Genomic DNA, 72,089 nt, shown 5'->3' on the forward strand with positions numbered 1-72,089 from the left:
AAAGTTTATTGTTGGGAGCATAGAAACGTCAAAGATCTTCTATGGACTTTTCATGCCAAATTAGGATAGTTAACACCCATGAAATCATCTATATCCTCAAAATCAAAGACAAGGGTTCAACAGATCTACCAACCTACCTATTTAGGGATTGTTATAACAATAACTTTGTTATGATGAGTCCTGAGGAGGTAGAACAAACCAAATACCAAGGGTACTCCATAAGAGATTGGATATTGGGCCAAGGACCAGAAACTATACCAAGAGAGGAACTCTGTGAGAGATCTTTTGGGAGCAATATTAAAAAACCCGAACCTACCTCATCACAAAGAAAATCGTGTGACACTAAAGACACATTCTAGGGCTACATGAGTCACTATTTCCAATAGACTGGTTTGAAAGAATCGGGACAGGACCAACTTCCAGGAGTCCAAGAGTTGAGCCAAATAGACGGGTCATATGGGTCAGAAAATACAATGGATATGGGGATCCATATGACCACTTAGCAAGCTTTAAACAAGTGCTAAGAGCAGACGCATATTTGATTTTCATACTCAATTTGAGGGATTTGGAATGACATTAGAAGGAAAAGCACTGACATGGTTCCAAAATATTGCAACAAGGTCAATCATGGACTTAAATACATTAGCTCAAGGATTTGTAGCTGCATGTTTCAAAACGGGGATCAAACATAATACGATAGCTCAAATCTATAGCTTCAAACAAAAACAAGGTGAGTCTGTTAGGGATTGTGCAACTAGAATGAAGAAATACAATGCAAGATGCCCAGAACTAGAAATACCTACAGAAGAAAGATTAGTATCATTGTTTCTAGAAGGACTGCTAAAAAAAGAACTTCATGCTATATTGTATAGCCAGAAACATATGACCCAAAAGAGTGTGTATCGGATGCCATTGACTTGGGATACAATTGTGATATTTTCAATGAAAAAGATGTCCATAAGGATAATCAAAGTGAGAAAATAGCAAACCAACACAAGTGGGAACAGCTGCTGCAGCACCGCTTACAGCCATAGAAGACATGCTCAAAGGGATTAATGAAATGATGAATAACATGCAAGAAGTACCTACGAGAGGACCAAGGCAAGGGATACCTCAATAGGGACCAATTAGGCCGCAAAAATGGTGTGCAATTGAGGGTAAATGGACAAATCATGAGACCAATGAGTGCTATTACCGATCAAAGTATGATCGAAATGTTCAATATGTGCCTTTGAGGCCACAATGACAACCCATGTACACATATCAGCCTAATATAGCCCCAGCTCAAAGACAACCAATGGGTATGGAAAGACCACAACTAGTGTTGGGTCAAAAACCTCCATATCCTGGACATAATGTAGTGCCTATAAAGTACATGCAGTCAAAGGGAATCATAGATGAACAAGCACTAGTGCCTGTTACACCCTATGTTGAACCTAGTCCATCTACAGTAATGGTAGAAAGAGAGTGGTATAATTCACATCCACCACCAACGGAAGAACTTGTGACTTATACTACACCAGAGCTTGCACCAATATACTATGTAGCTAATCAAGGTGTTAGACTTCCTATGGTAAGACCCATGATGAAGCCAAAAATTGAAAAGTGTCATAACTGTGGTGCAGATGATCACTGGAAAAATGAATGCCAAGAGCCAAACAAGATTAAGCCAGTGGAAGCTTTTTGTATACAATGTTGCAAAAAGGGAGGACACTTCCTAGTGAACGTAGTCCAAGTGATACCTAGTAGCTCATCGGAGAGTGAACCTATTGTTCCTGTCGACATGGAGCCTCAACTTCCCAATCAAGGGAGTAACAAAGGCTCGCTGTCCCTTGAAAGCAGGATCGGTTGTTACAGCATCTCCCATCTCAAAAGCTTGAATGCCCAACTTGGTGGCCAACTTCATGGATATGAAGTTGTGAGTAGAGCCAGGGTCAAACAAGATGAAGGAATCATGCTCCCTTACCTTTCCCCAAGCATAGGAGAGAGGTGCACTTTTTCAATGAGCATCCTCTTTTGGAGCTTCGATGGTGGAAGCTCTAGGAGTCTCATTGTGAGCGTTTCTCTTGGGGCAAGAACAATAGCGCTCTCCACACTTAAAACATCTATGGTCCTTGCAAAAAGCTTCAACATCTTTAGGAGAGAGTTTGTTTTTACCTTTGTAAACTCCCTTCTCCTTGGACCAATTGTTGTTATTGTTGGAATCGCCTTGGGAAGAATTTTGGGCAATGGTTTTCCCCTTTGCTTCATTTTTGTCTTTGTTTTCCATGGGCTTGACATTCCATCTAGCCTCTTGTTGGAAATTCATGCATGAAGCAACCATGGTGTGGTGGATTACTTCGATAATAGAACCAGGCCGTTGGGAGTTGACATACTCGGCCATCTCTTTAGGTAATCCCACACAAAACTGTTGCTTTTGCTCACAAAGTCTATCTTTTGGAAGATAGTAGCCTTGAGATGTAAGTCCCAAAACTTGTCCACATATTTGTGAATAGAATCATGGGAGATAAGCTTCAAAATAAGCCATTCAATGAGCACTTTGTCCTTTGCATGGCTGCCAAGTAATTGCTTCATGATGGAAACTCGTAGAGTTTTCCATGTCTTTGGGGCTTCGCTGTTGCCACAAAGGCTAGACCACTATTGAGACGAGCCAATTTCTAGAAGTGCATAGCTACATGGTGTATCTTGCAGGACTCCATGAAGCCCTTGTCTCCACAGGCCGCATCAAATTGTTGGATGAAGGCCAATACTTTGTTGGTGGCACCAAAGGTGCTATCATAGGTGAGAATAGAGATACTCTTTCCTCCCTCTTTGAACTTCTTGAGCTTTTGTGACCTTCGACGTGCAGGGTATGAATTGCGATGTCCTACTCTCTTGTATTCTTTAGGAGAATATCCATAGCTTTTGTCGAAAGAGGAGGAAGGTGAAGAAGAAGGAGAAGAGGGTGACCTCTTTCTTGCCCTTTTCTTCCTTTGTTTCCTGTCTTCCCTTTCGGAGTGACAAGGAGAAGGACTGTGTGCTGATCGTTTCCTCTTGGAAGGAGTTGGCAATTGTCTAGACCGACGTCTTCATGGAGCCACATCTTTAGAGGAACGTAAAGATTCATTACTTGCTTGCTCTTTGGATTCCTCCTCTTGTATGGGAGAGAGTCTTCTTTTGGGGGTCTCTTCAAAAGGCCTCCTAAGCTCTCTCTCCTCTTCTTGGAGAGGAAGGGAAATCCCATAAGTGCAAAGTTGTTGAGTATCTTTGGCTTGCAAAGCAGGGTTGCCCATAGCTTGCTCCAACCTAGTAACAAGATGATTGACAAACATGGGGGCATCATCATTAGCACATTCATGTGCAAAATCAAAGTTATCAATGTTCATTCTACTATATTGGTTATTGTCATCCATGTTAACAAAAATTGTGTACTTACTTAGTGTATGCTTTGACAATTCAAAACCTTAGTTACCACTCCTCTTAGCCTTTGAAAAATTGGCACTTAGGTATCTACACCCACGGCTCTAAGTGGTTAATTATAGAAAGTAGTGGAGTGGGTCTAACATTGCAGAATTGACGAGGGCTAGCTCCTTTTGAACTTCTTATGGCTCAATAGTGGTAAAGCCGTAGGCAAGTCTAAAAAGACCCTATTATTAAGTCCAAAGCTCCCTAGTTATGCACCATATCCCACATGGTGGACTCAACAAAACCAACAATAGATCCCAGTCCCACTTACCCTAATATAATTAACAAAGTAAACCATTTACAGGCGAGTTAAGGACCTCTCTTCTTAAGCAAGAAAAGAGAAACCAAATGCTCTGAAACCAATTTAATGGAAATGGCCGATGAACTTTGAGAGTAGAGAAAATTAGAGATAGTACTTTTGTGGAATTACTTTGTGATCATAGAGGGTGACCTCTTCCATGCGGCATAGGATTTCCTATGGCCTCTTCTTTTTTATGGTTCAAAGGTTGCACCATCACTTTCTTCAGAAGGTGAAGAATTTGAGGAAGATGGAGAAGAGGGTGACCTCTTTCTCGCCTTTTTCTTGCCTTGATCTTCGTTGTCTTCACCACTTCTTTCTCGTTCCTTCGGTGGAGACTCTTGAGACTCACTTCTTTCTCATTCCTTCGGTTGAGGCTCTTGAGTTCTCCTTTGAGAAGGAGATGCGTCATCAAGGAGCAAATTTTTGAGCCCTTCATATGGATCCTCTTTTTCTTCCCAAATCGGAGAGATAACTCTTTTGGAAGTCTCGCAAGGAGGCTTCCTAGGTGCTCTCTCGTCATGGTGGGGAGCTTGGAGAATCCCATGAGCATAAAGCTGTCGTTGCACTTCACTTTGGAGGGATGGATTGCCCATGGCTTGTTGAAGCCTAGAAACAAGATAGTTAACAAGCATCGGGGCATCATTAGTAGCTTGCTCATTAGCAAAATCAAAGTTATCAACATTAATTTCACTCTCTTTATTATTGTCAGCCATTCTAACAACCTTTAGGTGTAAACTTTTTAGGTGTACTTTGGCACTTCAAGCCCTAGTTGCTACTCCTCTTTACCCCTTTAGAAAAAGCACTCAAGCTATTGTACCCGTGGCTTGATTACCATTAATTGCAAGGAATAGAAGAGAGAGTCATTCAACAGCAAAATAGCACTGGCTCCTATCAAGCTTCTAATATCTCAATAGTGGTTAAGCCGTAGTCAAGCCCCGTAGGACTCCGCTATTAAGACCATAGCTCTCGACAGTGATGCCCCATTAACTGCACCAAGGCAGGCACACCGCAAGGCTGAAAATTCCCTATTCTACTTACTCACATGCAATTAATAGTACCAATCATTTATAGCTAGCTTGAGGACCTCCCTTCTTGAGCAAGGAAAGAGAAACCTTGTGCTCTGATACCAATGTAACATTTAATGGTCTAGTAACTTGTGTGTACCGGAAAATAGCTTGAACATAGTGAGCATTTCATTAGAATGGCTTCCTCCCGGGGGATTCACTCTATATACAAAACAAGATGCCACCTGGGAGCGGACAACTTTGATAAAACCCCTATATACGACTCATATTAGAGAATATGACCCCCCTTTCTACGCTTATACAAAAGTCAATGCAAAAAACTATCATACCCCTATCTTACATATAAAATTTAGATCTCACATGATCTAACTAAGTAAAACTAGTCAAAGAGCGTGTAGCATAGTGACTGGCAATGTACTAAGGATCCACTTTTGTTGATAACTAGATGTACCCTCAATGTGTCTTAGTTTGACTGTCAAACTATGTGTCCGTCGAGCCTGCACTTTAGCTACTCGTCCAATTTTGACCAATCTAAATTACTAAAAAAACATTGTTATAAAGTTTTGCTAGGTTCTCCGTGTAAATTTGCATCTATACAAACTCTTTATAGCTTTCATCCCTAACTATAATAACAAAACAAGCAATTAATACAAAGTACTATTGGTTCTTGCATGTATCTTGGTAGCTATTGACTTACAAGTTTGAGGGAAGACTCTTTTGGGAAGCCATGATTTTGAAACACAAAAACTTCCTCTCATTTTTTCCTTTTCGCACTCCACCCCCCCCCCCCCCCCGAATATGATGCCCCCTCCCTTATTTTTAAGCTTAGGAGATAAATTACTGAGGGCCTACCGCTTACTTATACGCTTATGTAACTTGTAGGATAACCCCCCTTCCTTGCACTTACGTGGTGCGATAGGTTTTCCATGGTGAATCCCCCGAGGGCTTCCTAATGAGAATAACAAGAGTGCTTGGGTGGAGAGAGCAACAAAAAGCATAACACCTAGCTAGATAGCATGAACAATACTTCAAAAGAGAGAGAAATTAAGAAATTGACAATAGTTGAGGACCGGATTTACATGGAGCCGGTCTCCCCTTCAAAAGGCTTTGTATTATGGTTTCTCCCATCAAGAGAGACATTCTACAATACAATTCTTTGTGTTCCTTCACTACTAGCTAGTGCAATGAAGATGGAAACTTCATGCACTATGCAAAACACTTATCAAACACAACATCACTTCCCTCACGGTCTTAGACCCAAGACCTCACACACCTTCGAAGATGGTGAGAGCTAGCGGGGTATGAGAGTAGATTGAGAGGAAGGAGTATTCTTATGAGAAAGATGTACATCTCCTCACATAATCAATCATATTATCATAGCTTAGCTTAGTAATTAGCATGGTAGAGGAGATGAGCATGCATTGAAGCTTGGCTCTTGGTTGGATTTGCATCACAAAGCCAAGAGTTGTTGGTGTAGGCATCCCTTCTCACAAGCTTGGAGTAGGTGGTAAGCTATGCATTAAAGATTGAGAAGGAGAGAGAGTCTTCTTTGCTTCACACATGAGATTGTGTGAGTGTGTGTGTGTGTGTGTGTGATAATGCCTTGCAAACATCAGCGCCCTCTCTCTCTCGGTTGACCCCCCTTGCTAAATGCTCATGCTACAGCCCTATTGGACTTCCCTAGGCCTAGCCAATGGAAATTAAATAGCATAAGTGATAGCCTTTTGACATGTGTCCTCCTTTCCCCTTTTTTGAGATCTTTAGTTAATTAATAAATGCAACTTAGCTCTCATTGGACCCCTTTGCCTCCTGGCCAATAGGAATCAGGCAAGCCATTGGGCTGTTGAATGCTCATTGGTCCCCTTGGGAGACTGTCCAATAGTCTTCTAGAGAGCTTAATTCTTATTGGTTCCTGTATTGAGTGTTTTTAAATTAATTAAAGTAGATTTACTCTAGCCTAATTCTCATTGGTCCACCTCCATGGCCATCCAATAGGATTTGAGTACACCTTGTGGGCATCTGGCCTAGGGAGCTGACATGTGTCCCTCTTTCCCCTTGTGTACAAATGAAGCTTGTGAGTGTGTGTGGGTGTTTCTCTCTCATCCCCTACTTCTTGGGCTCGCCCCCTCCTATGTAGGGCTTGACAAAGACTTTTTGGGACACACACAAAGCATCGAATTCCCCTAATGTTTGACCTTTGGACACAACCTTTGAATTTTGGAACCTTAGCATTTTGGAAGTCTTAATGGGCTGAACCTTAGGGTCTTTTGAGACCATTGTTGCACATAGCTCTTTTGCAGATGGCCCCCCCTTTGGATCCCTATTTTGCCTCCTTTGGATCCCTACTATAGCCGGTCTACTAGCTTAACCAATATTCTAGCTTTTTCTCCCCTGGCACTTCCCCATATTAAATGATCAGTTTAACATGAGAAAATTATTTAGGAGAATTAGATATTGATTATTATGACAGAAACCTTCATGCATCATGAGCATAACATAAACTTTGTAGAAAGCATTAACTATCCCAAGCCTCAGTTCCAAGGCCTCAAACACCTTCGAAGGTGGAGAGAGCTAGCGGGGAATGAGGGTAGGGAAGAGGAAGAAGAAACATTTCATAGGAGAAAGAATCAGTTACTCACTTATCATCACTCTTCTTGCTAGCATACATAATGGCATAGACTAAGTAATGAAGATGGAGAAGATGTCAAGCTTAAGCATTGAAGCATGGCTCTTGGTTGGATCTGCATTCCATAGCCAAGAGTATTGATGTAGGCTCTCAGCTTCTCTACTATCTTGGAGAAGGAGATGGAGCTCTTGCACTTTGCACTTCACACAATGAGAGTGTGTGTGAGTGTGTGTGGGAGATTATACCCCTCAAGCATGCCCCCTACTTGCTTTGGTCCACCCCCTCTTCTAGCACAAGCTTGAAGCTAATTGGACCTCTACAAGCCTGGCCAATCACATGCAGAATGCATATCAAGCAAGCATGCTAGCCTTGGGAAAAGTGTCCCCCTTTTCCCGTTTAGAGAGAGGACTTGATAAATGCAAAAACAATTAATTAAATCTACTTAATTATCATTGGACCCCTTGGGAGGCCAACCAATAGGCTTTGGACACTCCTTGAGGGTAATCTAGCTAGGGGCTTCACATGTGTCCTACTTGCCTCTTGAGCAAGAGGTGCCCTTTGGGGGAGAGAGTGGTCAAACATCATCCACTAAAATACGAACATGTTGTCCATTAATAGTGCCATGCATGTGAATCAAATCATGGGGGTCAAAGGTGGGTTGCCACATTGAAGCAGGCACACAACACTTGTGCTTTTCTTCCATATGAAGAACCTCTATAGCACAATATTTAGGAGATGAATCTAATGTGAGGCGTTGCACCATGTGCATGGCCTTTTCTTTGCCTTGCAAAAGAGGACAATCTTTCTTGTTATGTTGGTCCGAAAGACATCTAAAACACAAATTCGGTTTCTTTGCACGCTCAAAATCAACAGTGCTGAGAGACCCAAGTGGAGTATCTCATGATTTCTTAGGCTTCTTAGCCTCTTGTGGGCGTAGAGAGGTAGATTGTCTCTTATTCCTCTTGGAACGTGTGGGAGATCTACCTTGCCATTGGCTCTTAGACACATTGCTCTTAGCAAAATTAGTCTTAGTGTAGGAAACATTTCCTTTCCTCTCTTCGTCATCATCATATCTTTGGGCATGACTGATGGCTTCTTCCAAAGTTTTTGGATGTTGGGTCTTGACATGAAGACATAGTCTTTGTCAAGACCCCTATTAAAACCACGTATCTTTTGAAATTCATCTAGATACTTCAAAAGGTACTGTGTGAGAGAGAGGCCAGACATGCGGCATGCATCCCATGCTAACCAATTCTTATCTTCTTCATTGGAGTCCAAAAACTCTTTAGAGAAAGAAGATTGAAACGCAGCCCAAGACGGAGGAGGAGCATCTATTGGAAATATCATCCACCACTTATAGGCCTTGCCTTTAGGAGATAGACTTGTTTCCACAGCCATCTTTATATCCAGGGTGTGTCTCAATCTATGAATATCACTCCATTTGTGTAAGAAAGTATTGACCGCATCCTTATTGAGATCACGCTCTTCCCCGTGAAACTTAAGAATGGTGATATTTTTAAGTAATGCACTATTACCTTCTACATCTTCTGCAGCACTTGTCTCTTGGACTCCTTGAGTCGTGTGAGCTTGGTTCCCTTGAACCGTGCCACTTGTGGCTCCTTAAGTCATCTGTGAATTGATAAATCTCACAGGTAACTCTGTAAGATTGGTAACATTTGCATTGAGTGCAGAGAGGTTGCTTTCAAGTACGCTTTGGAGATGTTCCAAAGTCTTGAAAGAAGCCATATCTACAAGCCCATGATCTCCTAGATCATATCATCATGCATATTAGTGTCAGCAGCACCCATGGATCCCTGATTTTGTTCTACGTGCTCAAAATCAAACGTGTGTGTAGATGGGATATCCTCACTGGCCATGGTAAGCACACACTAATGCAAAGAGAGAAAAAAAACGACAACTTGTACCTTGTGAAATTGAAGTCTTTGTGTTTTGTATGCTCCACGATTTACGTTGCATGCGAACCTCGCCTTGCGAGAATTTGAGCGCTTCAGTTGTCGTTCGTTGTAAGAATACCTTTGTTGATTCTTCACAAAAACCCATCGTTTTTGTGAAGGCTTTTGTTCACTTTGAAGCTACCTCCTTGAGAAAAAAAGATTTTTTGGAGGAAAACTAGCCTTCCTCCAAGAAGTGAAAAGGAGGGGTAAAGGAACTTCCTTGAAGTTTGAAGTTTTCCCTTTCCTTCTAGTTTTCCTTTCAACACAAGTAGGCTATCTTTCCTTGTTGTATATATACAACAAAGGTCAATAGATTGATGGTAAAGTGTTGGCCTCTTACCCTCATGGGATGGGTTCAACCCTCCTTCATGCAAGGGTTAAGCGGGCCTTCCTACGCGCGCAACGAACGGCACCAAACAACAAAAGCCTTCAAGCCTCGGTGCCATCGAGTTTGCCTTGGTCATCTTCCTTGAGTCGCCTATTGTCTGTCCACGTGCTGTGCATAGGAAAACGTATCTGTCTTCTTTTGCTGCACAACAAAGACGTCACTGTCTACGAAATGTGGGAGAGAAGCACAACGTCGCACGCACATGCAACCGCTTTTCACCTCCTCCCAAAAATAGCTCGGATACCAGTGAAAGGGCGGTGGTAATGCGTCTGCTAGTCTCCACCCAACTGTGCTATCTTATAGCCTCCCCCTAGCGTAGACATTGTCCATCCGTACCGGAAGCCTTGCCCATAGGACCCGTGTCCTTACACTCACCAAGAGGAAATGCAGCAAAAGAGGGCTAGATTTGAAAGAGAAAAGCAAACGTACGAAAGGAGCCGCCAAGCTCCAGGTGAAGACCCCGAAATATGAAGTCCAAGAGAGGTAAAGAGACCAAGAACCAAGAACCCTGCAAAGAAGGTTCCAGAGGATCCCACAGATTTTCTCGAGTGGATGTATGCAGAATCTGAAGCTTTAAAGCTGAAGGAAGCTCTAGAAGCTCAAAGAAAAGCAACGAAAGTAGCGGCTGAGCAACAAAGACATGCAAAAGCTGCCAAACAAAGTGAGTCACATCCTGACCAAGAGGAGATGTCTCCAAGACCCTCTTTACCAACTACGGAACAAGAAGATTAGCCCATGCCGAGTCCAAGGCCTTCACCAGCAGATAAATCTAAGGAAGACGACGCAGCAAAGGAGAAAGTAAATTTTGAACAACACAAGGAAGCCGAAACAACTGTAGCAAGACCTTCCTCTACAACAGCTCAAGCAAAAGCAGCTGAGGCATCCACAAAGCCTCAAGAAGCCGAAGCAGCTGAGACATCCACAAAGCCTCAAGGAGAAGAAGTAGAACCACCTACATGGCCACAAGCAGAAGCCACTGCACCAACAAAAGAGCCACAAACTGAAACAACCCAAACTTCTAAACAACCCCAGGTAGAACCTAAAGACTGGGAAACCAATGATGAACTCATCATGCACTTAAATGAGTATGCAAAGCAAATGCAGTTGATGACAGACAAGATGAGAACCGCATCACTTAGCCATACTGCCAAGGCTAAAGAGCTAGAGCAAGTGATTGATGCTCTACAAGGAGAGCTAGAAGACAGAATGAACATCATTGTATATCTTCAAAGGCAGATTAAAGAGATGAAAAATGAAGCACAAATACACCAAACTGCAAAGGAGAAACAACAAAAAGAGATGGAAGAGCTGGAAGAGCTCCTGACAAAGTTATTTGATACATGCAAAATCAAAGATCAACCACTGACAAAAGTAACCAATGAGCTTTTAACCACTACTCTGTCAGTACAAAAGATCCAAGTGCAGCTAGATGTAGATAATGCCTCTTTCCAGTTCAAGCGGCATTTCTAAGATAGATAAGAGAAAACCCCTCTGTAGCCTCAATCAAGGGAACATATGAAGTCTACAAGACTTCAGAAAAGAGGAACAAAGACCTTGAACTTGAGCTGAAGCTAGAACAAACGCAAAGACGACCTTGCATTGATGCAGGTTCAAAGAGAAGAGCAGTTTCTCAAGGAAATAAAAGAATTGAAGAGAGTCAATCAGCTGCTAAGAGAGGGACAAATAGAAACTCGGGAGGAGGTAGGAACCTCTGAATATCCAACCATCGATATACCATCAATTTCTTTTGCTGATATGGAAACACAACCGTGAAGGGCTAGCAGGAGAGTCATATTTTTGAGTACCAATCACTGAAGCCGAGCAAGTGCCAATGGTCCAGCTTTCTAAAGCTGAGGAAGATGCACCGAAGGAGAAGATGGTCCAAGAAGTAAATGTTGAATGCAAAAGCAGCAATGGATTGGGAGTTGAAAGTTATCCACTCATTAAATGTAACTCAGCTCACTCCCAACCAAATCAATGCTCAATGGCATCAGCAATCACTACCCTATCCATTAATAAAGGTGGAGCTACTGCAGGTTAAGGAAAGACTTTACAAGGATATGCAAGCAGAAGGCTCAGATGATATCTACCCAAAATGGAGAAGGAACTTGGTTGAACAAGGACTCTAGATACCTAATTCTGTTCACAAGAGCACCTGCAGCCCTACAAAAGGACCCTACATTATGTCTTGTACCAAGGGTAAGGACATGGCAGGCACACGATGCACTGAAGAAGAAGCGACCAACATGTCTAAATTACCCACGACTACCAGCTCCAGAGCAGGGACCAACAACGGAAGAATACATGGTGAAAACCCTAACGGGCACCATGACCTTCTTCAAGAGCCTCCCTGACCTCCCATGTGCAATGCTTTGTAAGATCTGCAAAATGCTGCTCAACTGCATTCAAACTTTTCACAAACCTGAGCAAGCAGGAGCACCATGGATGTCTTTCCTTGAAGGAAACAAAGGTCTATGCCATGATTTAAGTGGACAGTCTTCAGAAGAAGTCCTCTACTGTTTCTACGCCAAATGGATGTTTATGCCATCTAGCAATATATTGGCATTTGAAGAGGCATTCTATATAGGTTTCTTTACATGGCGGACGAAGATAATTGGGCCAATTATAAGCAATCTCACATCAAGGTTTGTTGGCTATTCAATCATTGAACTTAAAAACAAAGTCACCATGCAGTTTTTGCAAGTCCCTGACAAAGAAAGACAAATCAGGTATAAAAAATTCCCTACATGCACTTAAAGACCGCCTTGCCAGCCCTCAACCCAAAGACTACTTCAATCCATGAAGCTGTGTCAAGGGACGACACAGTCGAGGAGGGGCAGAATGTTGGCAGCAAGCTAACTCGGATAACATTTTTCGGAGTTTTTATTGTAAAAACACTTATTATTTTGATAAATCAAAAATGTTGTAACTCCTACTTTCCAGATAAAAAGTGTACTTGATGAGCCGAGGCTACAAGCTTCCAAATTGTATCACCTATCTTTAGTTAGAGCTCCCAGATTATTAATTTTGACCACAAAAACCTTGGCTAAGGTATAAAAGCCAATTTTTGTAAGTATTTTGTAAGTTTTTGGATATAATAGAACACAGCATGAGCTAACGATGCGAGCACTTCTCTCCTTCTCGTGCTTCCTACTCCCTTCCGTCACATTGAAGTGTTGTCTATTGCATTGCAACCACACGCAAGAGCTCTACGCGTTGACGTAAACATTTCATGGTAATCCGTAGCTTTTGGCATCGCCGACCTGCGACCTAATTTCATCATAAGTAGGAATTCAAGCTAGAAAATCATACAATACGTATAGGTGGGGTATTGGGGCACCATTGCTAAGTATTTAGATGCATTCTGGGTCAAAAATGACTAGGTCAAAAACTTACTACTGTTAATAATCGCAATTTTTGCACTTGACCTAAAGAGAGATTTGAGACCATAAGCATGTGTGCTTAGGTCTTATAAACATGTCTTAGAAGTTTTGTAATGTAATGGAAATTGCCTATGAACTTTGGAAGTAGCGGAATTAGGAAATTAGGTGAAGCACTTTTAAGAGATTACTTTGTGAGCATAGCGGGTGAACTTAGTTGATGGTAGCAACATAAACATGGTACTTAGTTAACTTGGCATGAACAATACTTTTGCAAGAGAAAGAGAGAGAGAGAGAGAGAGAGAGAGTTTAGAGAACATGACAATAGTTGAGGACCGGATTCATATGGAGGCGGTCCCCCCTCCAATAGGCATTTGTATTATAGTTTCTCCCATCAAGAGAGAATTGGTACAATACAATCTTTGTGTTCCTTGTGACCTAGGTGATGCAATGAAGATGGAAAGCCTCATGCATCACAAACATAACATAAACTTGAAGAAAGTGTTAACTATCCCAAGCCTCAGTCCCAAGGCCTCAAACACCTTCAAAGGTGGAGAGAGCTAGCGGGGAATGAGGATAGGGAAGAGGAAGAAGAAACGTTCCATAGGAGAAAGAAGTAGTTCCTCACTTATCATTACTCTTCTTGCTAGCATACATAATAGCAAAGTAATGGAGAGGGAGAAGATGGCAAGCTTAAGCATTGAAGCATGTCTCTTGGTTGGATTTGGGTTCCATAGCCAAGAGTGTTGGTGTAGGCTTTCACTCTCACAAGCTTGGAGAAGGAGGTGGTGTTCCTCAACTTTCACCAAGTGAGAATGGTCCCTCAAATGAGTGTGTGTGATGGTGTATATCCCCCTAGCACCCCCCCTGCTTGTTTTGGGCGAGTTGTGACCCTGCTACATGTTGCAAGCTTATTGGACCCCTCTCCCCCTAGCCAATCACATGCAGCATGCAGTCAAGTACATGGGTAGTCTTTTGACGAGTGTCCTCCTTACCCCTTAGAGAGAGAGAGCTTGAAAATATCTAGATATTTGTTAGATGGAAGTAGAAGCTCATTGGACCCCTCTATAGCCCAATAGCACTCAGGCACCCATGTGGTTAAGCTTAGTGAGAGTCTGACATGTGTCCCATGTGCTCTTTTAGAATTCCCCTAACTTTGAGATTTTTATGCATAGGAAGTTTCTCAAGCAACTTCCTCATTAAGTGAGTAGGTTCTCTTTTTTACTCAAGCATCTTACCGCCCATGCATAGGAAGCTTCTCAAGCAACTTCCTCATTAAATGTGACAAGTACCTCAAGTACCTTAGTCATCAAGCATGACAAGCACCTTAGGTGGATTTCCCACCTCAAGCACAGCCCTAGCTTGCCTAAGTTTAGGTCGGGTTCCCACCTCAAGCACAGCCCTAGATTGCCTAAGTTTAGGTCGGTTTCCCACCTCGAGCACAACCCTAGCTTGCTTAAGTTTCCCACCTCAAGCACATCCCTAGCTTGCCTAAGTTTAGGTCGGGTTCCCACCTCAAGCACAGCCCTAGCTCGCTTAAGGTTCTCACCTCAAGCACAACCCTAGCTTGCTTAAGGTCAAAAGTACTTTTAACACCAACCATTGGAGGTCTTTAATGGAGCTAACCCTAAGGTCTTTTAAGCTTCATTAGTTAACCTTGCTCTTTGGCAGACCATCTCTCATTTGGGCCCCTTTACCATTGGCCCCGTGTTGAGATAGATCCGTAAGCACATGTCTATATTCTAACCCTTGTTCCCGTTTATTATCCCGTATTAAATGACCACTTTAATATGAGAAAATCATTTGGGTTGGTTAGATATTAGATATTTGATGACATTACCTCTCTCTTAAAATCATCATTGTCCTCGACTATGAGGTAAAAGAGATAAAGTCATAGTCATTAGTCAATTTGTCTTAGCGGGTAGAGGATCCCTTTTTACCCTACGACATCGTTCCAAGATGGATGACTAATCCATTTGGTGCTTGGGAGACAGAGCTGCCGCAAGCATGTCTGCTTTTTAGTCCATTTCATCCTCCCAAGTAGAGTGACAAATTCTACATGGTGTTTGAGATACGTCGTCATCCCAAACATGATTCTTAGTATGCATACTACTTAAATTTGTGCACAATAAAGAGAGAATTAGTCTTATAAGACAAAAACATTAATCATTTAAAATAAACATGTACATTTGGATACTCTAATGTAGCATTGTAAGCATTGACAAGGTTCATACATTTGGTTACTCTAATGTAGCATTGTAAGCATTGACAAGGTTCATACATTTGGTTACTCTAATGTAGCATTGTAAGCATTGACAAGGTTCATACTATCCTTAAGTTGGATTCCTTGCATCCATCTAGCATCTTCAAAAGGATAATTTTTGAACTTAATAATATACCGTCGGATAATCTTACCATGTCGTAGTACCTTTTCTTCATGCCGAAGGATAGCTTCGGGTTGTACTACCTCTTCTTGATCTTCGATTTCAGGAGGGTCTTCAATAATTGGTTCATTTGGAGTCTCTCCTTTGTAGGGCTTGAGTAGGCTCACATGAAAAGAATTGTGTATGAGCCAATGGTTAGGTAACTTGACTTGATAAGCCACCTCATTCATTGGCTTCAAAATTTGAAAAGGACTATAGTATCTTTTTGCTAGTTTAGCATAATACTTTTGATGGCCCGTAGGGTTTTTGCCCATCATTTGCCTCAATCAAGCCTTAGGAAACTTAAGTAAGACCCAATCATTTTCTTTGAATGTTAAGGCCCTTCTGTGTTTGTCAGTAGTAGCTTTTTACCTTAGTTGGGAGATGGATATAGCCTCCTTAATATTTTGAAAAGGTGTTTGCAGGTCATGGCTATACTCATCGGCGGCGGCGAAGATCTTCCCATGTACTTTGAGTAGCAAGGGATTTTTAGGTCTTCCTTCTATGATTTCAAAAGGTGCTTTTCCCGTAGAAGTATGGATAGTATTATTATACGCATACTCTACTAGAGGTAAGTACTTTTCCCATTGTGAGCGTTGATCTACTTCTGTGACATGGGTCTTTAGTAGGTAAGATTGGCTATCTCACTTTGGCCATCTGTTTGTGGGTGATAGGCTGAAGAGAAATTCAATCTTGTACCTAGATTTTTGAAGAGACCTTTCCAAAAATTACTGGTCATTCTAGGATCTCTATCTGACACGATGGACGTTGGCAATCCATGGTGTTTGAAATCTGTGATATGAAGAGAGTTGCCATTTGGTGTGCCTTAATAGTCTTCTTGACAGAGATAAAGTGTGCTTGCTTGCTAAACCTGTCGACTATTGTCCATATTCCCATGGATAGATTTTGGTAATCCAAAGATAAAATCCATTGATTTACTCTCCCATGGTGAATTAGGAATTGACAATGGCTGGAATAATCCAGGTTTCTTCCCTCTATCATACTTGGTCTTTTGGCATACTACACATTTTGAAACATACTCTTGTATGTCCACTTTCATGGTAGGCCAATAAAAGTACGTCTCTACTCCTCGAAAAGTAGGTTGAATGCCTCTATACCCCGCATAGGGAGGAGCATGGGATTCATACATGACTTTCTCACGAAGGGAGTGGGTAACACATAGCCTATTGCCATGGAGAAGATAACCACCCTGCAAGGTGAATGGTTCCTCTTTCTTCCCCAAAGCCAAGGTCAATAGCATACTCATCTATCATAGAAAATAGATCATTGCGAGTTGCTATTGACAGAGCATTAACTTTTGGTTGTCTCGAAAGTGCATCAGCCACTTGATTGTGCTTACCAGCAATGTGAGCAATGTGGAAATTAAATTGTGAAAGAAAATTTTCCCACCTCATTTGTTTGTCGGAAAGCTTTGTTTGCGTCATGAAGTACTTGAGACTTTGATGGTATGTTCGTAAGATGAATGGAGTCCCCAATAGATAGTGCTTCCATGTGTCTAGAGCATGTAGAACAGCTAACAGCTCTTTCTCATAAATGTCTAAGACCCGTTCATCCGTGTTGAGCCTTCGGCTCTCATAGGCTATGGCATGCCCTTCTTGAAGCAAGACTGCTCCAAGGCAATCACCACAAGCATCACATTGGACCTCAAATGGCTTTGAGAGATCCGGAAGCATAAGTACTGGTTGGGAGATAAGCTTCTCTTTGAGCTTGTCAAAATCACTTTGCTCCTTAGCAGTCCATGAATACTTAAATTTTTTCTTTGTTAAGTCATGCAATGGTCCTGTTATTTGAGAGAATTTTGCTATGAAGCGTCTATAATATGCACACATACCAATAAAGCTTCTTAGCTCATGTAGATTCCTTGGATTAGGCCATGCTTTTATTATATCCAACTTTGATGGATCCATACGGATACCATCTTGAGAGATAATATGACCTAAGTATTGAATCTCTTGAAGGAAAAATTCGCTTTTCTTTTGATTGAGAAAAAGCTTATTCTCCCTTAATGCTTGAAAAATCACTTGGAGATGTTGCTTGTGTTCCTCCAAGGAATTGGAGTAGATGATGATATCATCAAAGAATACTCCAGTGAATTTGTAGTAGGGTCTAAAAATTTTCTCCATTAATCAATTGAATGTAGTTGGTGCATTAGTCAAGCCAAAAGGCATGACTAGATATTCATAAAGGCCAAACGTTGTACGAAACGCAGTCTTTAGGATATCTTCATTCACTATCCTTATTTGATGGTAGCCACTTTTAAGGTCAATCCTATTGAAGTAGGTAGAGCCTTGTAGCTTATCAAACAGATCTTCATTCACTATCCTTATTTGATGGTAGCCACTTTTAAGGTCAATCCTAATGAAGTAGGTAGAGACTTGTAGCTTATCAAACAGATCTTCTACCCGGGGTACGGGAAATTTGTTTTTGATAGTGATATGGTTTAGTGTGAGATAGTCCACACACATGCGATATGTACCATCTTTCTTTGCACTAAAAGGACTAGAGAGCAAAAGGGAGAGGATCTAGGCCTCACCATTCCTTTGTCTACCAATTCTTGTACTTGCCTCATGATCTCCTCTTGTTGAGCTTGTGAAACTCGATAGGGAGGTTTGTTAGGCGGTGAGCTTCCTGATAGGAGCTCAATTTGATGGTCATCATCCCCTCGTTTTGGAGGTAAGTCCATAGGGATATCATCAATGAACACATCTTGGAATCCTTTTAGAAAGTTAGACAAGTCTAACTCTTCTTGATTCCTACCATTCACCTTTGATGAAACATTAGGACCTTTTTGGGATTCTTTGACAAAAATCATGTACGTAGAAACTGAGCTTTTCATTGATTTATCAAGGGCGAGAGGATTTACAAGTGGTATAGTACGACCAGACTCATTAGCATCTATATACATATTCTTTCCTCTGTAGGTGAAATAGATTCTCCTTTCAGGGAACTTCATGTTGGCAGCCATGCGGTTAAACCATGGTATCCCTGGGATAACATCCTCATATTGGAGAGGAGAGATGAAGAAGCCTTCTTTGTCGACATAGTTTTGGACATGAAGCCTCAACTTCCCAATCAAGGGAGTAACGGAGGCTTGTTGTCCCTTGAAAGAGGCATCGGCCGTTACAGCATCTCCCATCTCAAAAGCTTGAATGCCCAACTTGGTGACCAACTCCATTGATATGAAGTTGAGAGCAAAACCAGGGTCAAGAACCAAGGTCAAACAAGATGAAAGAATCATGCTCCCTTACCTTTCCCCAAGCATAGGAGAGAGGTGATCCTTTGCAATGAGTATCCTCTTTTGGAGCTTCGATAGTGGAAGCTCTAGGAGTCTCATTGTAAGCATTTCTTTTGGGGCAAGAACGATAGCCATGTCCTTGCTCCCCACAATTAAAACATTTGTGATCCTTGCGGAAAGTTTCAAGCTCTTCAAGAGAGAGTTTATTTTTACCTTTGTAAACTCCTTTCTCCTTGGACTAATTGTTGTTGTTGTTGTTGTTGTTGGAATGGCCGTGCGAAAAATTTTGGGCATTAATTTTTCCCTTTGCATCACTTTTGTCTTTATTTTCCATGGGTTTGACATTCCGTCTAACCCCTTGTTGGAAATTGATGCGTGAAGCAACCATGGTATGCTGGATTACTTCGCTGATAGAGTCAGGCCATTGAGAGTTGACATATTCGGCCATCTCTTCAGGTAATCCCGCACAAAATTTTTGTTTTTGCTCAGCAAAGTCTATCTTTTGAAAGATAGTAGCCTTGAGATGTAAATCCCAAAACTTGTCCACATATTTGTGGATAGACTCATGAGAGAGAAGCCTTAAACTCTGCCATTTGGTGAGCACTTTGTCATTTGCATCACTTGCAAGGAATTGCTTCATGATGGAAACTCGTAGAGTTTTCCGTGTCTTTGGGGCTTCGCCATTGCCTCGAAGGCTAGCCCACCATTAACGAGCTAATTTTTGGAAGTGCATAGCTACATGGTGTATCTTGGAAGATTCTGTGAATCCCTCGTCTCCAAAGGCCGCATCAAATTGTTGGATGAAGGCCAATACTTTGTCAGTAGCACCAAAGGTGCCATCATAGGTGAGAAAAGAGATACTCTTTCCTCCCTCTTTGGACTTCTTGAGCTTTTGTGACCTTCGCCATGCAGGGTAAGATTTGCGATGTCCTCCCCTCTTATATTCTCTTGGAGAATATAAGAGGGGAGAATAGCCATAGCTTTCATCGGTAGAGGAGGAAGGTGAAGAAGAAGGAGAAGAGGGTGACCTCTTTCTTGCCCTTTTCTTCCTTGGTTTCCTCTCTTCCCTTTTCGAGTGACGAGGAGAAGGACTATGGGTTACCGTTTCCTCTTGGGAGGAGTTGGTGATCGTTTAGTCCTCCTTCTTTGTGGAGCCACATCTTCGAAGGAATTTAAAGATTCATTGCTTTCTCGATCTTTGGATTCCTCCTCTCGTATGGGAGAGAGTCTTCTTTTGGGGGTCTCCTCAAGAGGCCTCGTAAGCTCTCTCTCCTCTTGGAGAGGAAAGGAAATCCCATGAGCACGAAGTTGTTGAGTAACTTCGGCTTGCAAAGTGGAGTTGCCCATAGCTTGTTGCAACCTAGTGACAAGATAATTAACAAACATGGGAGCATCATCATTGGCACCTTCATGTGCAAAATCAAACTTATCAATGTTCATTCTCCTCTCTTGATTATTGTCATCCATGCTAATTAAACTTATGTGTTTACTTAGTATGCTTTGGCAATTCAAAACCTTAGTTGCTACTCCTCTGAGCCTTTGAAAATAGGCACTTAAGTATCTACACCCACGGCTCGAATTGGTTAATTATAGAGAGTAGTGGAGTGAGTCTAACATAGCAAAGTTTTCGAGGGATAGCTCCTTTCGGACTTCTTATGGCTCAATAATGGTAAAGCAGTAGGTAAGTCTAAAAAGACTCCATTATTAAGTCCAAAGCTCCCAAGGTCTGCACCATATCTCACATAGTGGGTCAACAAAACCGATAATAGATCCCAGTCCCACTTACCCTAATATAATTAACAAAATCAACCATTAATAGGCTATTAAGGACCTCTCTTCTTAAGCAATAAAAGAGAAACCAAATGCTCTGATACCAATGTAGTGGAAATTGCCTATGAACTTTGGAAGTAGCGGAATTAGGAAATTAGGTGAAGCACTTTTAAGAGATTACTTTGTAAGCATAACGGGTGAACTTAGTTGATGGTAGCAACATAAACATGGTACTTAGTTAACTTGGCATGAACAATACTTTTGCAAGAGAAAGAGAGAGAGAGAGAGAGAGAGAGTTTAGAGAACATGACAATAGTTGAGGACCGGATTCATATGGAGGCGGTCCCCCCTCCAATAGGCATTTGTATTATAGTTTCTCCCATCAAGAGAGACTTGGTACAATACAGTCTTTGTGTTCCTTGTGACCTAGGTGATGCAATGAAGATGGAAAGCCTCATGCATCACAAACATAACATAAACTTGAAGAAAGCATTAACTATCCCAAGCCTCAGTCCCAAGGCCTCAAACACCTTCGAAGGTGGAGAGAGCTAGCGGGGAATGAGGATAGGGAAGAGGAAGAAGAAACATTCCATAGGAGAAAGAAGTATTTCCTCACTTATCATTACTCTTCTTGCTAGCATACATAATAGCATAGTAATGGAGATGGAGAAGATGGAAAGCTTAAGCATTGAAGCATGGCTCTTGGTTGGATTTGCATTCCATAGCCAAGAGTGTTGGTGTAGGCTTTCACTCTCACAAGCTTGGAGAAAGAGGTGGTGTTCCTCAACTTTCACCAAGTGAGAATGGTCCACCAAATGAGTGTGTGTGTGTGTGTGATGGTGTATATCCCCCTAGCACCCCCCCTCCCCCCTAGCCAATCACATGCAGGATGTAGTCAAGTACATGGGTAGTCTTTTGACAAGTGTCCTCCTTACCCCTTAGAGAGAGAGAGCTTGAAAATATCTAGATATTTGTTAGATGGAAGTAGAAGCTCATTGGACCCCTCTTTAGCCCAATAGCATTCAAGCACCCATGTGGTTAAGCTTAGTGAGAGTCTGACATGTGTCCCATGTGCTCTTTTAGAATTCCCCTAACTTTGAGATTTTTATGCATAGGAAGTTTATCAAGCAACTTCCTCATTAAGTGAGTAGATTCTCTTTTTGACTCAAGCATCTTACCCCCCATGCATAGGAAGCTTCTCAAGCAACTTCCTCATTAAATGTGACAAGTACCTTAGTCATCAAGCATGACAAGCACCTTAGTCATCAAGAATGAGAAACACCTTAGGTGGTGAGGAGGTACGGGGCGGGCAACAAGAAGAGTGGCCTCTAAGCACCCTTTTAGGCTCCCGTGCTGCTCAATTGGGTTGGGCTTGGAAAAAACAACAAACACACACACAAACCCACAACCTAAACCTACACAAATTTGGGGCACCACCTAGTTTTGGATGCGAACTAGGACGCGTAAAGAGAGAGAGAGCGAGAGAGAGAGAGAGAGAGAGAGAGAGAGAGAGAGATAGTGCTCGGGCTGCTTTGAAATGTATCGACAATTATCAAGCAAACACAATTTTATATGTAGGAAAGAGAGGGAAGGGGGAGGGGGTGCTTGTTGCACTAATACCTTCTTACAAATCTGTCATGACCAATGAAAGTGAGATTAGTATTTGTTCAACATAGCTTGAGTAAATTACACCACAACACATCACAAGAAAAGCCACCCCAACCACTGTCTTAAGACCAGGGGAGTCCTCTCCACCCTGTCGCCCTCTTACAGTATGTGGGATTTATGGCTAAATTGATGACAACACCCAGAGACAAGCTATCAAGAACTTAAATAAAAACACCAAGACACTTACACATCATTGTTGTACATTACTTCACGTTGGAAGAGAGACAAGGTATCCACCCTCCTTGATTCAGCAAATGTTGGCTTACACTAGTAGGAGAAATGATAGATTTCCTACTCTCAATTGAATGATCAGTCTCTCTCTTACAATAGCATAGATTTTCCTTGATAATCACCCCTATTACAACACATGCACATGCATAAGACAATGAGCTTCCACTCAAGAGCTCCTTCTAGAGAGGTTGAGCTTGGCTTCTCAAACTATAGAATAGTGCTCTTGCTTATGGCTCCCCCCTTTTTGTGCTAGCTACACCCTCCTTTTATAGCAATTTTGAGGGCTAGGGTTACTCCTCTAACCATGGTTGGGTTAGATTTTGAGCACTTATTTAATTTCTTTTGCTTGGAATTATCAAGAAGTTGGTGGGGATAGATGAATAAGAGAGAGAAGAGAGAAGTGGAGGTGATAGGATTTTTCATACTAGGTTAGTGTTAGTAAATTAGTAGAGTTAGTATTTTTATTGATTTACAAATGGAATTGGATATTTACAATGGGAGTATCCATTTAGGATACAAACGAAGAAGAAAAAACTCTTAATAGGTAAGAAAACATGGATTTCTTACAATGTCGATGCTCCAAGTGTCTTGAGTAGGTCAATTTTGACGCTTGTTGACGGTCCACTAGCTTTGACGGTACGTTTTTTCTGCACTCTTGACCTTCCTTGGGAGCCAAGGTAATTGAACATGAGTAATCAATCACCATGATGCTCTCTTTCAAGAGAAGAGGCTGAATTTTGTGGTTTTTTTTATAAATATGGGTAATATGGAAGAGAAAAAATGAGACTAGGTGGTCAATTTTGGAATGGAAGTGTGTGTATGAGTTCACCATGGTTTCTCTTATTCTTGAAGGTTGAGAAGAAGGTGAGTAGGGTGCAGAGAGGAGTGGTGAGAGAGGTGGGGATGATGAGTGGAGAGGTGTGTGTGAAAGAGGAAAATGGTAAAGTGGAAGAGGGAGTGTGGTTGCATAGCATGGGCAAATTGGGGTCCACCAATAAAATCATAGCTCACAGCTCGTAGCTCAAAAAAATATGAAAACATTTAAGGTAAAAGTTCAGCTCACGAACTACAACTTTTGTTTGTATCACCATTTCAAATTCGGGGAGCATAAGATCTTTAAAAATTCAGCAAAACCGACTATTTTTTCCACTACACAAGGTCCTTGTGAGGTCCTTCTTTGGATGATTCTTTTGAATACCTCCAAGAGTGAGCTCCCCATGGTGCATTCATGCATGCCACATACCCTTGACCTTATTTGGTAGGTCTATAATTGAAGATATTATTGAGAACATGATATAAGTGAATAGTACAACTAAGAAAATCAAATATTGAGGGGTCTAAAAAAATATGTACATGTCAAATATAAATAATATAGGTGGAAAAAATATAAAGGGGTCAAAATAAATCTCTCTCATTAAGTCTACCATAAAAAGATGAATATTTTTGGTGGTCTAATTTATGAGAGCAATAGAGAATAGATGTAGGAAGGAAAAAATGACAATAGTGAAAAATATACACATAAATAAAACTAGTTTTTTTGGATTTTTATTGGGATGCAGTTACACCAAAAATAAGAGAAGCTTGCATGAAATTATTTTTATATGGAATAAAGAGTATGCAAAATGGTAAGAAAAAATATGGTAATGTTGAGTCAATGTACATAGCATAAATAACACACCATAGGTAGAAATATTTAAATAAATACCAAAATAATTATGGAAAATCTTTTTATTTAGGTCCTATATACAATGAAATATTTACACACAAATGGGCCATAATATACTTATATTTTTTATTTTTTTTATTTTTTTGGCTCAACTAGCCCAGTGACTAGCTAATTGAGGGTTTTTAAGAAAATATGGAGAAAGTCCCCTAACTCACACACACCTATGTATAGTGAAATGGTAGGCATAGCCACAGTGTTTGAGTGATTTGATAGGGTGAGGTAGCTTACTATGGCAATTATGGAAAGCCGAAAAATGGCTATCATTAGCCCTCCCCCAGGATGATGGTATATTCATGTACCATCATAGAGCATCTCTTCGAAAGAGAGTGCTTCAGATTCCTTGACGAGATCTTCATTGTTTGGCCCCTCAGAATTTTGGTTTGAGTTACACTCATGCTTCACGGAACAATACCTACATGAGATAGCTGCCTTTTGATAGATCTTTGGTAGATCCTTTGGTAGAAGGCGACTCAAATAAGGCTTCAATCGATACCCGTTTACCTTCCCGGAGTGCTCTTTCCCATTCAAGTCCATAAGTTGATAGTAACTTGAATTGAAAGCCTTCTTAACTATGTATGGCCCTTGCCATCTAGTTTCAAATTTGGCATCAAAACGATTGTCGAGTCGATTGTCATACCTTAGCACAAGATCTCCTTCATTGATGCCTTTGTCCTTTAGTTTCTTGTCAAGCTTCTCCTTCGCCTGCGTAGCTTTCCTCTTGTAGCACTCGTATGCTGCTTCTCTTTTCCACTCAAGCTCAGCTAAGGTAAGAAGTCGATCCATCCATGCTTCTTGATCATCTTGTGCTGCTTTGCCATGAAGTCGCATTGTTGGAATGTTGAGCTCAATTGGTTGTAAAGCCTCTTGACCATAGACCAAGTGAAATGGTGTGAACTCCGTGGCTTCCCTATATTTGGTTCGATACGCCCACAAGGCACCATCCAAGAAGTCATCCCACAACTTTGTCTTGTTTCTCACCATCTTTCTAATGATGCCTGTAATGACACCATTAGCTTTTTCTACGAGACCATTGGATTGGGGATAGTAGGGTGTACTATGACGATGTAGAATGTGAAGTTCTTCACAGACCTCTGTGAGCAAGTCCTTTCTAAACCCTGGACCATTATCAGAAACAATCTCCAAATGTGTGCCAAATCTACAACAAATGTGAGTGTAGACAAATTTACTCACTGTCCTCTCAGTTACCTTTGCCACACTTTGTGCTTCCACCCACCTAGTCATATAGTCTACCGCCACTAGAATGTAGAGTTTACCATTTTTTTGTCCTAGGGAGAGGATCCATAGCATCAATGCCCCACTTTTCAAAGGGTCCATTTGCAAGCACGATTTGCCTTGGACCATACACCAATCTTCTATTCCCATTTACCTGACAATTGTGACAACTTTTACACCAATGTTGGACATCCACATGCAGACTTGGCCAAACATACCCCGCAAGAAAAATCTTCTTCACAGTTAACTCTTGGGCAAAATGACCACCACATGCCTCTTCATGCAAACCTTTTAGAATGGCTGGAATCTCCTTGATAGTTGGTACTCTTCTGCACACTTGATCCTTCCCTCTTTGATAGAGGGATCCTTCTAGGAAGAGATACACGCTTGCCTTTTTCATGAGTCTCCTCTTCTGAGCCTTCGTGAAGTCTTGTGGAAACTCACCCTCCAAAATGTAGCTAATAATGGGAGTCAATGACTCCAATCCCGGGTATCTCGGTTGCTTGAAAGTTGCTGCCACCATGATGACCTGCACTTCTTTCTCAATACATGTAACTACTTGCTATGCAAGTAAATCGGCATCTTCATTCTGTTTCCTAGGAATATGATATATTTCCACTTCTTCAAACTGATTAAACAATCTACGAATGGCATGAACTTTTGTCCGTAAGCTTTCATTCTTGCATGCCCAAATGCCTAAAATTTGCTTCACGATGAGAAGTGCATCCCCTTTTACCATGAGACGTTGTATACCTTGGCCAATGCATATCTTTAAACCATGAAGTAGTGTGTCATATTCTGCTTCATTGTTTCTAGTTGAACCTGGTAGATTGACCTTCTCCTTCATGACCACCTCCCCACTTGGGTTGAGCAACACTAGCCCTCTCCCTGCTTTTCCAATGGCTCGCCGAAAAGCTCCATCAAAGAACAAGGTAAAAGCATTAGGAATATTTTTCGGTGGTGGCAATGGTAGGGTCTTTATTTCAGGCACCTTAATCTCCTTCTCATGTACCCTATAAGTAAAGATCCCTGCCAATTGTGCACGCACACTATCTTCTACCTTGAAAGAGTATTGGAACTCTTGCAATTCCATAATCCACTTTGAGATCCTAGTGCTAAGATTTATTTGAGATGACACCCAAGGAAACAAATTTTCTGCAGTGAGAATTACAAAAGGGTTTGGTAGCAAGTAGGATCTAAACTTTCTCACCGCAAACATGAGAGAAAGCATCATGATTTCTGCCTCCGTGTAGCCTCTCTCCAAAGCATTCATGACCCTACTAGCAAAGTAGATGGGTCGCATCCTGGTACTGTGGGGATCTTGTTGTAGCAAAACCGCTCCAATTGTTTCTTTCCCAACACTAGAGCTAACAAAAAATGTGTACTCCCAACAAGGAGGCATGAGTGTTGGTAGCTCTGACAAAATGACTATAATGTTACAAAAGTACTCTTCAAGCTCATCAGGCCATGCAAATTCTACTTCTTGTGTCAACTTTTGCAAAGGATGAAGCAACTCCGAAGCTAAGTGAATAAAGTGTGACATATACTTCACCTTTTGAATGAATGAGATGACCCCTTTGAGATTCTTGGGTGATGGGAGCTCAATAAGAGCCTTTGCCTTTGAAGGATCCACCTCAATGCCTTTATAGGAAACCTTGTGACCAAGCAAGATCACTTCATCCTCACCTATGTGACACTTGTCGGGGTTGAGTTGACCTCCCATGTCGTAGAGCTTCTTTAAACCTTCTTCTACCCTTTGTAGATGCAATGATTTTGAGCTATAAATGCAAAAATCATCAATAAAAACCCTAATGGACTTTCCAAAGAATTCTTGAAACACCATGTTCATGAAGCGTTGGAAAGTTGCAGGAGCATTTGTCAGTCCAAATGGCATGACTCTAAAAGCATAACAACCCCAAGGAGTGATGAAGGTTGTTTTCAACTGATCTTTTAATGCGATACCTATTTGAAAGTAGCCCGAGTAGCCATCACACACAGTGTACTTCTCATGACCAGCTACCTCATTTAGTATCTCATCCTGAAATGGGAGGGGAAAGTGATCTCTTTTTGTTGCCTCATTGAGTGGACGGTAATCCACACACACCCTCCACTTGCCATTTTTCTTAGGAGTGTCAACAACAGGAGAGACCCACTCTGAATTATCCACTGGATAAATGAAACCTGCTGCTAGAAGCTTTCTTACCTCCTTGAGTAAAGCCTGCTCCTTGATGACTCCTAGCCTTCGTAGCTTCTGAGCCTTAGGTGTGGCCTCTGGCTTCAACTCAATTTTGTGTTGAACAGCATCTACTCCACGCACATCGGTGAAGTCTTTAGCAAAAATCCTAGGAAATTTCCTTAGCACACATTTGAACTCCTCTCTTTCGTCCTTTGTAAGTGTTGTAGACAACATACCTTCTAACATTCCTTCATCTTGGACATTTTGGTTCTCTTGGGAACCTACCTCTTCCAAACCTGGGCAAGAGGTATCTTGGTTGTTTGGATTAAACCTTACCCCCATGACTTCGATGGAAGACTCCTCTTCAGTAATGCTGCCGCTACTTTCTCCTTCTGAAGTGCTATAGGTCGAGCCTTCCTCCGTCTCACTTTGAGATGATTCTTCATGGAGCTCCTCTTGGCGTTGCTCCTTCATGTCAAAGACAACCTTCTTATGATTGTCATTCCTGCAAATTAGCTTTCCACTCTCCCAATCCTGCAAAGCTCGCATTTTCATTAGCCATGGTCTTCCTAAGATAAATGGGTAAACCATTTCCTTTGGTAGACATGACATAGAAATCCACTGCCTTCTTAATGCCAAAGGCCTCCACAGAGACATTTTTACAAATGCCTACGCACCTAGCCTTGCTATTGTTTGCCATTTTGACTTTAATTTCAGGTGTCTCATGGATGTGCATGCCTAGTCTTTGCATGAGTCCTTTTGTCATGATGCAAATTTGTGCACCCCCATCCACTAGACCTTTCCTAATCAATCTTCCTGTGATGTAACAATCTAGCACAGGTGTAATATCCTCATTCATTTCAACATGTGCAATTTTTACAACAGGCACACTCTCTTTTACCTTTCTCCTAGTGCTAACTGCCTTTGTTAAATCCCTCCTAACTTATGGACATAATGCAAGAAACTAAGGCCATGAAATATCAGGACCCTTACCTCGCATATCTTCCAACAGGTTGTATGGATCTATACCATGTCCAAGAGGGAAGTCTTGGAGATTGATACGACGTCTAGTCTTCTTAGCTTCCATGGTCTCCTTTGCCTTTTTGCCTCTTCCATGGTCACTCTGTGATGTGACACCTTCTTTCTCTTTACCTTTCCCTCGGCCACACTTAATGCCATTTGCTTCCATGTCAACCTCATTTGAGTTTGTCACCTCTACTACATGCACATTTGGGTCTGGCAAAGGTGGAACTCCTTCCACTCCTTGTGGAGGTGTTCTTGCTCCATTTGGCCTTTGTAGAAGCCGTGGTTGCTGACTAGTTCCTTCTCCTGCATTCATCACTGGGTAATTCAAGTTAGGTCTCCCTGGCTCCCCACGGGGCCAAGGACAATTATACATCCCATGTCCAGACTCACCGCAATTCCAACATTGCAAGACTCTCCTAGGTCGTGAATCTCGCTCTTCAGACTTCTTTGCTTGTCCCTTTGGACCTACAGCTTGTGCAAGGTGAATTGACAGGCTGCTTAAAGATTCATTTAACTTCTCAATCACTTCCGCCATTACCTCAGGAAGCTCCTTAGATGTTGATGCTTGTGACTTACCTTTGGGTTTAAGACCTTCTATTGGAACCTCCCCCCTTAAGCACTTGAGTTTCCTATATTTCTCAGCAACCCTAGTTTCAGCTGCATCAAAGGTAGCAGGTGCACCCGCCTCAACTTTTATCTTAAGGTCAGGAAAGAGTCCGGCTATGAACCTCTCCTTCTTTAGGAACTCTGCACCATCACCAGGGTTAGCAACATTTCTCACCCATACAGCCCAAAGACGTAGAAACTCTTGCTTGTACAAGTAGTAATCATCTAGGTCTTTTTGCTTATGAGAAACAATGTCTTGCCATAGTTTTTGAGTGTTTTCGGGATCAAAGAAGTATCTCTTGAAATGATTCACAACTTCCGTGTAATTCCCTTTAACTTCCTCAGGCAAAGAGTCAAACCAAGTGCTAGCATCTTTCCTAAGAACTACCTCAAACATTTCTACACGTTCCTGATCAGTTACTATCCTCTTGATACTACAAGACATCTTGAAATTTGCTAAAAATAATTCTGCATCCTCTCCATGCTCTCCAAAGAAAAGAGGATATCCGGACATTTGGCGTTGGGCCTCCATTGAATCGATTTCAAAGTGACAACACGTTTTTGTTTTTCTTTCTTAAAAAAACTTACACAATAATGTTTTCTAAATTGCAATCTATTCTACAACAAAATAAAAATATTCACATCAAATGACCTATGATAATCAATAAGAAGCAGGATGACAGGGTTTGGTGATGCAAGAATTTCTCCTACTCTTTGGGCACCAAACATGAACACCATACATTGTTGAAAATGGATTTTCCTACTAATTGCAATGTTTATTCTAATGTGTGGAGTGAAATGAAAGGGGAAAACCTCTATTCTTGGGCCATTATCCATGATCTATGCATGACCTAATTCTTAAAACAAAACAAAAATATAGACGTCCAAACTAAGGTCGTACCTAATGAGAGGCAAAATAAAAGGATTTACTAATGCGTTTATCTCTGCCAACCTAAGAGGACCTAAAATTCTAAGAATTACACGTTGAAATTGCAACTTAGTACTAACAATTATGTGTACCTTTTGCCTTGCAATGGAAATGAAGGGATCATACAAATTCTCGTGATTCATGCAAGCTACTTGATTATGCTAAAGGTTGAGCCTTCACAAAAATACACAAGCCGTCCTCCGTGGGGGCACCAATTTGAGGCGGTCCGAGGCGGGCAACAAGAAGAGTGGCCTCTAAGCACCCTTCTAGGCTCCCGTGCTGCTCAATTGGGTTGGGGTTGGAAAAAACAACAAACACACACACAAACCCGCAACCTAACCCTACACAAATTTGGGGCACCACCTAGTTTTGGATGCGAACTAGGACGCGTAAAGAGAGAGAGAGAGAGAGAGAGAGAGAGAGAGAGAGAGATAGTGCTCGGGCGGCTTTGAAATGTATCCACAATGATCAAGCAAACACAATTTTATATGTAGGAAAGAGAGGGAAGGGGGAGGGGGTGCTTGTTGCACTAATACCTTCTTACAAATATGTCATGACCAATGAAAGTGAGATTAGTATTTGTTCAACATAGCTTGAGTAAATAACACCACAACACATCACAAGAAAAGCCACCCCAACCACTATCTTAAGACCAGGGGAGTCCTCTCCACCCTGTCGCCCTCTTACAGTATGTGGGATTTATGGCTAAATTGATGACAACATCCAGAGACAAGCTATCAAGAACTTAAATAAAAACACCAAGACACTTACACATCATTGTTGTCCATTACTTCACATTGGAAGAGAGACAAGGTATCCAAGCTTAGTCCAAATCCACCCTCCTTGATTCAGCAAATGTTGGCTTACACTAGTAGGAGAAATGATAGATTTCCTACTCTCAATTGAATGATCAGTCTCTCTCTTACAATGGCATAGAGTTTCCTTGCTAATCACCCCTATTACAACACATGCACATGCATAAGACAATGAGCTTCCACTCAAGAGCTCCTTCTAGAGAGGTTGAGCTTGGCTTCTCAAACTATAGCATAGTACTCTTGCTTATGGCTCCCCCCTTTTTGTGCTAGCTACACCCTCCTTTTATAGCAATTTTGAGGGCTAGGGTTACTCCTCTAACCATGGTTGGGTTAGATTTTCAGCACTTATCTAATTTCTTTTGCTTGGAATTATCAAGAATTTGGTGGGGATAGATGAAGAAGAGAGAGGAGAGAGAAGTGGAGGTGATAGGACTTTTCATACTAGGTTAGTGTTAGTAAATTAGTAGAGTTAGTATTTTTATTGATTTACAAATGGAATTGGATATTTACAATGGGAGTATCCATTTAGGATACAAATAAAGAAGAAAAAACTCTTAATAGGTAAGAAAACATGGATTTCTTACAATGTCGATGCTCCAAGTGTCTTGAGTAGGGTCAATTTTGACGCTTGTTGATGGTCCACTAGCTTTGACGGTACGTTTTTTCTCCACTCTTGACCTTCCTTGGGAGCCAAGGTAAGTGAACATGAGTAATTAATCACCATGATGCTGTCTTTCAAGAGAAGAGGCTGAATTTTGTGGTTTTTTTAATAAATATGGGTAATATGGAAGAGAAAAAATGAGACTAGGTGGTCAATTTTGGAATGGAAGTGTGTGTATGAGTTCACCATGGTTTCTCTTATTCTTCAAGGTTGAGAAGAAGGTGAGTAGGGTGCAGAGAGGAGTGGTGAGAGAGGTGGGGATGATGAGTGGAGAGGTGTGTGTGAAAGAGGAAAATGGTAAAGTGGAAGAGGGAGTGTGGCTGCATAGCATGGGCAAATTGGGGTCCACCAATAAAATCATAGCTCACAGCTCGTAGCTCAAAAAAATATGAAAACATTTAAGGTAAAAGTTCAGCTCACGAACTACAACTTTTGTTTGTATCACCATTTCAAATTCGGGGAGCATAAGATCTTTAAAAATTCAGCAAAACCGACTATTTTTTCCACTGCACAAGGTCCTTGTGAGGTCCTTCTTTGGATGATTCTTTTGAATACCTCCAAGAGTGAGCTCCCCATGGTGCATGCATGCATTCCACATACCCTTGACCTTATTTGATAGGTCTATAATTGAAGATATTATTGAGATCATGATATAAGTGAATAGTACAACTAAGAAAATCAAATATTGAGGGGTCTAAAAAATATATGTACATGTCAAATATAAATAATATAGCTAGAAAAAATATAAAGGGGTCAAAATAAATATCTCTCATTATAAGTCTACCATAAAAAGATGAATATTTTTGGTGGTCTAATTTATGAGAGTAATAGAGAATAGATGTAGGAAGGAAAAAATCACAATAGTGAAAAAATATACACATAAATAAAACTAGTTTTTTTGGATTTTTATTGGGATGCAGTTACACCAAAAATAAGAGAAGCTTGCATGAAATTATTTTTATATGGAATAAAGAGTATGCAAAATGGTAAGAAAAAATATGGTAATGGTGAATCAATGTACATAGCATAAATAACACACCATAGGTAGAAATATTTAAATAAATACCAAAATAATTATGAAAAATCCTTTTATTTAGGCCCTATATACAATGAAATATTTACACACAAATGGGCCATAATATATTTTATTTTTTTGATTTTAGTTTGTTTTTTGGTTCAACTAGCGCAGTGACTAGCTAATTGAGGGTTTTTAAGAAAATATGGAGAAAGTCCCCTAACTCACACACGCCTATGTACAGTAAAATGGTAGGGATAACCAAAATGTTTGAGTGATTTGATAGGGTGAGGTAGCTTACTATGGCAATTATGGAAAGCCAAAAAACGGCTATCAGTGGATTTCCCACCTCAAGCACAGCCCTAGCTTGCCTAAGTTTAGGTCGGGTTCCCACCTCAAGCACATCCCTAGCTTGCCTAAGTTTAGGTCGGTTTCCCACCTGAAGCACAGCCCTAGCTTGCTTAAGATTCCCACCTCAAGCACAGCCCTAGCTTGCCTAAGTTTAGGTCGGGTTCCCACCTCAAGCACAGCCCTACCTTACTTAATGTTCTCACCTCAAGCACAACCCTAGCTTGCTTAAGGTCAAAAGGACTTTTAACACTAACCATTGGAGGTCTTTAATGAAGCTAACCCTAAGGTCTTTTAAGCTTCATTAGTTAACCTTGCTCTTTGACAGACCATCTCTCATTTGGGCCCCTTTACCATTGGCCCCGTGTTGAGATAGATCCATAAGCACATGTCTATATTCTAACCCTTGTTCCCATTTATTATCCCATATTAAATGATCAGTTTAATATGAGAAAATCATTTGGGTTGGTTAGATATTAGATATTTGATGACATGTAATATTTGGATATTGTTTGATGCTGTAAAAGCTATGATTTGTTTACCGAATAGCGACTAGCTTTTGGTGATTTCGGTCATTTGAGTGTAGCTTGAGTTAGATGCAAGTTGTTTGTTGTTTTCCAAGATATTGACAACCTCTTGTAGCCTCTATGCACTAGTTGAGTCAGCTTCGTCCCATGGATTGACAATTATGTTCGTGGTTCTCGCTATGTTTGCAATAAGATAGGAGTGAGGTTAAACACCCGTCCCACAGCAACACACACACTTGGTCACTTTATCTTGGCTTTGATTGCTACATCCGGCTACAATTTGCTAGTTCCCTTTGTACGTTATTTCACTTTTGTTAAGTAACTTCTTTTGTGTGCTATCTTGCAGGTTTTGTAGTTGGTTTTCGATATGCTTGATAGAGTTGATTGTTATATTTTCTTGTGGGTAATTACCATGGGTACTTACCATGCTATTGCCTCAATGGGAGATTTTATCTCTATTATAAATGATGGAGCTGATGGGTATATTGTTGTATGGTTACCATAACCTTATGGGAGTTTTCCTTGCATTTGCTACTACCCTTGCTTATGCTATACTTATTGGAGATGATGGTTTTTAGTTGTTGGCCATGTGGGAGTATCCCCTTAATTAAACTATCATAAGATTGATGGGAGGTTCCCATTTTGCTTCCATTTTGATGAGAATTGGGTTTTGTTTTGTCTCTATTATAGGCGTTAATGCGCCCCGCCCTTGTCGCAATGGACTACAATGCATTTTAGTCCCATTTTCTTCTGCACTACTGGTACAATACAGGGTTAACTCTCACCTTCCCCGCCATGATGGACTGCATACTTCACTTGATGAAGGTCTCTCACCTTGAATACCCCTGTATGTTAAAGAATATTACTACCTTTTCTTCAAGCCATGATTAGGGATTCCTCTCCTGACTTGCGTGACTTCTTACCTACTCTGCAAGCGTGGCCTAGTGTTGTTATCTAGTGTTACTACCAAGGATGTTGAAGACTTGCATTCAACTAGAATAGACTCATTGTCTGCTACCTAGTGCCTATAAAATTGTTGAGGGACTCTCTTTTCCCTCATTTAGTCTTGCAATACTAAGAGTGTGTGTGAGTATGAGGGATGTTGTGCTTCTTTGTTATGGAAAAATATTTTTACTATAACAATGAAGGTTGCTGAAAACATTGCCCCTTCACAAGTGTTTTTAAACTTACTGGTTATATTCTTTTTTATGTCGGCATATCATGGATTGCATACTATGGATTTTATTTCTAGAATTATTGTTCTGATGACGCTTGCAAATAGACATTGAGGGTTATGCTTCTGAGTTATGACCTGGCGCTTTGATCATACATTAAGATTGGAAATTGTTTAATGTACTGGTGTCAGATGACCTCGTTATCCTTTCATGTTGCTCATTTCAATTTGACTTGAATACTATATAGCAAAGCATCATCTCCACATGTTTTTTCTCAAAAAAATTGCATTAAATTTCTCTAAGTACTTTATAAATTATAGGCTCGGGTACTTCTGTTGTTTTTGGTCTAATAGACTAAACAAATGTCTCCTTTTTGGAATATATTTTTAAAAAAATCTTTTGGACCTTAGTATGACATTGAATCACCAACAGTATGACTACCTCTTAGTTTAGCTTACTTATCGAATGGTTTGTTGCCCTTCAAACTTTGTTTATGATGTGAAACTGGCATAATACTGATGTGCCTTATGGTTATGAAATGTTTTATTTGGCTATTAATCGGGGCATGCAATCTTGGGCACAAAAGATGATGGCTTCTTCTTCTTCCCAGCTGCCTCAGATCCATGTCCTCATTTTGTTTGATTAATTGGGAATAGTTGTTTTTTATTTTTATTAAGGATCTTTAGGATGCTTTTGGGAAAAAAAACTTGTAAAGATCTTGAGGATACTACTTGGAGAATGTGGTTTTAACTTAAAACTTGAAATAAGAACAATTACTTGAGTCTGGCTCATACTTTGTGATTTTGGCTTGGATTTAACTAATGGTTGGGACACACCTTTTTAGATGGTCTTGGGTATCTGCTACTTTTTTGTTGAGGAATCTAAGCTTTGATGTTTTTTCTTGATTTTGACCCTTTGCTACTAGGAATGTCAACTAGTTGTGTTCCTTTCTTTGATTTACATTATGGTAAGCATGAGAGGAGATTTTGCTTCATACGGGCGTAGTTCTAAACTTTTTTGCTTACAAATATTTGACTTTAGCTTTATGGATTGCTGGCCTTTTTGGTCCTACAATTAATTGTTTTTAAAAATATGCTTTTGATAATCGGGTGACTGATCTCTAGATTGTTCTTTACTTTAAAAAATATTTCCCACCCCCACTTGATTGGACTTTTGCTCCTAACTAGCAAGGTGGGTTGTGATGATCCGTTATGTTTCTTTGATCATAGGTCTAATGCCTAACTTGTTACAGATCTGTCTGGAGAAGGAAGCTTTATATTGTAGTCTACTAGATCTTGACCTTTCTGGCTCTAATATGATGTTTTGGTCTTAAATTTATATGACTGATGTACTCTCTAATGAATTTTTTGGCATATTCTTCTTTGTTTTTTGATTTTGTACTCTCACATAGCTTGAGCATTTGCTCTGATAAGGTCTACATAATGTAGTGCACATACATCTGGATGATTTAGTCACTGATGGTTGTTGTCTTTGATTAGTTTGGCAATATGATAGTTTTGTGATGGCATTTTGATCCCTAGTGTTACCTATTTAATTCAAGCTAAGTAGTAAAGAGTATGATTATAGGCTCAATTATTTTGGTGTTTTGACCTGGTATATTGCTCGGGATACAAGAAAAAATTGAAAATTGTGGGCTCAATTATTTTTGGTGATTTGGCCTAGTATATGGATCGGGATAATTATTTTGACTCACTTACTGTGTGTTGTTTTTTATTAATACACTACTTGGTCTCTTCATGAGTGTTTTGGCATGGTCTATGGCTCAAGATACAAGAAAAAACTAAAATTTCTTTATGATGGTTGTAGTTACAAAAAACTGATGGTTTGGATCTAAGTGATGGTTTGGACATACCTTTTTAGTTGGTCTTAGGTATTTGATTCTTTTTTGTTGAGATTCTGAGCTTTAATGTCTTTGCTTGATTCTAACCCTTTGTTACTAGGAATCTTGACTAGTTGTGTTCCTTTCTTTGACATACATTATGGTAATTATGGGAGGAGCTTCTACTTCATATGGCCATAGTTTTGAAATGTTGCACTTATGAATATTTGACTTTGAAGGTTCCTTTTCTTCTAGCTATGATTTATAAAACATTAGAGAACACTCGCTTGCATAATTCTCATGATCTATATTGTTGTAGATGTGCTTACAATAGATTTACCACACTGATTGGTCATGATATAAAGCATGATCCTTTTGCTAACTATGAGCACCATCAAGTTCAAAGTTGAATTTTTTCGGAGAAGGATATGGATCTAAATATTATAGGAACTTTACTATATCTATGTAATTCAATTCTCAAAAAGACAGTGCACGCGATATATGTGGTTCACCCAATGTGGGCTACGTCCACGGGGAAACAACCACTCAATGGCTTTAGTACTTCAAACAAGTAGTAAGTTACAAAGGGATTATACCCTTTTGGAGCTCTCGCCTTGCTTCACTCTCACCACCTCACATCAACTTCACAATGCACCACAATGCTTCACAAATCCATTTTTGTGTGTAGAAGAGGCCTCCTTTTATAGGCCAAGAGGGTTGCCCTCTCTCATGAGAGGCAGCCATGTGTAGCCGCCCTCGCCCATGTGTGGCCGCCCTTGAGAAGACAAGTCCACTTTTGAATTCGCCCACCGGCCCTTGAATTCGGTCGCCGGCCACCAGCCATTGACTTTCGACCACTGGCCAACCGGCCAACCGATCGGTCGTTTTTCGACCACTTTTCGACCACCGTCTGGCCATAATATTCCAACGAAAAGGAATATTTGGTTTTTGGCGAGTGATTTTGGTTCACGCACGATGGCTTCTCCTCATAATGGGGGCCTTACAAATGTGCGTTTTTACCACAGAAAATTACAAGGGGTAAATCAAGCTCCATACTTAACATGTTGCCCCTTGGCCCTCTTCTGTTTGTTGTCAGTGTAGATGGCCTCAATTGCCTGGTCAAAGGGAAGATGGCGGAGGATAGTATCAAAGGCATTCATTTTCCAGACAGAAGCAACCATCAATATCTTTCTCAGTTTGCTAGCGACATTGATTCCTTGCTGAGCAACGAAGATAACTCTCTGCAAGAATTCTCGACTGCAATGGAAATATTATGCTCTGCCTCTGGTTCAAGAATCAACCACAACAAGACAGGTGTCATATCCTTGTAGACCCCTCTTCCGGGTTCGATTCTTAGTCAAGGATGCACACATATCAAGGAGGGTGAAGTCTTTAGGCTGCTAGGTATCTCTTTTGGGTTCAAGGTCTCCCTCAGACAAGGTGGGATTGGGTGTTAGAACGGTTCAGGGCCAAGTTGGACAGATGGAAGGGCTTCCAGGGCTCTCTGGCTGGCAGAGTTATTGTGATAATCACTTTCTATCTGTTTATATTTTGTTCTTTCTCAGTTGTTGGCGCCCTCCTGACTCTCATCTTAGTATCATAAGCAAATACTGCAGGAGCTTCCTATGGGGGGGTGATCCGTAAAGAAAGCTGCAGCCAAAGTTCGATGGGATATTTGTTGTCTTCCAGTAGTAAAAGGGGGTCTAGGAGTAAAAAACATTAATAAGTGGACAGATAAAATTGCAGTCAAACTCCTCATCTGTACACTTGAGGATACTAGCCAAGAATAGGCTCTCCTCCTATTCAGGAAAATAAATAGCTTCGCTCTGGTCAACTGGAAGCCATGGCAAAAACTGAGCTGGATCACTATTTTTTTGGGCCATTCCCCATCAAGGCTAAAGGGTCAGACCTACTTGCATCGCTTTGGGGTGTGTGTAATAGGGCAAGGGTTAATTTGTTAGTCTTCTGGTCTAACAACAGGGCTAATGATGTTCGGCAGTTCGACTCCATTTGGTGGCCCCTCTCCCCCCTAACCACTATCGCCAATAATCAGATAAGGACGGCACTTCGATGTCACAACAAAGAAATCACCACTCGGGGAATTCGTTGGAATGTGCAACTACATAGGTGGAAATCAACTGAGGAACTACTTCTCCAATTTCCCCTTTAACCATGGGAACGCGTGCTCATTTTATCCAAACTGAGGTTTTCCCTATTTCAGATCTATGGAAGCTTTCACTTAAAGAATGTGTCCTGCTTGTTGGGGTATAAAGCCCAATGTGGTCGCCCAGGTAAGTGGGCGGGCCGCCAGGTATGTACACATATTCTTTTGTAAAAACCTAATAAGAACTCACTATGCTCTACACATCACAGTAGAGCGAGTTCACCATATGGTGTTCTCAGAATTTCATTCTGAGGTCATCTCGGCCACCGTTCGGCTTCGACAAAGGTCTGCGCAGGCCATTTTTGACTACGTGGTCTCGGCGGGTGCAGATCCGACTCTGCAAATTTGGGGTTTTCGGCCTACGACTGCAGGTGCTGAGGATATCGACACTCCCAGAGTGCTGATTTGTGGCTGTCTACACATCGAAGAACGGCTTACAGTTCTTGGAGGCGTGTCACATACGACACGGGCGCATCTACACATAGACTATAGGCGACATCCACTCGTTCATCAGGTAGCTTGTGTTTGCTGCTTGATATTCCAGATTTCATCCTGACATTGCAGGTACTTCCACATGGGATGTATTGTCAGAGATGATGTATGTATGTTGAGGGTTTCCTGGTTGTGAGTCACGCAGCAAACAACCGCCGCAGCGGTTACAGCATACAGTGGGAAATTTGTGGATGTATGACTTTGTGGGAAGTCTATGTACTGTCAGATTTACTGCAGCCTTTGTTGAGGGTCGAGTGAGGTTTTATTGAGCTGGGGGATTCTCGAATGTTGAGATCCTTTCGGAGATACAGGTCTTAGAGCGAGTTCACCATATCGTCGTGCTCTTCTTCTCGCACTCTCTCTCTCGCGTCACACTTCCGCTCGTACTCCTTCAACTGGTATCAGAGCCAGGTTCCGATCCTTGGACCTGTGGGTAGGCAGCTAGGATGTATTGACTGTGAGTTAGACAGTTGGGATTGCATCTTTGCTTTACTGCCGTTGAGGCATTGTCGCAGTCTATGCTTACAGGACAGTGAGAGACAGTACAAGTGCAGGACAGGTTTACCCACAGCTTACAGTGTTAGAGAGATAGTGGTTTTTTGAGCTGTTTTTGGTCTGTTTTTTAGTACACCATAACCATTTTACAAAGGAGACTCTGCCGAAATTTCTTCAGAATCTGAAGCTTTCTTGGTTCATTTGACAAGTTGATATTGATTGAGAGGTCAGTTTACAGGGGAAACTCTGCCGAATTTTTCCCAAGAAAGTAAACTACTGTGAAGCGTAGCTATGGCTGGATCACAGGACACTGCTCTTTACAATATCAAGAAGCTGGATGGAACCAATTTCCCATTGTGGAAGAAGTAGATTTGGCACGTGTTGGTACAAAAGAAGCAGATAAAACCTATAAAGCTCAAGGGGATAAAACCAGAAGATATGGACGAAGATGAATGGAGCGAAATGGATGAATTGGCACTTTCTACCATTATCTTGACTTTGGCAGAAAGCGTTTACTTCAATGTAGCAGACGAGATATCGGCTTATCAAGCATGGTTAAAGATGAGTGATCTTTATGAGTAGCAGAGTGCAGCTTCACAGGTATATTGGCTTAAGAAGCTTGTTGACTTGAAGATGAAAGAAGGGACACCTATGTCCAATCATCTGAATGAATTCAACACAATCTATAGTCAATTGTCAGCTCAAGGTGTCAAGTTTGATGAACCTGTTAGAGCTATGTTCCTGTTGATCACATTGCCGGAAAGTTGGGACACTTTTTGCACAGCTTTCAGTAATTATGCACCTCCAGATGGTTTGAACATAGCAGGTGTAGAAGGAAGTCTGCTTACTGAAGAAACCAATAGAAAGACAATGGACAAAGGCAAAGGAACAGTCTTAGTTGTCAGGGGAAGGACCAAAGAAAAGTACAAAGGTGGAAAGAGGAATCAGTCTCGTAGCAAGTCCCGCATTGCTAAAGGCAAGAGTGACATAGAATGCTACCATTGTGGCAAGAAGGGTCACATGAAAAGAGACTGCAGAGAATGGAAAGCAGAAAAAGGCAAAGAGAAAGCTGAAGACCATGGTCAGAAGAACAAGTCCTCGGTGAAGATTCAAGAAATAAATGTGACAAACACTGTTGCAGAGGATGACAGTCTAGTGTCAGGAGACATCTACTTCTTGAAGAATACAATGGACTCAACTCTTCTTACAGCATCTGATGGAAATGCACTGAGTGATTGGATTATAGACTCAGGGGCATCACTTCATGTGTCTCCAAACAAGGAGTGGTTTACCTCTTATGTGACCACTAAAGATCATGTTCGGCTAGGCAATGGGCAGACATGTGAGATCTTAGGTGTTGGAGATGTTCAATTGAAGTTTCAGAATGGCTCTTCTTTCACGCTGAAGAATGTGAGACATGTTCACGCAATTACAAAGAGCTTGATCAGCACAGGTTTACTTGATGATGCTGGCTACGTCACCACTTTTGGACAGAACATGTGGAAGATATCCAAGGGTTCTATGACAGTAGCACATGGAGTAAAGTCTGGAGGACTTTACATGATTTATGTATCAAATGTCTCTAAAAATGTAATCAATGTAACCGAGCAGCCGAACGTTTCTTTGTGGCATAGCCGGTTAGGACATATGTCCAAGAAGGGAATGGAAATCTTGTCTCGTTCTGGTTATTTGCCTGGCTTGTCATTTAATGATTTTGAATTCTGTGAACATTGTCTGTATGGTAAGCAAACATAGCAGCCACATAAGCATAGAAGCAGTAGAAGAGATACACAGTTGGCACTTGTTCATAGTGATTTGTGTGGACCTATGCCTAACCTATCTCTAGGGGGAGCTTCTTACTTTATGACATTTATAGATGATTACTCGAGGAAAGTATGGGTTTACTTTCTCAAGCACAAGGATGAAGCATTTAGTGTTTTCAAAACGTTTGTGACACTTGTGGAGAATCAGAGTGGCAAGAAGCTTAAATGCTTACGCACTGACAATGGTGGAGAGTATGTTTCAAAGGCCTTTCAGGACTTTTGTGAGTCAAAAGGTATAAAACGTGAACTTACTGGTCCTTACAATCCTCCTCAAAATGGTGTTGCTAAGAGGATGAATAGGACCATACAAGAAAAGGTCATAAATATGTTGTCTAATGCAGAGCTGCCAAATGGGTTTTGGGCTGAAGTTGTATCAACAGCTGTTCATCTTGTAAATAGATCTCCTAGCAAGGTTTTGCACAAGGATTCAGTGCCAAAGATGGTATGGTCAGGAAAAATGCCCTCATACAAGCATCTCAGAGTCTTTGGCTTTGAGGCATATACTCACGTTCCAAAGGAATTTAGGAACAAACTTGAGCCAAAGAGTAGAAAGTGCATCTTTCTAGGCTATGGTAATTCTGGTGAGATGGGGTACAGACTTTGGGATCCCGAATCCAGAAAGGTTGTCCGCAGCAATGATGTTCACTTTAATGAATCCAAATATCATTCTAAACCAGAGAGGGTTCAGGAGATTAGAAGCGTTGTCTTCCAGGAAGATGGACCTGCACGTGCAAGACAAAATGTCAGGGCTCAAGAGGAGCAAGGACAGGATAGAGTGGAACCACAGGTTGTGGCTGAGCCTGAGCCACCTATTGTGCGTAGATCTGGACGTATCACGCGACCTCCTAATAGTTTTGTTCCATCTATGAACTATGTCATGTTGACTAATTGCAATGAGCCTTCATGTTACAAGGAAGCAGTGCAAATGAAGGACTCCGGGAATTGGCAATTGGCCATGCAGTCAGAGATGACAGCTATGCATAAAAACCAGACATGGAAGCTAGTTAAATTACCATAGGGCAAAAAAGCTCTACCTTGTAAATGGGTTTACAGGTATAAGATCACCGCTCATGATAGTCAGCCAAAGTACAAAGCAAGGCTTGTTGCCAAGGGCTTTAAGCAAGAACAAGGCATTGACTTTGATGAAGTCTTCTCTCCGGTGGTCAAGATGACTACATTGAGATGCTTTCTTGCATTGGTTGCCATATTAGATTTGGTGTTGCACCAAATGGATGTCAAGGCAGCGTTCTTGCATGGTGATTTAGATGTGGAAATTTACATGCAGCAACCAGAAGGGTTTGTTGAGAAAGGCAAGGAAGATTGGGTATGCCAGTTGTTAAAGAGTCTTTATGGCTTAAAACAATCACCGAGGGCATGGTACCATAAATTCCACAAGTTTATGCTTTCTCAAGGCTACAAACGTAGTGAGTTCGATCACTGTCTATATACAAAGAAGGCTAAGGATGGTAGTTGGCTGATCCTTATTTTGTATGTGGATGACATGTTGATTGCTGGCAAGCACTTGGAAGAAATTTCAGCTTTCAAGTCAAAGATGGCAAAATCGTTTGACATGAAAGACATGGGTGAGGCAAGTCATATACTTGGTATGTGCATTGAGAGAGACAGATCAAAGAAGTTGATTTGGTTATATCAAACAGAGTATATTGACAAGGTTTTGCAACGTTTCAATATGGAGAAGGGAAAGGCATTGAGTGTCCCATTGCCACCATATGTGAAACTTAGCAAACAAGATTGTCCTGTGTCTGAGGAAGAACAGGCTGAAATGGATAAGATTCCATATGCGTCTGCAGTGGGTAGTTTGATGTATGCAATGATTGCTACTCGCCCAGACATTGCATTTGCAGTGGGAGTAGTAAGTCGATACATGTCAAACCCAGGCAAGAAACATTGGGAGGCAGTGAAAGGAATATTAAGATACCTGAAAGCTACAATGAGTATGCGCATATGCTATGGGAGTCAGGAGCTAAGTGTAAAGGGTTTTACAGACTCAGATTATGCAGGTGACTTAGACAACCGAAGGTCTACGTCAGGGTATGTCTTTACATTGGCTGGTGGAGCAGTATCATGGCGTTCTAGATTACAAGATTGTGTTACTCAGTCTACTACAGAGGCTGAATATGTTGCAGCATCAGAGGCATGCAAAGAATCAATTTGGCTTAATCTACTAGTAACAGATTTGGGAATCAAAGAAGAAATGCATGTGTTATATTGTGATAGTCAAAGTGCTATACAATTGGCTCGCAATCCAGTTTATCACTCAAAGACAAAGCATGTGGATGTGAAGTATCATTTCATCAGGGAAATGCTCGAGGATAAGCAACTTCAGCTTGTCAAAGTTCACACCACAAAAAATCCTTCTGATCTACTTACAAAAGGACTTCCCTCAGAGAGCTTTGCGCATTTTCGCAAGCAGTTAGGTGTAGGGTAGTACATCACTTCTCTACATCTCTTGTATATTAGCTTGTATAGTAGCTTCTCTCACACTTAAAGTACCACATTGGACTTTAAGTGGGAGGTTGTTGGGGTATAAAGCCCAATGTGGTCGCCCAGGTAAGTGGGCGGGCCGCCAGGTATGTACATATATTGTTTTGTAAAAACCTAATAAGAACTCACTATGCTCTACACATCACAGTAGAGCGAGTTCACCATATCGTCGTGCTCTTCTTCTTGCACTCTCTCTTGCGTCACACTTCCGCTCGTACTCCTTCACCGCTCAGTGCCTTTGTATGGAAATGTGGGTTCAAACTCCAACACCTGCAATTGAATCTCGGCGACATCACTCCCTCACCGCACAGCACATTGAGTAGTCAACCTGGACAGGAAGCAATGTATGTTCAAATTTAAGAAGCTGTGGGACACGTCAATTCAACCCAAGAAATCGGTCCTCCTTTGGCTTATACTCCACAAAGGAATGTGGACAGGGGAGAAAAGTCTCAACGCAGTGATATCCACGGGGATCTGTCTCAGATGCAATGTAGAAGTGGAGTCTATATTTCATTTTTTTTTGAGTTGTCCGCAATTTGCTATTATTTTGTCCCCTATAAATTATGTTCTCAAAAAAAAAGTCTCTTGGAGGCAACTTCTACTAGACGACTCTACAGGTATTTTGTCCTGCTATTGGAACCGAACTAGGGCTAAATTTTTATGGATTATCTAGAAATTGAGAAACAGTCATGTGTTTAATGTGGCTTACCAGGCTCCAAGCCTGAAAGCGCGGTGTGTGGATTTCAATCTACAGGTGTTCAAAACTAAAATCAACGAAGCCAGTCTCTACTATCTGAGGAACTGGATTATTAAAGACACAGAAAAAGCACACCATGCAATGGAGGTTGAGGATCTGGAACTCCCCATCAATAAGAGAAAGTTAACGAAAATCAGAAACATGCTGGTTGCTGCTAATCTGGAATCCTCCCTGGCGGCATTCGAGGTCATTTCCAAAGCCGGTAGCTTCATGGAAAAGATACAAGGAATGATCGACTCTCTGAAAGAGTAAAGACTAAGATGAAAGGATGTATATGGTCGGGTTGTATATGATCAGATATAGTTGTTAGTCAAAGTCAAACTAATGTAATGAGTTGGTTTTGTAAAGGGAGAGTCTCCCTGGAATGGTTATGGTCCCGGGTTAGGTCATGGTCTGCAGGTATCCCATGGACCTCAAGGCTAGAAAATGCATTTTTCCTAAATGAAGAAAATAAGGGCAAGCTTGAAATTCTCCCGGTTTTTAGGTCAAAATTAAAGCTTTTGCCCGTAATTACACTAAAATTTGTGAAAACTTCCCGGTTTTCTTCAAGGCAAGCTCAAAATCAAGCAAGGATTTTAGGATTTCAGCCGGTTAAAATACATTGGACCCAGGTTTTTTTCTAACATTGCCCATGGTACTCAATTGTAATTTTGACTCCTTTCTTCTGTTAATATTACTTTCACCGCTTAGTTGGGAAATAAATTTTAAAGTAAAGGCAAACTAGTTCGTTCTTGTCTCTATAGCTAGGATTCGCACGCAAGTAGCGGCAGCGTTCAGATAGCGTCGTCTTCCTTTGTCCTGTAGCACAAACGAAGCCTGCTTAATCCTAACTCTGCCAATTTTCGATGTCGTCACTCAAAACGCTGCTACAGCAGCGTGCGAATGTGCTCTTATATACTAAAACCTCATGGGCCTATCTCATACAATTGGAGGGGGGAATGGGCCAGCCAACTAGCGGCTTGCCGTGCCAGCAACAAACAGAGCCGCGTTCCGTTGTGAAGAAGTGCCCTCCTTGCCAGGGCCCAGAAGATTGATGAAGGCCCAGCATGCTGTCAGAGTTGCCCCATGAGAGCCAGTCTTACTAACCCCACATGGTGTGCATCAGCTCGAGCCATAGCTCTCACCTAAATATTGCAGTGGACGCCACTTCTGTTCAGAGGAGCCAAAGGGTGATATGCCTGCATGTAAAAGTTTCCGCGAGAGAACACCGGATAGGCTGCCCCTTTGTAGGGCCAGAGAACGTCAACCATATCAATGCTCCCAAGCATAAATCGTATTTGGTAGAAGAGCATGCAAAAGGCCTACGATGGTGAGCCATGATTAATTCGCCAATGCTGAGTCATTGCCTCTGGGACTGCGTGCAGGCGAAGCAATTATGGCTTAGCATGCATTGTCTTTGCCTGCTCTTCTACGGATAGGCGGCCCCTCTGCAAGGCTAGAGAATGGTGACTCTATCATTGCTCGAGCAAAAATCGTATCCAGTAGAGAGCAAGCATAAGGCATACAATGCTGAGCCATAATTAGTCGTGATTGCTTTGCCTGCATGCAATCCCAAAGGCAATGACTCTGGGACTAGACTTGATGTTCAATTTTTATGAAGATTGTCTTTTGATGATACACATTTCTCCCTGAAACCTAACCTTTATACATGTGAGGTGCCTTTGTACCTACAAAAATTTTGCCTGTTTTGAAGCCAGAACAAAGAACCAAAAAAGTGGTAAAGGTTGTTGACTTTATCAATACTGCTCCTTGAATGATTTGTTATTGCCATAATGATTACACGACCATGTCTGGCCAGTGTCAAAATCCTCATAAGCGAGTGTTTTTTGTACTTATCGACAATGCAAAACACATTTTTTCTGCATTTTTCTTCTTTATGCTGTCTTAAATCAGGAAATTTTGTAAAACTGAATAGAGAGGAGTTTCTCCTGAACTTGAGTGTGAAATTCTCTAAATGTGTTGCTATGTTACATTCCCAAATTTAAGGGCTTTTCTCCTCCACATTTGGAGGTGATGAATGTTGCACAGTGGAGCTCATCCCCTTGTGTCGTGTGCGGTGAAATTCGATTTGAAGCCTTTTGTGTAGTGGGCTTGTGCCTAGTAGTCCTTTTTCGATATCCTTATGCAGCTGTTTCAAAGCAAGAGCAGCGAAAAAACCTTTGATGAATTCTTTGCAGGCATCTCTACCTGTGTATTCTATCTCACTATTCTCCTCTAAGTGTGAAGAGAGCCCATCATCCTGGGCTGTTTTATGTAGCTGTTGTTGATGAGCTGAGCCGGGTGATTCATTGGGTCGGTTAGTTGAAGTCGGAAGATCAGTGCCATTTTTGGGATCAATTTGTAGAGAAGATGTGGCCTTTTGTGGTTTTTTTGTCCCTTCAAACTCCTGCTCTGCTCTATGTTGATGGGTAAGCTTTGTCTCTTTGTCGAAGCAGATCATGTAAGCTTGCTTGCAGCCCTCGAAAAGCCTTTCTCCGAGAGTGTCAATTATGTAGTAAGCTTCTTTGTCCACCTTCAGAAGAAAGAAGTGATCATTCCAGCTCACTATGTACACTGCTGGCTCAAAGGTCTCACCTGCCTTCAACAACTGCGACTCTTCTGCTTCGACAATGGATGCCTCCCAAATGTCATCAAATAACACAGCTCCATGTAAGAAATCAAATATACTATTCTCTATTTCTGGCTTGAAAAAACCCACAGATGTACCCCCCTCCACAATCCCCAAAGGCCGAATTTTTGCCTCTAGAACACTGTCGAGATCGAAATGTTGATCCGGAAACTTTTTCATATAAACTTCGTCAGCGCAGAGAGTCCTCCACTCAGCAGAGCCTTGTCTGATGAGAGTGTCAAATTCTGCACGAATGGGCACCAAGTCAGGATGTTGGTGCAACCAATCAGCAATGACAACTACTAGGGCAGTGCACGCACTTTCTCCTCCAGCCCGTTCGCTTCTCTGGTCAATTGAGGCAAAAAACACTTTGGTTGATAGCTTCATGTGGCCAACTCGGCTGACGAGCTCTCGTTTTTCCCAGCATCCAACACTAAATTGCAATTCTCCACAGTCAAGGCATTCCGACATAGCTGCTGAGGAAAGCAGGGCACAGTCAGCGTCTCGGCCCTGCAACATTCTAACTTTGGTTAGAGAAGAAGAAGATTGTCTCAACCCAAAAAGAAACATCTTACAAATAAGATAGGGTTTGGAAGGGTGAAGGCTTTGGTTCTAAGACAAGTAAGAAAAGATAGTTCTGGCTATGATGCATCTGCAAAGACTCACTTATGGGGAGATGTCACCTGCGTGCAACCATACAGGGAAACCCCCCTATCTATAAATGCTAAAGCAGTCAGGTACCCCCCTTTCTACGGTATTTGTATAGTCACTTGACCCCCTCCGTAAAATATATATATATATATATATATATACAGGCATCGGAGACAACACATGCATCGACATCTGCCAATTTTGGGGACTGTGTTTCTTCTTGCACATCCCATTGCTGCAACTATAGGTCGGCGTGGGGTAGGTGTGCTCCTCCATGACACTTGTACATTTTCTTTGTGATCTCATTACTTTGTGGAATTTTCATTAAAGCAGCATTGTGGCCGCCAAAAGTGTTGAGCTCGGGAACTAGCATGTGCAATGTGAATTGCTGAAAGACTGTGTGTGTGTGTGTGTGTGTGTGTGTGTGTGTGTGTGTGTGTGTGTGTGTGTGTGTGTGTGTGTGTGTGTGTGTGTGTTGTGCACACCTCTCATGTCTGAAAGAAAGCACATGATGCTCCATGTTAAAATCAATCATACCTGATCATGTGTGTAAGTCAGGGACAATTGCCTGACCAGATCAACATCATCCCCACCAGTATCACTATGTGCTTTCCGCAATAGAGGTTCCCCACGCTCTGAGAGAGAGCTGATTCTCCGCCTTCTTTTCCATGAAAGAAGCTGCCGCATGTGAATGCTTTGATCGGATTCAGAAGCAGAAACTTTGTCGATAAAAGCTCCTCTAGAGGCCTTGGTGGGTGTTATTGAGGGGTCTTCCCTGACTTCTGTGAGGGAAGCAAGTGCTCCCTCGACAACCAGGTTCACAACCGTCAAGGATCCATAGCTGTGCAAGTGTTTGTTCTCTTCATCTCTCACTTTCTGTCCTTCTGAACCAGCCACTGAATCAATATCTGACGCTTCTTCGACACCGCTGCAAACAGAGTACTCCGGCTCTCCAGAGGTTTTTCTCGCACTAAAGGAAACCATTTTACGCATGCGCTTGGCCTTCTTCTCACATATGCCACGGATCTGCTGATCGCACAAGAGGGCCCGGCCAAGACAAGACAACGTCGAATGCCTAGTGCAATCCAAATTGAGACTCTTTTCTGGAGCCTGATCTTCAGAGAAGCAAACGGTTACCTACAACAAGGAACAAAGTTGGTAGTGGGGAGGCTGGTTCTGGCATGGCATGTGTGTGTGCATGACAAAGACAAAGGGGCTACACATACATACACATAAGATCCCAGGGATACGATACAAACTGTGAGACAAATTTTTTGTCCAATGAGAATCCATGATTTGTTCAGGTTCGTGCCATGAACTGGGAGGTTCAATGAAAATCAACCAATTTAAGCAGGTGCTGATGTCAATACAGCGGCACATTGTGGGGCACTCACCACAAGGATAGCTACTTGTTCATGTTGCCCCTCTGCACTTGTAACATCAAGTTTCACGGAATGCTCCATCTTCTCGGCTTGTGTTGAAGGAGCCAACTGCCCCAGATTTATGGAAGCAGTGCCAAAAACTGTTGTTTTCGCTTTGGTTTCTAGCTGCACAACAAGGAAGAATGTTCACGCAGTCAATACAATCATGTGCGGGTTATTCTGACACCGGTAATACCAGTAGCTGACTAATCGATAGGTTTTTCTTTGCTGATGGATGCACGTAACAAGAATTTCCCTTCTCTTGATGTGTGATGCTTGGCCTGATTGTTGTTGCCTCTCACAGTTATATGTGTTTTGTGGTGTTGCAATGCAATGTCAATATGATGCACATGAACACACATTTTGCTTTCTTATCCATACATTGCAGGGTGTAAAAAACTTTGATCAGTGAAGAATCCATATGTGTGGGCATGGTTCAAAAGCGTTTCTGACCTGAATGATGGTGAAATGGATATGGAATGGCAAGTAGTGGCTGGTTTGCTGGTTGGTGGCCATGGTGAGAATGCAGAGGTGCTCGAATTCCTGTTGCCAGTTGATGATGCAGCCTTGCTCCAGCCCTTTCTCACTTGTACGGGCTGTCTTCTGGCCGCTTCGTCCGAGTTGGTAGCATTGTGGGAGCGCCTTTGGTCCGCACCACTTCACTTCGATCATCATCATCATCATTGTGACATCTTGTCCATTCCCGTCTTTCACAGAATTGAGGCCTTCCAAGCTCTGCACTTTGAGAGTCACTTTGAACTTTTTAGTAAGGACTGGTGGCCGTGGCCTCCAGCTCATGAACCTGGCCATCATTGATGGATCCAAACAGCTCTATGCACATCGAGAGAGAGAGAGAGAGAGAGAGAGAGAGAGAGATCTTTAGGTGGTTTAGTGCAAGAATTAATTGAGTTAAAGGACAATTCTCTGTTGCAAGAACACGCAAGGCATCCCCACAAGTCTCATCTCATATGCAGCGCTACGTGTGTGTGTGTGTGTGTGTGTGTGTGTGTGTGTGTAGAGAGAGAGAGAGAGAGAGAGAGAGAGAGAGAGAAGGAGGAGGGCGCCGAGAGAGACAAGAAGAAGAAGCGGGGCTCGTGTGTGATGTGTGTGTAGCTCAAAGCATGGACGCAGATGCGCGTAAGGCAAGGCGGCACGCCGGGGCGACCATTTAGACGAAGCTGGTTTCACTCTTCAACGACCTCAAAAGTCGACTTATTGGGTCAAAAGTTTCTCACTAATTACATTATATACTATTTCCTTCTCCTTAACCTCCCCTTACCATCTTGACTCCCATTTTTATATGGCTTTGAGTCTACAATCCCTTAGGCATTTTTCACCTTTGTCCCATATCGACTCCCTAGGTTGAGCATAATCATGAGCTTCTATATCACCATACTTATCATCAGTTCATTTAGCCATCAATATGGTTACCATGATTTTCTAAGACTGTTTTGGAAAATGCTGGCACTATGATTTTCCACATGGAAACAATAAAAATTGCCAAAAAGGCTATTAAAAGGAGCACAAAGCTTGAGAGATAATCTATTTTGTTAACGAAAAGCAATGATAGCTTCAAGCGAAGGAGGTGTTGCTCGCTACGACCGAAGGCAGAAGTTTGTGTGGATATTGCACAATCATTACACTCATTTGTCCAATTTGCAAAATTTCAACAATTGGAGCGCCTACTCAAACTTGGCTGGTAGTTGGAGCTTGTCGTTGTTGACAATCGACACATAATTAGAGAGAAACATGTTGCAAACGTTGATGGTGACTTAGAGCAGGAGAACATGGTGGTGTTGTTATGCTCATGTGACCTAGAAAAAGGTTGCACTTAGGCTCAAAAATTTGACACACCAGTGCATTATAAACCATGAATGCCTGTTGGCACATCAAGCACTTGTGTGACACAATTGTTATGCGGGGCACGTAACTACGTCGTTTGGAAGCTTTGATCCAGGATCGTGTGTGAGAGTTGCTCTCATACCAACATAAAAAGCAAGTATAGTTGTATTTTCAGTAGTCAATCACAACAAATCAAGTAGATATTCTATGCGGGCACATGTACAATGGTTGAGATCACATGTACTTAGGAGTGTAGTAGCTGCTTCTGCAAGGTGAAATAAGGTTGTCTACATTAATGTAGACTACGCCTGCTGCTGCAGATTAGGGTTCAAATACATTAGTGGAACTACAACTAATTTGTGCTCCCATTATAGACTAGCCACTCTCTTGTTAAAAGTAATGTCTCATTTTCCCATTAAGCCTTTTGCTGGATTTTTTTGTGAACATGAAATGTAATGAGGATCATTTTGTCAATATTGTCAATTGAGCGATGTCTTTGATATATGGGGCATGGATTGATTGGTCACATATAACTTGATAACTTGGTGCAAGTTGTGCCAATATAAGGTTTCCTATTTTGCTTATATGACAATATTGCCTTGGTTGGCATTCAGTCTCTTCGAGTGGATTGGTTGCAAGACATGTTACAATGCTTTTGATATGATTGTCAAATGTTCTGTAATTTTGATGCACAATGTTTTTGTGCAAGATCTCAACTAGGAATGTGTCTCTTGAACTCCATTGATTGCAAGGTATGTTCAATGGGGGCATCTTTTCAAATGTTGTTAGGCTAGACTTTGAAGGCATAGGGATTATGCAAGAAGTCAACACACACACAAACAAAGTCAAGATGAGATTGTTAGTCAAGGATTATTGAATAAAGATGTCGTGCTTGCCAATATTTTCGCCGACATGTATGCCAAATATGGTGTAGGTGGTGCCATGTATATGGTAGTGATGTGTGTGACCACACTTAGGACTACCAAGACACTTTTTTCCCTCATTAGAAGGTTTTTTTTTCCCGTGCTTTGTATATGCACCCATCATTGTATGTCTATCTTATCTGTATTTTCACATTAGTAATACACTCATTTCATGAGCCTTGAGCTTCTTCACCATCTCCTAGCTATGTGTGCATAACTCCAAAAGTGAGCACCCCCTTGCTCATTTTCTCCAGTTTAGGTGACCTTTGGTGAGCATCAGCTAGTCGATAAATACTTTGGGAGATCTTGTAGATCTTGGTGTGCTCAAAATTTTGATTCGGGCTCATTTCGGACTTTGTTTCCACTACTACAAGTATTGTACATGCAATTTCGTCCTTTTGTGCAAATTTCTTCGGTTGTAAATTTTTGCATGATAGGTCTTCGGACAATTCATCACAGTATGTGCTATAACTCACAACCAAATTCCCTCCAATTTCTACTCAATTTGGGCATTTTATACATCAAGTCTAGTCTTTCACCATGACTGATGTGCGCGTATGTCGCACGTGTCAATGCAAGGAACTTGCCGATACACTGTGTGCGAGCCACAAATGGCTCCAAGCACACAACAAGCCTAAACTAGTAAGTTCAAAGATGGCGATGGTGTGTCACTCACGGCTCTACGCTTGCTGTCGTGGAGGATTCCTCGCCGCGAAGAAGAGGGAGACGCCTCTACGCCGCACTCAACCTCCTGGCCGCCGTCATGCCGCCGCAATGCTCTCTCTCTCTCTCTCTCTCTCTCTCTCTCTCTCTCTCTCTCTCTCTCTCTCTCTCTCTCTCTCTCTCTCTCTCTCGCACTCGCATACACACACACACAAGGAGATGAAGAAGAAGAAGATGGAGATGGAGCAAGAGCACTCTTCAATTGCACAAATGAGAGAATGAGTGAATTTTAGGTTTAGTTGACTTTTATATGAGCTCGCCCCATTCACACTTGGGCGTCCATGCTTAGCCAACTAATCCCTTGAATGTTCCAGTTAGAGTGCGCCTCTCATCAGCGATCACTCTTACCCTTTTCCTAATGGACCGACAAGCCCGGTACCTGACTCTACCAAATAAATAATACGACGTCCGTTGTAGGTGATAGGAATGTGCATGAGGGTTAACATGCCCCCCTTCCTGATGTAGATTCCGTCCTCGGAAGCTATTGAGTTGAAGCTCGTTCGTCGAGGTGGAAGAGCATTTGATATGAATGTCCTTAGCCTTCTTCAGTCACTGCAAAATCAAACAAGATTGGCACAGTAATTACATTCTCGTAAACAATCAAAAAGCATATGCAGTTGTAGGCAAACAATTTGATTGGTAACAGAATTTTAAACCATTTGTCAGCAATAAACATTAATTTGCAATATAATCAAACGCATAAACAGTTGTAAAGGTTAAAAGATTAAACAAGTCTTGGGTCGCTAATTTAACGGTCAAAAGGCACTAAAGATCGACTATTAATACCATGGGCAAGCTTCTCAAATTTCTCTGGTCAATTAAGTTGTTTAATCGCGAGAGCCAAGTATTTCATGCCCGAGGGCTGACTAGAGGCTATACCTAGAAGACCTTGTAGTTAAGCTACGATAAAAGGAATTTCTCATGAAATCATCGCCTGACTTTTTCCTTTTTTTTGACCCCCCAGAGTCTTTTCACAGTGATTCAATTTTGATGTGTGTGCTTATTTTGTATGCCTTTGGTTTTTTGCTTTTCAAAGAAAAGCACCCACATTGGGAACCTCTAGGGCTCTAGTACCATAGGCGATACATGTGAGTGAAGTACCCAATCAAGCTGAGATTTCTCTTCCAGCTTAAGATTTTACATTATGGCACTTTGATTTATTTATTTTTCATTTTCAGCATTTTAATTTTGTAACTTTGGGGGGTCATATAACATTGTTACCCTCCCCAGGCTCATCACACTAGTAAACTCCCTTTATAATACTTAAGCGAAAGGTCAATAGGGACTAAGTCCACTAGAAAGCCCTACTACATTTCACACAATGCTGCCTAAATCGGATTAAGAACCTAAGTCACCATTGATTATTAGGAAGGCATTCCCCATGGTATTAAGAGAAGATCTCTAATGCCTAGCTTGGTCAAACTAGCTTAGTCAGACTGCTTGATTTTTAAACCTAGACAAGTGATTATGACAAAAAATTACATTGAATTTAATGTTTGATACTAAGCAAATGTGTTGAATATTATGCTATCAATCACAATTAAAGCAGACAAACATGGATGCAAAAAGATAAGGGGCAATGCTAATGGATAAGAAACACATGTTTCTATTGATGGTCGCGCTTGATTTGAAGTGTGAACAAGAGAAAGATTCCATGAAGGTCCAAATCCTAACCACAGCAACACGTTCCTCTACACACTAGGAAACACAAAGAATACCTCTAGGAGGCACATCAGTGTAAAGAAATAACTTTGTTGATCACTAAACTCTAAAACAGAAACACTCCTATTGTACTAATCCTACCTACCCTCCATCACTCGAGTGATGAGGATCAAAGGTGTTTGATGACATAGGTTTCTGTTTCAGTGTAGCGGATGTGAATGTGTAGGTCTGGGTCAATGTTTTGACTTTTATTATTCATACTTGTTTGCTAATTGCTCTTGCTCTTTATTATTTTTTGTTTTTTTTTTGTGAGTATCAGACTTTATATATACATTCCCTAAGATTGGAGATTGAGAGGTCACGGAGGAAGGTTGAGAGGAGAGTGAGTGAATGATGACTGTCAGCAAACACACCCCCCTTCATTGGGTAGATCATACCGTTTGAAATGTGCTCGTCACCTTTTGAAACCAATTGTTCCAGTTGGTAATGGGTGAGGGTTTTTGCCAGTAGTTTTCTATTACCTTAGGTGCCTCGTCGAGTTGCAAGGGTGGTAAGGTACTCTCCCAAGATCGAACTTAAAGTGGTTCATCAGGTGATTCTTGAACACTGGGAGGTGTGGATTCCTTTGTAGCTTTATGGAGGTCCACTATTGTAGGTGGAGGCTATGGAGAAGCTTTTACCTCTATGGATGCATTATATGAGGAGCTAGGTGGAACAAATTGTTCTTTCTTCGGTACCCAAACTAGCTCTAGAGCAGGTGTGTAGCATTCTGTGATTTTTTTCTTTTCACGATCATCGATTTGTTTTGGAGCTATAGGATTAGGCTCACATGGGTCAAGTGCCAAGTAAGAACACAATCTACGTTTTGGCACCCATATTTGATCATTTCCTTGATAGTAGCCTTGGGTTTCCAATAGTCGTTTGGGAATCCACCGCAATGTTTTCTTACATTTCTTGGAGCGAGTGGGACAAGGCTTCTATTTTTTAGCACTAACTATGGTTGCTAAAGAAGCTTTAGGGACCCACTTGTTTTTTTTTGTTATATTAGGATGAGTCTTGTCAGAAGCTATATGTAGTGCTTCTAGCATATTTAAGGGTACGGGCATTTCATCCCCCTCAGGTGTTACCCAGGTCGTCCCCCTGTTTCCCCAAGTGTCTATGGTTGCTGCTAGGTGGACCCAATCCACATTGTCCGACTCAGTCATCCCAGGTAGTACATTCATATAAGGAGAATCTTCCCCAACATCAGTGTCCGCTTTACACGTGTAATAATACTGCAATGGGACCGAGTGAACTGTGGTGTCAGATCTATGATCAATTATAAACCTGTTTCCTAGAGGATGCGCTCGACCCGTCGACAAGATCCACTCGAATGACAGAATCTTGCAGTATTGTTACACGTGTAACAATACTGCAATGGGGCCGAGTGAACTGTGGTGTCAGATCTATGATCAATTATAAACTTGTTTCCTAGAGGATGTGCTCGACCCGTCACAAGATCCACTCAAATGACAGAATCTTGGAACTGCAAGTAGACATGGTTTAGACCAATCATGCACCATTTTTGCTTCCCTCGTGAAAGGACGTCCTAAGATCATCTCCGAGGCCATAGTGTGTTTGGAGCAATCCATAACAATGAAGGTATTTCTTATTTTATGTCCAAAGACCTTGATCTTGAGATCTTCTAGCATCCCAATAGGTTTAACAATAGACCCATTGGCCATCTTCACTACTATGGTCGTGGTCGCAAGGTGAGGTCTTCCCATAGTTTCCCATCAATTTTTAGTCACAATGCTAACCCCAGTGCCACCATCAAGGATTCCCTTCACAGTTAATCCCTTGGTAGTGATTGGTATGGTCGCATTGGATTCATCACCCTCAAAGTATTGTCCCAACTTGTTAACAGGTATTTCTATAACAAGGTTCTCATCTCAGTTGGGTTGTGGATCTAAGTGCTCCTCCTCTATTGGCATCTCCCCAGCTCCATCCATCTGTGCAAATTGTGGTAGCCCAAACTTTAGTTCTCCATTGAGGAAGGCTTGAAGAGTTGAGACTAGCTCAGGGTCTTTATATAGTTTGGACATGATGGTGGTTCTAACTTCTGAAGACATGAAATCCATCAATTTGGCAATGTTTAACGGCACCTTTTGGACTTCAGTCCCTTGACGTGGGGAAGATGGGATCTCCATTTCTTCGATAGGATCATGTAGTCCCTCTGTAAACATTCTTTCCATCAAGAAGTGAGTACGCCCACTTTCCCATGACTTTAAGTCACTTTATTCTTGGATGACACTAAGTATGGCTAAGGGTCTATGGACTTGGTGAGGTTGTTGTTGCGTAGGGAACATTGTGTCTGTAATCTGGATTTGCCTAGGTGCTGGTTCTAGATCCCTTTGGGTATCTTCTACCAAACTCCTTAATTGCTTGACTCGCTCAATATCCTCTATAGGGTTTGGATAAGTTCCTATCTTCTTCTTGGATCCTGGCCATTGTGGCTCATGAAGATCTTCCTTGTTGGTTTCTATCTTAGTGGTTGTTTTGGTCTCTATGTTTTCACCTGAATCAGAATCTTCTTCAGTGTCGTTCATATATACGGGGTCGTCACCAGTCCCTATGTTGGTCTTTGAACTGGTGTCTGGCTTCGCTGCTTTTTGCCATCTCTTCCTTCATGTTTTCTTCTTTTTTTGAGATTGGGCAATTGATGCCGTGTCTCTTTCCTCAAGAATATAATTTTATTTTTGGAGCATCGATCGTGTGAGTACGTTTACTGGTACCACAGGTGTACTTTGTGATGGCTCCTCGATAACTTCATTCAAGGTTAATGGCTACACCCCAAAGCACTCCCTCTCGTATGTATTCCTTCAAGAATAGTCTCCTAAGAGTAGGGTAAATCGTTTTTTCTTCCGTCCTTAGGGTTCTGTACCAATCCCCTTCCTTTCCACTTAAGGTTAAGCTTAAGGCATTACTCTTATGCAGGTCATTGTGTTCCCCTAGAGAATCGCATATTTCTTCAAACACTTCAATATGCTTTCTCACATCCCAGTCTCCACTAAATTTTTGTGTGAGCTTGGCTATTTGTATTGCCTTACTTCTAGGCTCTCTATCAGGCATGTTACGCATATTCTCAGCAATAGATCGACCAATATCTTGAGCAAATGTTGCCAAGTCACCTGAGTGAGCAGGCACCGTGGGTGGAGGTGCTCAAAGACTACATGTGGAGTAGGTATTGGCATTGGGCTTGGCACATAGGAAGCCCTTGGGTTTCACATTTGGTACGGGATTGTGCCATGTGGCGGTCCAAAGTTCATATGTGTGACCCTAGGCATAGCAGACGTTGGATGTGACATGCTAATGCTAGCCGGTATAGTCCCATGGAAATAAGAGCTTGGGTGTTGAGGTTGTGGAGCATAGGTAGTTGAAACAATGGGAGGGATAGGGACTACATGAGTGCGATGACCCATAGGTGCATGCGATTGGTACACACTTGTAGGTACTATTGCAGGCATTGAGCTACCATGTAGTGGTGCTTTACTAACAAATGAGGTCCATGGCGTATTCCTTGGCATGCCCATCATTGGGGTAGGCATGGTAGCCATGGTGTCATCAAGGGAAAGATGAGCTAGACTTGGAAAGGTGTAGCTATCACTTGTGGGCTCAGATTGCACTAAGACCCCTGGCGAAACAACATATGGAGGATCCATCGGACTTACCGAGGGAGTCTCCATTTGCGATAAGATCCGTTGTTTAGCCTTCCCTGTATCCAAGAATCTCATGAGACCCGTTGAAGGCATGCTGATCCCCTTGTTCTGTCTCTCTAACTCAATGACCCTATGGATGACCTCACAAACTCTTTGTTGTTGATCCTCCATACTAGTAGCGCCCATTGTGGATTGTAGGACATCTAACCAACCCACGTGATAGGTGTGACCTATGTATAGGTCGGTCAGAGTTTTTGTTTGTATTTCGTACTCCTAGTTCTCATTTAAAAACGATGCATCTAGGATTGAGGTGCTAGGGGTGTCCTTTGAGCTAGATGCAATGTTGCTTTCTAGGGGTTGGCCCTTAGCGGTTGCTAAGTCAGGAGCACTCGATTGCTCTCCTAGCAAGGATATTGACATAGGGGCTTTCACTTTTAACTCTCTTCATTGCTCCTCCTTGCGTAAGCTCTCGACTTCCTTTTCCCTAGCCACAATGATATATCGCTCAACCTCTTGCACTTCGGCAAGGCTTCTACCATCGGGTAATATGACCTCGAAGGGGAATAGCTCTGAAGAGTCATGAGGTGCAGTGAATGAAGTATTCACATACACATTCTCTAAGAGCATAGGGTCTACGTTGGTCATGAATAGAGAATTTACTTCCCCACCCCCCTCATTTACATCATTAGCTCCATGTTCGGAGCGAGTGGCTCTACTAAAGGTTTCCTTCAAGCGGCTAAGCACGCTCAGCCCGAACCGCGGGCCCATGGCATGCATGTCTTGGATTGAGCTATCGAGATTAAGCATTGGGAAACCCTCCATGATCTCGTAGTCAGAGGAAGAGTCGCTAGCCGCTATGTTCGGGTCTTGGTTTGTACTACCTTGGGTCCCCGTGGAGGGCCCGGAACCTAAAGTAGGTGGATATTGAAAACTCGTGTAAGTCAAAATTCTCTCTAGTTGCTCCATCTCTAGCACACAACCAGAGCGTAGATGCATGTGCCTTTGACACCCTACAAGCGTCGGCGAATAACCTCGAAGGTTAACCGCTTACTTTTTTAAGCGTCCATTTTCGCTCATGTTTTTTACGTTTTTAATGATTGATTTTTTAATTAAAGTGTGTGATAGCTCGAAACGAGCGTATCACTCAGAGGGTTGCGGTGTGCTTACAGCACAACGTTCGGACAGCTGAAGCTCTGTTGGTCCTCAAAAAATCGATTTTTAGCTACGTGTGAGGCTAAAATACGTAATTTCAAAGGGCGACTGAGGCCTGAGCCTAAGCGTGAGCTTGGGCTTGGGTCTGGGAGATATTTCTGATCTCGGTCCTACCTTTTTATTTAAATATTTTTTTATTATTTTATTTAAGGATAAGTTCGTTGCGGCCTACGCACGAGCACACACACTCTATCTACCTACTTACAACTAATCCACCTATTGTTACAAACTAACACACTTCATTAGCTCTCACAGATCTACTTCCTACTTATTGTGCTTTACATTACACAGAACTAACAACCTTAATACTAATACCTTAGCACAGAGAAAACACAGTAACCTTTCAAAACTTCATTTAACAAAGAAATACACAGTAGCAACACAAAATCCTTCTTCTCAACACACACACCTTCCTTCCCTACCTTTCCTACAATTGAAATTGCACCACAAAAGAAGCACAGAGTGCCATTCAAGCTTACTGTATGGCATTCCCCAGCAACCGCGCCAAAAATGTGCGCGTATGTCGCATGTGTCAATGCAAGGAACTTGCCGATACACTGTGTGCGAGCCACAAATGGCTCCAAGCACACAACAAGCATAAACTAGTAAGCTTAGAGATGGCGATGGTGTGTCATTCACCGCCCTACGCTTGTTGTCGTGGAGGATTCCTCGCCGCGAAGAAGAGGGAGACGCTGCTACTCCGCGCTCAACTGCCTCGCCGCCGTCGTGCCGCCGCAATGCTCTCTCTCTCTCTCTCTCTCTCTCTCTCTCTCTCTCTCTCTCTCTCTCTCTCTCTCTCTCTCTCTCTCTCGCATACACACACACACAAGGAGATGAAGAAGAAGAAGATGGAGATGGAGCAAGAGCACTCTTCATTTGCACAAATGAGAGAATGAGTGAATTTTAGGTTTAGTTGACTTTTATATGAGCTCGCCCCATTCACACTTGGGGACCCATGCTTAGCCAACTAACCCCTTGAATGTTCCAGTTAGAGTACGCCTCTCATCGGCGATCACTCTTACCCTTTTCCTATTGGACCGACAAGCCCGGTACCTGACTCTACCAAATAAATAATACGACATCCGTTGTAGGTGATAGGAATGTGCGTGAGGGTTAACAACTGGGAGCAATAAAGTTTTCAAGATGTTGCTCGTTGATGACAAATTGGATGGAGACAACTATCCATTATGGACTTACATGATGTAGCATGTACTTGTTTCCAAGGGTGTATATCATATTGTTAAAGTTTTTTATGTATACCTAGGTTTTGTGAAGGATATTGCAGTCTAATTCTGCCCCTACTATTCGTGTCGTTTTATCTATAGTTGAACAAGCTCATTATGATAGTAATGATGTGCTGGTGCATGCATTGTTTGTGTTGTCTATCAAGCGCACCATTACTCCTCACGTTCGTTGAGCAAAAATAGCAAAACAGGCTTGAAATTTTCTAGCTAGATTGTATGTAGGTTGCAATGAGGAAAAAATAGCATATATGTGCAAACAACTAGAATCAAAGATAATGCATAAAGAAGACAAAATGGACATTTTTCTTATTAAAATTAAAGATATCAATGAGCAAATTATTACTACATATGAAGTCATTCCTAACCATTCACTTCTGCGTATCATCCTGGATGTATTTCGAGATTCATATCAGACTTTTGTTTCAGCTTTGAGGCTTGTTCGACAGGGAAACGATAATGCTATTAAATTTGATGCGTTGGTCAGTTTTCTATTATAAGAGGTTATGTCAAGGGAAAAAAGGACTAAGAAACGTGTTGTCTATCAAGCTTTTGTTGTTGCACAAAGAAGAGGTAGCAATAACAATGCTGCTACTTCCAATCTTCCTTCTTCAAGTAGCAAACATTCACGATAACTATCTCCCATAACAACAATGCATCTCGTAAATCTACTAAGAAAGAAAAGAAAAGGTTACATTGCAACTATTGTGAACTGTTGATTGCTTGATAAAGCAATGTTCAAATAAAGGCTAAAAATTGACGTAAGAAAGAAAATGAATCTTCTTCAAATGCAACTTTTGCAGAATCTACAAATTCTATTGTTGATGCAGAATGGGCTTTTAGTACGTAGTGCCACTATGACCCTTATCCCCATGATGCATGCATGATTGAGGTTCCACATCCACATGTATGGTATTTTGACATTGGTGCTACAGAGCACATTACATCTCATCGTGGCATGTTCACTTCTCTAGGTTCTATCTCCAATGAGAATATTATAACTTGTGCCAACAATGTCTCTTTGTTCAAGGAGTTGGAAAGATTATACTCATTGCAGTTAATGGCAGTTTCTTCATGCTTTTTTATGTATTTTTTGTGCCTAGAATCAAGAAGAATTTATTTTTTTCTTCTGCATTAGCACGACTTGATCTTGTTTGTAAAGTTTGTGGATGAAAAATACTCTGTTCATGATCTTACTTTAGGTGATACTATTGTGGCATCAAGTACCTAGTCTCGTGGGTTTTACGAGCTCGATTCTTATGGAAAATGTGTGGAAAACTTTGCAAATGTAGTTACAAATTTTGAAGCTGTTTGAGATGCTAAACTATGGCATGCACGTTTCGGATATTTGAATTGTGCCAGTTTAATGCATTTGTAGAGATCTAATTAGTTGTCTCATTGCGCCCTTTGGAGATACCATCTAAGCATGTTTGTGAAGGCCCTATTTTGGGAAAAATACAGCAATGTCATTCCAACTTTTCTAAAGATGGTTCAATGAAGACTACTCGCAAGTTGTTGCTCATTCTCACAATGATGTTTACGGCTCGATGCACACTCCTTTTAGTAAAAAATTGTACTTCGTGACTTACATTGATAATTACTCACAATAGACATGGATATATCTGCTTAAGTCCAAATTTTTACGTGCTTCAAAATAGTTTTTTCTCTAAAAATGTATCCAATTGTCCTATGGACACCCTTTGTTTTGATTGAGGGGGTAGTAAATTTCAAAAGAATTTGATGCATTTTGACTGTTTGTGGGGGAAAACACCAATGCACAATGTCTTATACACCTAAACAAAATGGTTTTGTTGAGGAAGAAAAACAAGTTCTTTAATGGCACACAATGTATGGTCAAAAGCCAAACTTTGCTACATGCTTTTTGGCCAGAGGCTATCATGTGAGTTGAACAGGTGTCCCACCAAATCTTTACATAGTATGACTCCATATGAGGCATGGCATGATAAGAAACCATCCATGGTCAATTGTGTGTTTTTGGTTGCTTGGCTTACTTTAGCGCCGCAATAACAACACATGAAATTGGATGATAAGGTTGTCAAATGCATCTTTATTGGTTGGTTATAGTATTCAAAGTAAGGGTTATAGGTTATATCATCCACAATCAAAACTTATCTTGAGTTCTCAAATTTTATTTTATTTGGAAGATGCAATTCAGCCCTTGTTGTCATGTAAAGAGACAGGTGGAAGCTCACAAGACATTTTGGATACCTTATTGCCTCTTTCAATGGTGTGAATACAATATAAGTCCAAATGAGGCAAATATTCAACCTATGTAGGTTTCAACCGATGTCACAAATTAGCTTATTTTTTATGCAAATGTAAATGATGCACTTGACGAGGACAAGACTGAAAATGAGGAATCTAGATGTTGCATTTTTTTCCGAGAGGGAGTGCTATCTTTATATCCCCGCATCATTGCACCACGGCATGCATACGCATTTTTGTCACCGCCACTGTGTTGCATTTGTTTGCATCAGCATTATCACTGTCAATATTGTGATTGTTTGAGATGTCGTGCTTAAGCCTCGTCGAGGAAGGTTGGTTGTTTTTGTAGTGCTCAAGAAACTCAAAGTTTACACTAGGATCGCAAATGATGGTCGCGACAAGGATCAACCAGAAATACTAAAAGGATGCTTGTAGTGTACATTTTAATTTCAAGTGCTCATTCCATTTACAAAGTTATAAGGTTAGAGTTTTTAGAGCAGGCATAATAACAAAAAAAAGTAAAATGAAGGGATGCCTTTGGGGGGTTCGTGTCTGCTTGTGAGAGAGAAGAGGGGGATGGGGTTCCATTTGTGCCTAGTCGGCTGTTGGGGAAGCAAGCTGTGAGCATTTGTGAGAATTTTCTTGAGAGCATACATTGTGTACTTTGTGTGTGTGTGTGTGTGTGTGTGTGTGTATTTTCTTGTTGCAAACCAAGCCCAAGGGGGAGTCGAGGGCTCGGCCCTATTGAAATCAAAGAAAGAGAAAGAGAGGGAACCTCTTTGATTGATTTGAAGAAAGAGAGGGAACCTCTCTGAGAAATCGAAGAGAGAGAGGGAGTTTCTCCCTGAGGGTTTGCTGCCGAGAACAAGGGGAAAGAGAAAGAGAGAGTTTATCTTTGCAGTAATTCGAAGAGAGAGAGAGAGCCGGCCCTGCTATGTGCTGCCAAGAACCAGAGAGAGAGAGGGGGTTCGGCCCTGCGAAGGAAAAAAGGGCTCGGCCCTGTTGTGTGCTGCCGAGGGTCGGAGAGGGGCTCAGCCTTGCTTGTGGTCGATAGCGAGAGAGAAGGAGAGCCTTGCTATCTGAAGGCCATAGCCAAAAGCAAGAGCTAGGAAAGCTCCTCTATAGGGCGAGTCCAAGCAAGGACCAAGACCAAGCTGAGAGAGAGAGTCTTCTGCGTAGAAAAAAAGAAGAGAAAGGGATTTTTATCCCTTTGCTGCACGTTGTCAGACATAGGGGGAGAGAATAAAAGAAAAAACGAGAAAAGAAGAATTCAATTAACAAGCACAAGGGGGACTTCCCATAGGCGAGCAAGAGGAGAGAGAGCTTGACTCTCTGTATAGAATAGAGGAGAAAGAGATAGCAGTGTCGGTTTCTTTGAAGAATCGAGAGAGGAGAGAGAAGTTGAGAGAGAAAGTGAAAGTGCCAAAAGCGTGAGTGAGAGAGAGCGAAGTTGCATCTAAATTAAAGGGAAGAAACTAGCTCACCGTCAAACGGTGAGAGGTGCTCTCCCACTATTTTTGATTTCACTCGCAGATTTCAAGCATTATTACAAAGACGGCCATCAAAGCTTCGACTACCGTCAAACCGCACAAGCGACGGCGCAACGATCGCCATTAAAGTGAAGACTCCTTGCTTAGCTATTCGCACACTTCACGCACTGTCATTTTCATATAGCCACACGTAGCAAACTTCCGTGAAAAGTTTTAATTTAACAAAAATAGTGAATCTTTGTAAAATTTAATCCTCGAGGGTCGTGAGAATCACTCTGAACCTCGGCATCGAGTTTCGAATTTCGACGTAGCGATTTCAAAGATAAGTTTTCTCTCCTTCGCTCCATTTTGATATAAAAACAAAGCAAATATTTGTAAAAGCAATTTACACTCAGACATCATAACATAAGCACAATTTACGTATATTCTCATTGTGTCGATTGGCAAGCATTCACTATACAAATCTTCACCATCTTTGTGTCTGTGTCGTGTTTGTTATTTGCAAGTGTCTCTATATTCCAACCACTCCAGCGCTCCCTGGCAGTGGATATTTAGCACATTATTTTATCTTAAAGTTCCCTCCATCTTTCTCATTGGGTTTTTGGGGGGTTCATATTGCACTTATCATATATCTTTGTTGGGTATCTGGGGGGGTTTTCTTGGGTCTTTGTCCTCTTTGCTTTGTCCATCCAGATATTTACCAGACACTAGATGTATGCATCCAAAGGATAAGACTTGTATGAGAAAGTGTATGTAATGTAGCCTTGTGGTTTTGTCAAAAAAGGATGGAAAAAGAAAGTGTGCAGATGTAATAAATCATTGTACGGTTTAAAGTAATATTCCCATGCTTGGTATGAGAAAATGGACAACCATTTGACTGCACATGTCTTTTGAAATAGTCCAACTGAGAGCACTTTGTATGGTTGAAAGTAATATTCTCATGCTTGGTATGAGAAAATGGACAACCATTTGACTACACATGTCTTTTGAAATAGTCCAACTAAGAGCACTTTGTATGTAAAATGTGTGGATGATGGTTTACCTTATTTTTGTGTGTATATGGATGATTTACTACTCGCATTGGTCTGAATGCAATACATATTGCTGAATTCAAGACTGATTCAAATACACAGTCAGGTAAAGTATGTGCAAACTTTTCTAAGTAGATTTGGACTTGAAGATGAAGACAGGTTGAAGTTGATTCTACATGATGTTGGAGATCCTATAGATGTTACACTCTACCAGACATCTACTGGTAACCTCATTTATGTGCACATTATAAGGCCAGATAATTAGTTTGCAATCTGGCAAGTGATCAAATTTATGCATAGCCCAGGGTCTAAGCATTGGTAGGCAGTTAAAAGAATCTTTTGCTATTTGAGTGGAACTATATATCTTGGGTTTTTTTTATACTAAGGGATGCCCATCATTGTCGGAAAATTTTCATGCTTTTTTGCTTTGGATTGGACTAGTTGCTATGACACACGACTGTGCATGAGTGGTTCTCTAGTTGTGAGGCTGCATACATGGTAACCTTCACACCTATGGCTAAGTGTGTGTGACTCAAATGCCTTATGGACGATTTAGGAGTTGGATAGGAGTCTGGTGTCGTGCAGCTCTGCTTCTAGGATGGGAAAAAGAGCCAAGAAATGCAAGCTAAGCTTCTTTGAAGCCTACATATTTAGTGAGCAGTGATCAAGGCTTGTTAACATGCTAATTTTAATGATTAATGTATGCCAGATGCAGCTTAAAAGGGCCAACAAATTCCTGAATGATGCCATAACGTATGCTTGAAGTGAGCACAGATGGGATATTATGATCTAGAACTACAGTGCTTGAAGTGCTCTATCGGCCTGTTTTTACGGCTCGTCGATTGGAGCTACGATGAAGAAGTTATGGCAGTTTGAAGTTTAAGTTGATTGTAGAAGCGTACCGGATTGGGCAACTGCAGCTGAGGTGATAGAATTGAAATGAATGCATGGGCTTGGAGTGCTCACTTTGTGGAGCGCATCGGTCTTTTCAGATCAGCGATCGGAGTTCCGGTTGCAAGGTATTGGCCGTTAAAGATTCACTGGAAACGGTTATGTACCAGTCCGGTCCGCTCGATCAGAGTGCCATATGGGAATTGTAACCTCCTCAACAGGGTTCCTATGTGTCCTATGCAGCTTGAGAGGTCTACACAAATTTACGGCTCGTCAGGCAGAGTCCGGCTTAATCAGATAATATGGCTTGAGGCTGGTGACAGTTGCCGGCACTGCTGAGCTGGATAATTTGGCATTATCTGAGAAGCTGATACAAGCAATTAACAACCGAGTGAAAAAGGGAATGCCTTCCTGCAAGTGCAATCACCTATACGTATATCTTAGAAGCATGTGGCATTATTCGAGATGCTATGGGCAATAAAATTCACGAAGATATTGTTAGTCAAGGACTGTCGGAGGAAGATGTCGTGCTTGGCAAATTTTTGATATTCACTTGCAGTAGACAGTGCCTTGCCCTATAATGCATGCCAAATGTGATGCCTTCTACTAGGAAGCAATGCCTTGTGCCAAATGGGGTGCCCTTTAAGGGCCGCCCGCCCATAACCTTAAGAGGAGGGGCCGCCCAAGAGGTAAAAACCCAAATAATAAAAAGGGTTTTAATGTGAAGCCAAGAAAAAAATAAGGCATGGCGTGAAAAGGCAGTGGCAAGCGGCGCAGGCAGGAGTCGGAGGAGCTCGCGCAGGCCATTGAACGGCTAGGGAGGTGGTGGCCATGCAACGAGAGTTGGGGAGCAGGCCAGGGCAAAGGTTTCGGTGCAGGTCTCGTCGCATTTAGCTCAGCTGGAATTTCAACATTGCCACATCATCGGTGCCGTTCCCACAACGACGGCACCGTCGTTGCCTAGGAATATGTAGCGGCTATTTTAAGGGCTTCAAAAAAGAAAAAACTACGCAAGGGAGGGAGCTCGAGGGATCAAGGAGATCTCGGCTCGTCCTTGGCATGCAAGCAAAGCTCTCTTCCTCTAGCTCTCGGCTTGGCTTCGGCAAGCAAGCAAAGTCTTCTCTCTCTCTCTTTGTCCTCGGCATGCAACGGGAAACGAGGAGAGGAGAGTGTGGGGAGTTGTGACAAAGACCAGAGAAGAGAGTTCGGGAGCTCGGAAGGAAGAGCAAAGGGCTCGTTCGCTCTCTCGTATTGAAGGGCAAAGCAGGTCTTTCTCTCCCTCGAGGGTAAGCAGGGAGGGCAAAGAGATTTCTCTCTCTCTCTCTCTCGTGCTCAATCGATCAAAGGAAGGCAAGAGCTCCAAGCTATCTTGCTCTCGAGCTTGAACAAGGGTTCTCTCTCTCAAGTCAAAGCATCAAGGAGATGGACTCAAGGCTTGCATACTAAATAAGGGAGAGCTCGAAGCAGGAAAACAAGAGAAGAAGAAGGTCGAAATGAAAAAGAGAAATTACCAAGGGCATACAGAGCGTGACGGCAATCAAAGTAAGTCGATGAAAGGAGAAGTCGAAGCTTGAGAATGACAACTAAGGCAGTGCAAAGCGCACAAAGCAGGAAGTTGCAAAACTGTTGGCAATAATGGATGCATGATGATCGACGCAGTGAACTTAAAGGAAGTTTGCAGAATCTTGAATGTAAATGAAGCAGATAAAGCGACAGAGGAAATTCCCATCATCGTCATTAGCCAAAGTTTGATCAATCATCTTATTAAGCCACGGTGTCTTTAATGGCCCGGTTAATCCTGTAATCACGGGAGCTTAAACTCCTAGTTAGCAGATGATCCGAGTGACGGTGCTGTTAACAGCCCGCCTTGGCTAAGGATTAAGTTGTACTCAAAGTATTATTTGATTAATTGATGATTGCGGTGATTGCCAGAGTTGTCAACGTCTCTTATTCTCTCTCTTTCACACCTCTCACAGCCAGTGGCCCAGCGCCTGCCCAGCTCACGTTTCGAGCACGTATCCCCCGACACTAGCACTCTCATCTTCACTAACAGGTTGAGTCTTGTACAAAGCACATTGAGGTGCGTTATCATTATGTCAGGGAGAGACTCTCAGCTAGCAAGATTAGGTTGGTTTATGTGGTGACACAGGACAACCTTGCAGATCTATTCACAAAGGCATTGCCTCATGAGAAGTTCAAAGCTTTGGGCTTGCTTCTATATGTGGACTGACATGTCAATATGGCACTTTCCTATACTCTATGTGCCAGCTCTCTTTCACTGCATCACTCCTAGGGCACTATAAGAGGAAAAGTCAAGAACCGCCACTATTACCATGGATTAACAAAGGAAAATAGAAAGAGAAAAAATTGTGTGAGTAGAAATAATGGTGGCAAAGGACCCAATATTGGTCCAATAGCAATATACGCGATAATAGATGTAGATATATATCCCGTCTATATCCATGTATGTTACTGCCTACATCACCGCGTATATTGCCGCTACACGGCTTTTCAAAAATAAAGATGCTCATTTGGGCCATCTAATTTTGATGGCCCAAATTAGCATCTTTATTTTTACCTGCATAAAACATATCAAATATCAATTGCATTTTGAAAAGTGTATAAAATAATAATAATAAATTTTGGAATTAACAATATACTCTAAATTACATGTCACACCTTACCTGTATAATTTGAAGCACAAAAGAATAAAGCTAAAATTAATTACAAAATTCCAAAATTTAATTACAAATAAAGCCAAAATTCCAAATGAGTTTTTTATGCAAATGAGGGTTTGTTGTGCCATATTTGCACTAGTAAAAGAGGAATACAAAATAAAATATCAACCTAAGTCCTCATCCTCCTCTTTGTCCAAAGATACATGAGTTTTATCACTCTAACTCTACAACTACCAAAATCAAATTAGATAAATCAATAATTCAAAATGATTATTACAATATTTCTTAACTATACATATCGCTTGTAGAGATCCAATTACAGAGTTGAGTTGCTCAGGAGAGATATGATTGCTTTTCACCAACCATTACCAAGTATCAAACTCCGTGTGTCTCGAAGTGATATTTTCCTAAGATCAAAATAAGAAAGGAGTTTTATATGGTAAAATATCTCCTATATAGAGCTTGCACAAATAAAATTACTTACATATTTATCTTTCCAGATTACTTTGTCTCCTAAACCATAGTGTGTGGGAGTTTTTCTGGCTCACGCTTCGTGTTGTTGTCTGTGGGATGCACCCGTTGTCGCTTCATTACTCTTTTCTTGCATGGCCCACTTCCTCTTTGTATCAACCATGTTGCCACCACGATAGCTCCGCTTCGGATTTGCAACTTAATTGGTTGCAGCACACTGTACACTTGATTGCTTGTTTTTTAAAAATTTCTTGATGTACCCCAACCATTGCATGAAGAAACGCTCATTGGAGAGGTTCGAAAAGCGAGCATGCAATGCTTCCTTGACATAGTGTGCATGATCGGGACGTTGGTCTTTGAACTTAATACAATAATTCTTATACATTGAGTGTATAAGAATCTGCAAGGGGCGTTGAAATGCCTTGCCATGTGCAATGCCAAAATCAATCCCGCCACAATACTTGACCCTACAGTAGCGCCTGTGTGTATCTGGCACCGGTGCATTGCAATCCTCATTCTCTATAGTTGGAGAGGCATGCTCCAAAATAGGTGATCCCATCCCCCCGCCACCACCAAAACAAGAATCCCAACAAGAGCCCTCGTCACTCCGCATGTCACAGTGCTCGCTATCTTGAGAGGAATGCCTAAATGCGATGCTAGAAGATGTTCGTCGACCACCCGTGGATTGTTGACAAGGCTCGGGTGAAGCACAAGTAGAATGGAATGGTGTGGGTCCCTATGATGGAAGGGGGGTGGGCCAATAAGAAGGGGAGGTAGAAGGGGTGCTATTGGTGCGAGGCTTTGGATGTATGGAGTCCCTCCATGACTCCTCCATGGTGTGGTCTACTCAGAAATACTATAAGCCGCTAGCTATTGTGGAGTGTAGTAGGCAAACAAACCTTGCGTCAAAACGAAGGTACTCTACCCAATCTACATATTTCTATCTCTCTACCTAAGGTAGATAAAGAGGGAAGTAGATCATGGTAGATAGGAGGGGCATAGAAGGGGGAGGTAATCTCTATCCTCTACACCTAATCCAAAGCTAGATAGGGCGTAGAGAGAGAGGTAAATAGAGATAGATGGAAAAGGCATTCCTAATCCAAAGCTCGAGAGGACGTAGAGAGAAAGAGAGAGGTAAATAGAGGCAGATGGAGAAGGCATAGAGAGAGAGGTAGATAGAATATTAAATGCACCTCTCTCTCTCTCTCTCTAATCTCTACCTAATCTACACACCTCTATCTCTCTACGTAAGGTAGATAGAGAGGACATAGAGAGGGAGGTAGATGGAGAGTCATAGAGAGAGAGGATAAATAGAAGTAGATTAGATGTAGATTAGGCATAGAGAGAGAGAGGTACACACACATGTATATGTATATACATGCATACATATTTACTATCATACCTAAGTAGGGGCTAGTAGTACCAAGAGTCTAGTGACACCTATGTAGATATTATCACAATCTCAATCGTGGTAAAACCAAGGGTACGTCATGATAATCCATACATGAGTGGATTTCTACTGGGACGCCATGATTAAAAAGGGAGTCATACATGAGAGGAAACGTTCAACTATTGGGTGCTATGCTGCCTTACTTAGTGCCTACATGCATACATATTTACACACTCACAAATGGATTACCTGCATATAAGTGTATACAACAAAAGTAATACAATACACCTCTATCTACACCCTCTCTCTTTTTCTCTATACCTTCTATCCCTCTATTCCTCTCTCTATCCCACTTCTCTACCTCTACCTAGTCTTCCTCACTTCTCTCTCTACTTACTCTACCTAATCTTCTCTCTCTCTCTCTCTCTCTCTCTCTCTCTCTCTCTCTCTCTCTCTCTCTCTCTCTCTCTACTCTACTTATCTAACTAATCTCTACACTCTCTCTATCTACCTAATCTCCACACACTCTCTCTACCTACTCTATCTATCTACCTAATCTCTACCCACTTCTCTACCTCTACCTAATCTTCCTCGCTTCTCTCTCTACTTTTTCTACCTATCTGCCTAATATTTAATCTCTCTCTCTCTCTCTCTCTCTCTCTCTCTCTCTCTCTCTCTCTCTCTCTCTCAATCTACTCTGCTTATCTAGCTAATATCTACACACACTCTCTCTCTCTACCTACTCTATCTATCTACCTAATCTATGACCATCTCTCTACAACCTCTACTCTATCCTCTCTCTACTCTCTGTATCCCTTAATCTCTATCTCTATCCTCTCTCTAACCATCTCTCTTTACAACCTATATGTACTCTATTTTTTCTCTCTTTAACCATCCCTCTATAATCTTTATGTACTCTAACTCTACACACACTCTCTACATTCTCTCCATATACCCTCTTTCTCTCTTTTCCTCTCTAGGGTAGGAGATTTTTATTGCAACATTACATGTGGAGATTTTTGGTGGATCTAGGATCCGATCAAGGCATGGTGTTGGCATCAACCTATAGGTGGATTTTTTCACACATATACAGGCTTTATGTATGATTTCCTATGGTTTGCGATAATCTAAGTTCTGGTAGCCATAGATTGG

General features: G+C 41.6%; 1 protein-coding gene and 1 pseudogene across 2 annotated transcripts; one reads left to right on the forward strand and one right to left on the reverse strand.

The window, feature by feature from the left end:
- Positions 1-44,449: 44,449 nt before the first annotated feature.
- On the forward strand, positions 44,450-45,031 carry LOC147422757 (uncharacterized; annotated as a pseudogene).
- Positions 45,032-46,484: 1,453 nt separating this feature from the next.
- Positions 46,485-50,634, reverse strand: LOC147422758 (uncharacterized). Of its 2 annotated transcripts, XM_086503459.1 has the most exons (5): positions 49,913-50,634; positions 49,433-49,585; positions 48,576-49,175; positions 47,708-47,897; positions 46,485-47,632 (listed from the first exon to the last, which is right to left on the reverse strand). In XM_086503459.1, the coding sequence occupies exons 1-5, from the start codon at positions 50,270-50,272 to the stop codon at positions 46,761-46,763; spliced, it is 2,175 nt and encodes a 724-aa protein (XP_086359585.1). In that variant the 5' UTR covers positions 50,273-50,634; the 3' UTR covers positions 46,485-46,760. The 2 variants fall into 2 exon arrangements, with proteins under 2 accessions (XP_086359585.1, XP_086359584.1); XM_086503458.1 differs by having other exon boundaries at positions 46,488-47,897; positions 49,913-50,633.
- Positions 50,635-72,089: the final 21,455 nt, after the last annotated feature.

Source organism: Adiantum capillus-veneris, chromosome 27 (assembly GCF_014529385.1).
Source record: "Adiantum capillus-veneris isolate H3 chromosome 27, ASM1452938v2, whole genome shotgun sequence".
NCBI lineage: Eukaryota > Viridiplantae > Streptophyta > Polypodiopsida > Polypodiales > Pteridaceae > Adiantum > Adiantum capillus-veneris.

What these genes read in the sequence shown, in the direction of transcription:
- LOC147422758 (XM_086503458.1), bottom strand. Translation starts at nt 50,272, where the DNA reads ATGATGGCCAGGTTCATGAGCTGGAGGCCACGGCCACCAGTCCTTACT. An exon ending in TCCATTTCACCATCATTCAG is followed by an intron (nt 49,586 to 49,912) that starts GTCAGAAACGCT and finishes CTTGTTGTGCAG; the next exon opens with CTAGAAACCAAAGCGAAAAC. An exon ending in TGACTTACACACATGATCAG is followed by an intron (nt 47,898 to 48,575) that starts GTATGATTGATT and finishes AGAATGTTGCAG; the next exon opens with GGCCGAGACGCTGACTGTGC.